The 72089-nt window shown below is 39.2% G+C and overlaps 1 protein-coding gene across 1 annotated transcript; it reads right to left on the bottom strand.

The window, feature by feature from the left end:
- Positions 1–27810: 27810 nt before the first annotated feature.
- LOC145821787 (uncharacterized) lies at positions 27811–28233 on the bottom strand. Its single transcript, XM_082918355.1, has one exon. It carries the CDS (start codon positions 28231–28233, stop codon positions 27811–27813), a length of 423 nt encoding a protein of 140 aa, XP_082774481.1.
- Between the last annotated feature and the right edge of the window lie 43856 nt (positions 28234–72089).

Below are 72089 nucleotides of genomic sequence, written 5' to 3'. Positions count from 1 at the left end.
ATTGTGTAAACTCTTCAACTAGGCAACAAGTAAGCCACAACATAACTCTCTCTTTTATTTTTCCTTTTAAAATACATGTTATTAGAGTCTTGAAATCATATTTTCAGATGTGTTTTAATGGTGTTCATTTGTTCAAAATTGATAAATTAGGCTTAATCCTTCTTCTACTCATATTTTCTCTTAATAGATACAAAACTACCTTTTTCTCCCCATATCTCACATTATTTCCAAAGGTATACCACCACTCTAAAAGTCTAAGTTATTGACACATTATTTAGTATGTTTTCATCACAAAAGAAGTGAAAAATTTCCCTTAGTTGACCTCTTTTCTCACCAATCTTCTTATTTTGAGTATTGTGCATGAAAAATCTATTTTACAACCAACTTTCGAAAATTCCAGAAACATATATAAAAATCAATTGGACCTCATTTTTATGTCAAAAATTTCCTTAAAGAGTTAGCTTTCAAGGAAAATTAGTTTCATTGAAAAGAGTGAGCAGTTTGTAAGAAAATCCGATGCTCGTAACAGTCGACGAATCTGGACAGCGCTAGAGTGTTTCTTAAATAACTAAAAATCTAGAAAAGCAACACCATTTCCAAAAAATGTTATGAAAACTATATAAAATTCTCTACGAATCATAGGAAGGTTAGGTTTGGGAAAAATCTAAAATAGTCCTTTTGATTTTAATCTCTAAGTAGTACTGAATCTAGAAATTCTATTTTACATTGGTGTTTTATGTTCTTGTCTTTATGAATATGCTTATTATTATATGATCATGTCTTGGTATGATATTGTATGTATTATGTGAATATAATTTTTATTTAGTCCTTTGATGATGCCTATATCTATGAAATTTTATTTCAATTACTTGTGCTAACTAACTTAAGACATGTAACTCAATGGGAAACTTAATTGGGATGGCATTGGGTTTTCGATCACTTGAATAATGAAGAGATGATAATGTGTTATGGATTGATGGGGATGTGTTCCCTAATTGAAGGAAAGTCTTGCGCAAGCAGTTGTATCGGAACCATTGAATGGATCGGTTGTATTCAGACCCTAGGTGTTTATGATGGATAAGGTTGGAGGAGGTTATGGGCAAGGTCCTTATTTTACCATCTCTTTTGAGGTCATTGGTTGGCGCTACGTGGTATGTAACTATTAGCAGACATTCGAGGTAAGGTCTGCAAAGCAGCAAAAGAGGGGGCATACTGAATAATCCGAGTTCAATTCTCGTGGTTCAGAGGTTGAAATCTCTTTGGGGGATTTCTAGATTAATAACATCTAGCCTTGCAATCCTTTATTATTGAATGATTATCATGCTTCATTACTCGTTTGTTATAATTGTGATGGTGTATTGGATTGGAAAAAAAGGGGCAGGGTGTGTGTGCGTTTATTGGGCATTCAAAGCTCATGGCTTTTCATGCCAGGTATTGAAGACTATTAGATCAGTTAAAGGAAAAACTGAAGTATTTGAAGATGTATGGCTATCCTATGAGAGTTAGGAACTAATTTTGTAAACACATTTTGAGATTGTAAGTGATTAATTGCTTGTTGTATTTAAGACGTGATTTTATAATTATTATATATATATATATATATATATATCATTCGTAACCCATCCTTATACTCCGTCAACTCATGTAGGCCGTGTGTTAACACTTTGTCAAGATTTGTAAAAAATGTAGCTTTGCTATCTAAGGTGGTTGGACTTAGAAGGGAGGCTATATTGACTTTTCCGACCTTCTTGGGATCCTACTTGTTTATTAGCCAAAGGACTCATTAGTGACGTTTCCTACTCTTGTAACCTTAAATAAACCCTGTATTTATTTGTTAATATATTTCTGGGTGTTCTCAATTTTTGGGATGTCACAATAAATATATCAAAAGTCTCTTATATATATATATATACACATGAATATCATATGTTATATGTAGTTGGTTCATTACATATACATCCTCTATTCAAGTCTAGGTGGAATGAACATACATGTCATACAAAATAAAACATCCAACAATAAATCATATGCCCTCATGCTTACATCAATTATAAAGAGGTTCACCCTTACAACATATAAAGGCACTCGGCCTGTGAAACAAAAAGGCCCTCAGCTAACAGTTCCATGAGAGCTCTACTTAGCCCTTGCACAAGTTTAAGGCCACTAATTGTGGTGGCACATCATCAACACCTGAAAAAGATTTTAGCTACATAGGGTAAAAATATAGTCCAATAGAATAATCTTTCTACTCACTAATATGCATCTACACAAGTACATGATCATGATGCTATATAGATATAGGATGCTCTATGATTTCTCAAATCGTTTTCAAAACAATACCAATTTTCATTCTTCATCAAATCATTCTCAAAACAATGCATGTTTTCATTTTTCCTCAAATCAACATTTATCACAAGTTTGATAAAATATTGTTTCATAATCTAAATCATTATTTTATTCTAGTGAATCCTACCAAGGTACACGTATTTGTCAGTGGCCATCGCTAGGCGCCACATAATCAACTAGTAGGCTACCACGAGCAATACTTTGTCAGTGGTCATCACTAAGCACCACCTAATCAACTAGTAGGCTACTGAGAGGACTACTCTGCTAGTGGTCATCGCTAAGTTCCACCTAATCACCACCAAATTTACCAGTTGCTAACTGGAACATTCAATTTAAAACAATAATGTTTAAATGAAATAAAAAGGGGCAATTCATGTCATATTCATTGATTTACAAAATGTGTTCAATACACCTCTGTTCAACAACGGCTTTTCATCCGATAACTTAATAATTCCCAAATGCAAATTAATGAAAGGTTTTGTTTAACCCAGGATGTCAATTTCTACAACAATGCCATTCTCTACCAATGGCCAACAATGCAATCTCTTTCAATACTATAATTTTATAAACTATCCACATTCATCTCTAATTTCAATATGACATCATCAATTTCTCATTATATTATATTCAATTTTAAGTAGAGATAACAATTTATACAATTTGAACCATTTCACAAATTAGGGATTACCAAAAATTGGGCTTTCTCAAATTAAAGAACCCACATTCTATTTGATATATATAAAATAGATTTTAATAGAAAATTATAGAAAATACCCAAGCATTTTTCACAATTTCCTATACTCTTCCAATAGGGTATAATAAAAATACCACATATGCTTGCACAAAACCATATTAAATAAATAGAAGAAAACCCTACCTCTTGAAGAGAAGAGTAGAAGAAAAATAAAAAAGGGACACCCAAATCAACTTTTGGGTTTAGTGATCTTGAAGCCTTCATCGAGCTCTACAATATTGGCGTTCAGGTCGGAGATTGATTCCGACTCTAAGTACTTCAAAATTAGGGTTCAAGTGTGGGAGCTACGTATAGACACCCCATTTTTGACGGCTCTTAAGACTTGGGTGCCATTGATTGATCACTCAATGATGAATGTGTACACTTGTCAAATGCTTGACTTTCTCACTAGGAAACCTCAGTTTTGAACCTACAAACCTTGTGCCTTATTTTGGACCAAAACAGTAATTTTTCAGGCCTGAGCCTCTAAGGACCTGTTGTCCACTAGTGTGGCATGCCGCCCACTAATGCAAAAAATCAGATATTTTCTTCCAGTTGTCTCTACAGATGCATGCACCATTCTAGTTGTGTTTGTATAGATATTTTCGAGGGTCTCTCATATATTTCTATATATAGATGACCTTGTCTTTTGTTAGTGAGGTTAGAAAAATTTTGGAATTTAGAAAATTTTGGAAAATTTCACTCTCTCTACGATTCTCACACACTCTCTCTCTCTCTTGCAACTTACATAACCTTTGCCTAAACACTCTAAACCAAACCTAGAGAGTTCCTTGCTGAGGTTTTGAGCTTGTATTTTAGCTCTTGAGGCATTAGAGAGTATGAAATAGTGGTTTAGATATCCAAGGGATCATTCCTCTTCAAGAGGTATACTTTCCAGTTCTTTTGTGCCATCTCTTTCTCATCTTTTCTTGTTGTTTTCGGAGTGCTTATTACCTATTTATTGTCTGTATTTTTAGGCTGAAACTTGTGGTTTAAGGCCATTAAAGATAGAGGGGTTGACAACCCTTATTTGAACCTTGCTTCTAGGGTCTTTGCCCTTCTGTTTCCCACTTTCTCATCAACTTTTTTTGACCTTTTTACCACTGATTTTTAGAGGTTTTTCAGAGGCTAAAATCATGTTTTGCAGTCCCAAAAGTTGGGGGCTTAGCCTCCACTCCTTGTGCTTGTGTGCTAGTTTTAATCCCTCAATATTTTAGCCAGTTATTGTAGTTGTTTTTGTCTTAATTCCATCACTTTTTTGGACTATTTTAAGATTATTTTAGGACTATTTGTGTGAGTTAGCTTCATTCGTGCTCTGTATAGTATGCTTGTAGTGTAATGGTCTTCATAGGCTTGGTGGTTTACGCCTTAGTTACCAACCTATTTGAGTTGATAGCATTTATTTCTTACTTTCCATACTTGTGTTCACTTCTAAGCATCTCTACAACCTCTCACGTTTCTTGATTTTTCATTCGCTTTGAGAGTTGTTTCAACCGATGGATTGTTTAAGCTTGAGATTGAGGTCGTTGTGCTTAATGGTTTAATCTCTTCGGAAGATTCATTACCAACGGTATGACATCTCTCTCACACCTAAAACAACCCTTCGTTTGACACTTCCTTCCATTAGAGGACTTAATCTTCATTATTGGACTCAATTGACTAAGGAATGGAAAGTAATTAAAAGGGGTAATCAATGGCTTAAAATGGGCCAAGTTAATAAAATAATTTGGTGTTCAATCAGATATTAATTGAACACAAGGAGACTTGAGTCATTTCAAACTTGTTAGTGATGAAACGGTTCAAGTTTCCAAGGTCAACCACTTCTCTTGATCAATCCATTATAGGGATGAGGTTTTAAGGGTCTTTCATTGTGCATTTTTCAAAGTTGTATCCTTTGGTTCATAAGTCATCACGCAATGAAATTGCGTCGATTGATGGCTTGCAAATTAAGCCTACCCCTCCTTTAACCTGTTTGCTAGTAAGGAGAGATAGGGTAGACAAACATCCCTTGAGAATACTCTAGTTTGTGCTCGGTTTGTTCTCTGTTGCTGTACGAAAGAACCAACATTAGTGGCTGGCTGGCCACTACTTCTAGGTTGCCGGCCACTTTTTCCAGAAGAGTAGAGTAGAGGCTAAGGTGAAAAAACATTACAATTTTCTAACTGTGCAACAGAGGCATTCTGGTAGGAAAACGGAGAGCATTATCGGGCGGAAATCCACATCTATGCATGAGCCATCTCTCGATTCTCGGGATCCATTAAAATGATGTTGTAATATTAGTATGTTGTGTTTAGAGTAGTAGACTTGTAACTAATCAGTTAGAATAGCTAGTTAGTCTTGTGTTATATTATTTAATCAGCTTAAATAGTTAGTTAAATTTGTTGTTGTAATTATTAGTTAAAGTAGCTAGTGCAGTTAATTTAATCCATTTGGTTTGTAATAGTTAGTTAATTTGTAGTAATTAGCTAGGGCATTCATTTGGGCCCTCTTGTGCGAGGGCTAATATGTAATAATGTGTGTTTCTTCCAACCCCACGTCTTTCTCCCTGTTATTTACTCATTTATGATGGGTAGCTTAGAACATCATGTTTCTTTTGGCATTTCCCATGTTCGTATCCACTTGTCTTGCATGCATCAAGGCTCGGTTCATCTTTCTAACAAGCATTACCGTTTATTACTTCGTTGAATACGTGTTTAAACCGCATGCTTTCAAATTGATTCACATGTCATAATTAGTAGTCGAGTCTATTAATTGCATCATTGCATGTGTTGCATTAGTCATGTTGCATTAGTTAGGGCATGCATGTTTTCTAACTCTTTTGATTCTTTTGGCTTGCCTTGGAGTACGAGGTGAGCAATTTTGTGCTTTAGCATATCGTATGTGTGTGATTGTTGCCATGTCTAGCATGCTTGTCATGAGGCTAATTGCTTAAGTGCTATATTTGCTAAAATGCCTGTGAATGAAGGCTAATTGCTTGAATTGGAATAATTTGAGTAATGTACGTATGAGATCGCTTTTTCAAGTGGTATATATTCAAAAAACTTTTCAAAACAAACATGAAATCGAAGTATTCCAAATTTTGCAAATTAGTCTATACTTGTGTGCGCATCACATAGTAACAATAGCCTAATAACCGGAATAGGAGCATATAATGTAAATAAGAATCACATCATGATTAGTAGAGGCTGATCTTTGATCAGGCAAGTTGGGTGCTCAATTCATGACCTTTTTCTCTTGTACCTAAGTTCTTGAGCCGAGACACTTTGGTGATGATGGATAAGTGGCCTTTGGCACAAGTCTCGAGTTTTCTAAATTCCTCAAAAAATATTTAGGTGGCGACTCTGTATCTAGCAAAGCAGTCCATTTTTGGCATTTTGATTCAAAAATCGATTTTTCAAAAGATTTGTCGAATTTGGACTCTTTTGAGTTTATCTATTTCACATTACACTTGTGAGATCAGATTCAGAACCATAGGAGTTTGAACTGTAGGGCTATTGTATCTAAAAGGAGCACGAAAGTCTAGCTACAGTTTCTGGCGACTCTGCTGGGGACTTAGAGAACTTGACTTGAAATTCATGATGTGAAATGTTATCTACACTTATATGTTCTTTGCATTGCATTTGCATTGGTGCGCTTAAGTCACTATGTTTGCCATCTGCTTGTCCTAGATGGTTTGCCGGAGGCTTTTCCAAAAGCTTGCCAAAAGGCTGACGAATTGTGGGCTCTGCCATGATAGGAACACAACCCTTGGATCTGGACTACCGCTGTACCATTTCATCTTCCTTTCACTTCTCGGTGTTAGGTGTGAGAGATATATTAGGTAGTCTTGCGGAGGTACCCACTTTGACCATTTGGCCTAGCTGCATATAGTAAAGCCTTACTAACTGTTCCAAACTAGGATATCATGCTCACCCAAAATGCAGGATTGCGTAAAACCGCTTGATTGAAATAGTGAAACCTAGTTTATGACAAAACTAGGACAGGGTAAGCCCACCCCCTCATAGGGGTGTTTTGGCTCTCTCCTAACTGGTATGTGCTTTATAGTGAAAATGTTTTGGTATCTATTTTGGGAGTAGAATTCAGTGTGGAGTATAGTCCTACAGCTTTGATCATGTGGCTATGCGATTTCTGATTACTGCTCTTTTGCTAGGTAGTTTAAAAATCATAGCTTCAGAAAGTTTGGATATCCCCCAAGTGCTCTGGACCCGAGTTGAAAGATTTTGCAAAGCCGGCGATCTTGTTCGTAGACAACCCCGTGTTTACCTCACTCCCATCGGTTACAAGATGAAGGAGAATCAGGCAGAGTTCACCAGTTCAGTGTTTACAGTAGTCACCCCTTAGCTTACCCGTGTCCAGTCTAGTTCAGGAACGGTCATCTACTTCCAGCCCAAAACGAAATCAATCACGTATTCCAATGGCACAGTATCTCCCCAGCCAGCATGGAAGAACTGATACACCATCTGCAATAGACAGTTGAGACCCTACAATAAGATGTAGCCCGTCACGCCAAGGTTATAACCAGGGTACAACAACAGTAACCACAACCGGTTGCGGCCTCTGTATCCTATGCACCTACCGCGACTATCCTAGCACCCGAAGCCACCGCTCATACTACTAATGTTCGAGAAAACCAGGGCAATCCAGCAAAGCCAATCCTAGCACATGCCTTTGAAACCCCTGTTTATCAGGCCGAGGCTCCGTTTGAGTTCAAGGTTGATCCAATTGCGCTCAAGGTCAATAAACTGGAAAAGTTGTTTAAGAGAGTGCAAGGGGTCAACTCTATCCCAAACATAAAGGATGGGTACACTGATTCTGTAGTTACATTACTGGATCGGTTTAAAATGTTGTACATTGATCGTTTTGACGGTTCCAGAGATCCAATGGTTCACCTACGACTATTTTTGGATATCTTGTAGCCGATGGGCTTAACTAGACTACATAAGCTGTCTCTCTTTGGTCGCATCATGTCGGGTATAGTGGCCATTTGGTATGCTAAGTTGGAAGATTCTGTCAAACAGAATTGGGAAGAGATAGCTGAGGCCTTCATTGCTCAATATTCTTACAATACATAGATTGAGGCTACGACTCGTGATCTCGACGCAACACGCCAAGAGTCGAAGGAGGGTTTCTCTGAATTTACGACAAGATGGAGAGCTAAAGCCTCGATGATGACCACGAGACCTTCTGAGAACGACTAGATCAGGATGGTTGTCCAGAATCTGCATGGCAAGCTGTTGCAGAAAATAATTGTGCTCCCGTTATTTACATTCACAAAGCTTCATGAGATGGGAGTGCAAATCGAAGATGCCATAAAGCAGGGGCTTATTATAGATGAGAAGGAGCTAGCAAAAAGGCTATTTGTTCGCAGTTCCAATGCTGCCAGTGGTAGCACAGCTGCGAGGGCGTCAGATATAAGTGTTGTCACCACAACCAAGACTGCTGACCCCTTTGCCAACACAAGTTCACAAACATTGTCCAACCCTACCGGACCCTAGAGGACTTTTAACCAACTGTACATGACTCTCTCTCAATCCATGAAGGTGCTAGTCAAGAAAGAGCACTTCAAACCCTTAGAACCTTGCCCATTGCCTGACCCTCTTCCATCCAAACATAACCTTGCAAAGTATTGTGCCTTCCACCAACAGCATGGTCATGATACCGACCAATGCTTTCAATTGTGTCATGAGATTCAGGATCTCATTGACAACAACCCCAGAAGCCAAACGTGACCACCAATCCACTCCCAACCCATAATCAAGTCCCTCCACCTCGAAACCTTAATCTTATCCATACACTGGCCACCTCTTACAACCCCAGCGTATGTATTACTTCCTCCCACCTACCAAAACCGACGTTGTTCATTTCAGAAGGCACAAATCTGTGCATGATGGACACTTCCAAACCTCAACCCAAGCTTGTGGTGATCAGACATACAATGGAAGGAGAGTCAACCTTGGAGGAAGGTACTAGTCTATTGCCGGAGTGTCCTGAGGGCTTATTTCATAATGTGTATGATCCAAGTTCCTATATTATGTCAACTGGTCAAATTAAGTTTGAATTGGTGTTGCCAACCTTGGTAGACATCAATGTGGTTAGGGAAGATGGCTCGAACCAGGGGTTGGATGATTTGGCAGACCTGAAGAGGATTTGGACAACTTGCAGTTCTTTGATGAGCAAGATCAGGGAGATGTACAGATCGGGTGGTTTGACCTAAATGGATCAATGGATGACACTGGATGGCTGAGTGATGAGCCAGAAAAGGAAGAAGAAACTACAATGAAACTAGAGGGAAAAAGAAGTAGAGATAGCTGTAGTAACTGGAAGGGCTAATGAGAAAGGAAAGCTGCCGGAGAACGCTAGTAGGGAAAACCTACCCAGGAAGTGGGCGTTGTAAACACCGTAGATACTGAACAAGAAGCTGCAGTGAAATAGTTTGAATGAGAAAGAATTGAAGACAGCCCCGAAACCGTAATTTCACGGCACCCTGTGTGGGACATCTATGATGTGAAGGTGATACAAGCAGAGCCAGACAATTGTTTGACGGCCACTGAGGGTGAATGGTGGGATGATAATGATCTGCATCTGGCCCATACTGACGAAGATTGGGGCGATTGCATTCCGAACAATACATGGTATGCTGAGGAGATAGACCATCTGACAGGAAGTGGGAGGCATTTTAAGATGCCGCACCTAGATCAAGCAGATGCATCTAGAAAAGATAAAGAGGCTGAAAAATAGAAGGAGAAACAACTAGAAGAAGAGGCAGTATTGAAACAGCTCAAGAATATCCAAGCAGACATCTCCATCTAGGGTCTTCTCATGGCCTCACAAGTACACCGATAGGCAGTGTTGTCGGCAATAAACAAGGCTAAATTGTCCATTGACACCACGCCTGAGCAGCTTGTGGGCTTGATTTTTCTAGGTGGTGCCAGGCCAATGCTCACTTTCTTTGACAAAGAGTTGCCGCCAGAGGGCTCAGCTCACAATAAACCGTTGTACATATCTGTGGAATGCAGGGAGAAATGGGTGCCGGTAGTGTTGGTAGATATCGGTTCGGCCATTAATGTCTGTCCTTCCCGTACCGCCTACACAATTGGCCTTAAACCAGTGAACTTTGTTCCCACAGGCCAAGTAATACGGGCGCATGATGACACGAGTAGAGAGGTCATGGGTACAGTGCAAGTGAGAGTGAAGGTGGGCCCATCAGAGCAAGAGATCGAGTTTCATGTCTGTAGACACCCCATTTTTGACCGCCCTTAAGACTTGGGCACTATTGATGGTTTACTTGGTGGAGAAAGGTGTGCAGGGCAAAGGTTCAGTTTCTTTGGTAAGGAGAGAGTCAAATCCCAAATTCATACCCCTTTTGGACCAAAACAATCTTGATCAAAATATTTTAGACCTTGAAACCCTCTCTTTCAAAATATTTTGAAAATAAAGTTCCTATAATGTTCCGACGCTCGCATTTCGTTAAATGTTGCGCTTTTCGGTAAATCGAGCAAGGACAAAGTGGAAACGAATGAAAGAGAGATGAAATATTTGAAAAATCTTTCAAAACACATTTTTTAGAGGTTTAGAGTTGAAGAAAAGAGGAAAGGAGAGAAGAAAACTAGCTGGGGAGAAGTTCGGCATGAATTCGGGTACGAGCAAAACTGCGCGGCTTCACCAAAACAGGCTGAACTTTTTTTACAGTTGGAATTTTGATGCAAGACTTTCACCATTGGAAAGCTTACTTCCGACGCTTCAATGTGGACATAAGAATGACCTAGAAAGGAGTTCAGATGAAGGAGTTATCGCCATTTGAAGTTGGACCTGGAAAGCAGAATTTTCCTGCCGACCAGAAAAACTAGCTGGCCGACCAGAGAAATTGGCTGGCCGACCACTTTCTCTGACAAAGTGGTCAGCTGACCAGAAAAAGTGGTTGGCCGACCACTTTAACTGGTCGGCAACCTTCCTGTAGATTTTGAAGAGTCTATGGATACCAGCTGTGCCAGTTGGAGGGCACAGACTGCATCCTCCATACACATGTATGGAGGGATTGGATCCAAGCTCTAAGCTTCTCGAAGAAGCTTTAGTTTATGTTTTTCTATAAGAGAGGGTCTCCCTCTCCATTCCACAGGTTCTGAAGTTGGCCAAGAGTGATAGATACATCTCCCTCTCTATATTCTTCTCTCCCTTTATATTTTGTGCCTTAAAGAGTGTTATTCCTTCACTTTTGCACTATAACTTCTAGCCGCACACCACCATATTTGAGCTGAGATCCTTGGAGGTGGTTTTTGGGTCATAAGAGTTGGTTTTGGGCTCAAGGAATTGCTGTTGTTGTAGTGCTTCAAGGGTAACCCCTTTTCTCCTCTTTAAGCTTTGTTTTTGGTTACTCTCCTAGCCATATTTGCATGATGATTTGAGCTTAACTTTCTACTAGAAAAAGTTCTATTTTTCAGTCCTTGTAATGTTTTTTTAAGGCCTCTTGGGTGTTGAGGGTCTTCTACCCTCTTGCATGCCTTATTTGGCCTTGTTTTGTGCCATGCCTTAAGGCCTTCGAGCTAGTCCATGCTTGGCCTTTTAACCACTGAAATCCAATGGATTTTCAGTGGTTAGCATGTGGTTTTGAGGTCCTAAATCAGAGAGGGGTGATCCCCTCTCTTCTTGTTTTGTTTGCTTGCATTATTGGCCTATCAAAGGAGCATGTGTTTCTACTATTTTGAGGCTTGGTTCAGGTACTTTTTTTGTGACTTCTAGGACTTGCCTTGACTCTGTCCATGGCTGGTTTGGTCACCTTTTGCATGCTTCTTGTATGTGTAGTGCAATCCCATTTGTGGCTCATCAAAGTAGCATGTCTTTCTAGCATGTATGGGCTCCATTTCAGCAGGTTTTTGGTCATTATTTTGCATGTCATAACTCTGTCTAAAGTTGGTTTGATAGCCTCTTGCATGCTTCATGTGCTTGTAGTATAAATCTTGCTTACTAGCTTTGTATGCATGTTATTTTGGCTCATCATTCTAGCATATTTTGGCTATGCTCCAACATGATTTTATTCATATTTTGGGCTGTTCTAGGACTGTTTTGGGTTTCCATGGTCATATCACTCATGTTTTGTATAGTTATAGTGCAAATGCTTTGGCTAGTCTTGAGTTTTGAGGTCCCCGGCATGCTATATTTGTGATGTTTGCATACCTTGGCATCATTTGGCATGAAATTTTAGAGCTTATATCTTTGTCATACTCCCATATTTATCACTCTTTAATTGTATTTGAGAGTTGAGCTTTGTGCCTTGCTTGCGAGCCATCATTTGGGCATGTTTTTTCTTGCTTAGCATGCTATCATTTCAGTCCATTTCAACCACTGTTTTAACCTGCATTAGGTCTGTTTTGAGTGCTTTAGGTCATTTGAACATTGCTTGGTATGGTTGTAGTGTAAAGCCCTTGACTAGCTTTGTATTTCAAGTCTCTTGGCATGCTTTATTTGAGCTATTTGCATGATATGGCTTCACTTTGTATGTAATTTCAGAGTATATAGACTTGCCATGCTCCCACTTTTGTCACCCCTTGAGTGCCCCTAAGGGTTGTGTTCTTGTTGCCTAGCTTGTGGACCAATATGTGTGCATGTGTGTCTTGCCTTTTGGTGCCTTAGTCTTGGTGTTATGGCCACTGATTTGGGCATGACTGAGGTCAGTCCATTTTGGTTTAAGTTCATCGAGCATTGTGTATTCCATATGGTTCATTGCGTTGTGTATGCCATGTCCATTCGCATTGTGTTTGCTAGTTGTTGTTCATATCGTTGCATGCTTATGTTGTCTTGCATTGAGTATGCATGCATTAGCATAATTTGCATGTCATTAGTTTTGTTAAGTTAATCATGTCACATTGCATTGAGTGGGCCATGTGGTTCTTAGCATTGTGCATTGTGCATGCCATTGGCATTGAGTATGCTAAGTTACATTGCATTGCATGCTTGCATGCTTGTCCCATGCATATTGTTTGCATGCTTGTTTTATTGCATTGCATGTTTACATACTGGAGCCGCATTGTGTATGCCATGTTTTGTTGTATTGTGTTTGGAATAGGAGTTAGTCCAAACACGGGAAATGAGGGAGGTTTCATACTCGAAGTGATGAAACGTGTCTCAATTCTCGATCGCCGACACTCTTGACTATACATGATGGGGTTTTAGGCTTTATGTGTTCGTGTGTGCATTCATTTCATATTGAGTTGTACAATTTGGCTCCTCGGCCAACATGCATCGAGATGCGTGATTGGTGGCCCGAGGGTCGAGAACTATACTCCCTTGAGCTTGTGTAATGATAGGGAGGGTGGTTGTGCATATATGTGTTGCAAATACTTTTCCATGCCCCTTTCTTGCCCTCTGTTGCAAAAAAACATAAACGAGCAGCAAAAACTGGTCGAGCGACCAGATAAAGTGGCTAGCCTACCACTTTTTCTGGTTCTCACCACAAAAAGTGGTCGGCAGGTGGTCTCCAAGGCCAATATCTGGTAGGCAGCATCCCTACAGATTCCCAAGGTGGAGTTTCATCTCTCTGGAGCTTGGTGCAAGTTTCTGAGATCAATTGCAAACAGAGGCAAATCGGGGCGTCGCGAGGGATTTCCGAACAAGGCGACTTGAGCATGCCTGCATCCTTTGTCATCCAAACCAGAGCTGAGGCAGCCTACTTCATATAGTTTATATGCTTATTTAATTGCTAACTTAGTTAATTTGTTAATTAGTTAGAGTTATGTAATAATTAGCTGTAGCTTGTTATTCATTCTTTTGTGTAATAACTAGCTTAATTAGATTAGCTTAGATTAGCTAGTTAGCTTGTTATTCGGACCCTCCGTCGAGAGGGCGAATTTTGTAATAAGTGTGCGTGTGTGTGATGCATGTCTTCCAACCCCCACTTCTTTCTCCCTTTTATTTACCAGCTTACGATGGTTGGTTTTAGGGCATGTTTTAATTAGCATCCTTATGTTAGCATGTTTGCATTCATTCATCTGTCTTGCATGCACCGGGCTCGGCGTATCATACTAACTGCATTGTATTTCAATTCCAAGTTGAATACATGTTATTTGTAGCATCTCATGTGCCATCTTAGAATAGCCAAGTCTATCTTAGTTGCATTTTGCATGTGTTGCATTAGCCATCTTAACATGAACTAGGATCATACATTGATTACTAACTAGTTCCTGTTTTGGCTCGGAGTACTCGATGAGTGTTTATGCTTTAGCATCCTTGCATGTGTGTGAGTGACTGCTATGATAGCATGCTTGCCATGAGGATAACTGCTTATGTGATATAACTGCCTGAATGCCTGTGGGTGAAGGTTAGATTACTTGAATTGGAACAATTCATTGATTGCAAGTTTTGAGCCCACTTGAGAGTGGCAAATCACCATGTTTTCTAAGCCCACTTGAGGGTGGGAAAATCCGCATTTTAGCCTACTTGCGAGTAGCAAACCACTTTCAAAAACAAACATGAGATGTTTTGTTCCAACTTAGGCGATCCAGTCTATACTTGTATACTGTGCGCATCACATAGTAAGTCTAGGTTAATAACCGGAATAAGAGCACATGTGTTTTCAAAAACAAGATATCATGTTAGTAAAGGCCGATCTTTGATCAGGCGAGTGGGGGTGCTCATTGCATGACCTTCCCCTCTCATACCCAAGTTCCCGAGCTGAGGCAACTTTGGTGATGATGGACACGTGGCCTTAGGCACGAGTCAGGGTTTCCTGAATTTCCCAAAAATAAAATATTTAGGTGGCGACTCTATATCTGGCAAAGCAGTCCATGTTTGGCACTTCTTTCTAAAAATCATTTTTTCAAAACGATTTGCCGGATTTGAACTCTTTGGTGATTTATCAATCTCGCATTGCACTTTGCAAGATCAGATTAAGAACCGTGACATTGAGGTCGAACTGTAGTGAGCCCAATGAACAAAACGGGATTTTCCCGGGACGTTTGGGCGCGTCTACAATGTCTTAGATGTGCCGGCTACCTTCAATTTGCTGTTAGGGAGACCCTGGTTGCACCACGTAAAGGCTGTCTCCTCTACTCTCCACCAGATGTTGAAGTATCCTCATGGGAGAGGAGTAGCAATTATTTTTGGGAAGTCCTCCATCCATCTGCCGCCAGAAGTGACCATGCCAGTGCTAGAGATCAAACATGGCTAGGATGATGTATTCCTCTCGGGATTCACTATGGCTGAAGCTCGGGTAGTACAGACCATTTTGGCTACAGACGAAGGCATGTACATCAGTGCCCAGTCCATTTACTTCATGAACAAACTACGGTACGTTCCAAGAATGGGCCTTGAAAGGAGTGGTTAGAAAGGTGTTGTAGCCTTGACAAATGTGCCACACAACCCACATGCCTTTGGACTGGGCTATGTGCCCACTAAAGAGGATTGGATCAGAAAGATGGAAGAAATGAAAGGCACCAAGGCCAAGCAAGCCGAAAAACGTTATGAACTCATCTACAGGCCAATCCAAGGGACAATGAATGACCATTTTGTTTGAGAATGAGAAGATTTTCCATTTTGTGGCTTCCCCGAGCATTGGGTAAATTCCTCGAAGCTGTGTGCCCCCAGGTTCGAGATCTTCTTTGACTATCACCTGTAGGACAATGATGATGATAAAGGCTGAACTAAGCATCAAAGTTGAACAGAGCATGGAAGGTGACTCAGATGACAGTGAACCTGGAGTAGGGGTAGCACTGGCTAGTCTCATGACAGATCCTGCGGCCGACCTAAAAAACTTGGGGGATAACTTTACTTTCTCCATGATCGAGGAAGAACCAGATGTGAACCCAACCAGTGACATTTTGAATGTATCAGGGGCACCATCTCTTACTTGGTAGCTGGAGGAAGGCTATCTGTCCAGTTCTGAATCGAATGATGAGCTAGAATCTAATTCTACTAAGTCCATGGGTCGGGATCAGATTCAAGTTCTTTTGAGTCTGAGTCTGGTATTTCTGGGGATAATAACCCGGATACCAAAGTCCTGTCTAGGTCTTTATTCAGCTTTTCTTTTGAGTCTGTAACCGAAGATTTGAACCTTTTGAATGAAAACTATGCAGATTCTGTGCCATTAGTTTATTTTATTGACCAAGATTTTCAAAATTTTAATGAAAACGAAGAGGAAGAAATTCCTCTGGCTTTGAAGAACTTGATTAATCGAGAGGATGAGAGGTTTGCCAAACCCTATGCTGATGAAATCATTGCCATTAATGTGGGTACCGAGAAGGATCCGTGCTTGGTCCAAATCGAGTCCACGTTGTCTTTGGAGGAGTACGAGTGTTTAATCACTTTATTAAAAGATTTCAAAGATGTTTTGTCATGGTCTTACAAAGACATGCCTAGAATTGATCCTAAGATTGTACAACACTGGATCCCTCTCAACCTTGAGGCCTGACCAGTCAAGTAGAAGCTACGCAAAATTCGTCTGGATTGGGCACTGAAAATCAAAAAAGAAGTCACTAAGTAGATTGATGCAAGATTCTTGTTAGTATCCGAGTATCAGACCTAGTTGGCCAATATCATCCCAGTGCTGAAGAAGGATGGTAGAATTTGGGTTTGCGTTGACTTTCGGGACTTGGAGTAGAGCCAGTCCGAGGGATGACTTTCCTCTGCCGCATATTGATGAGTTAGTGGATTTCACTACGGGCCATGCATTGTTATCATTTATGAATGGATTTTCTAGGTATAACTAGATTTTGATGGCACCTGAGGATAAAGAAAAAATTCACCACCCCATGGGGTACCTACTGCTATCGGTTTATGCCGTTTTGGTAGAAAAATGCTAGAGCTACCTATCAAAGGGCTACGACCACCATTCTGCACGACATGATCCACAAAGAGGTTGAGGTGTACGTGGACGACATGATTGTCAAGTCTAAAGAACGAGAGGTCCACTACACCACGCTGGAGAAATTCTTTCAACGGATCAAGGAATACAGATTGAGGTTAAACCCGTAGAAATGCACCTTCGGCGTAACGGCAGCAAAAATGCCGGGCTTTCTGATCACACAGAGGGACATTGAAGTAGATCCTTCCAAAATCAAGGCCATCTTAGAAATGCCACCACCAAGGACCGAAAAAGAGGTGTGTGGCTTTCTGGGTAAAGTGCAATTCATAAGACGTTTATTTCCAAATTAAACTTGACTTGTGAACCACTGTTTGGTCTCCTAAAGAAAGGGAAGAAATTCCAATGGGATGATCGATGTCAGTTTGCCTTTGAACAGGTTAAGCAGTACCTCCAGAATTCGTCTGTGTTATTGTCGCTAGAGCCGGGGAAGCTTTTCATTCTGTACTTGTCAGTAACAGACACGACCATGGAATGCATGCTCGCTCAGGAATCTGAAGATAGGGTGGACAAAGCTATCTACTACTTGAGCAAGAAAATGCTAGACTATAAGACCCGGTACACTCCTTTAGAGAAAGCTTGCCTAGCCTTGGTATAGGTTACCAGGAAGTCGAGGTACTACTTGTTAGCTCACTCTCTAATCCTGATTCGAGATTAGATTTCATTAAATATCTCTTTCAGAAACCAGCGCTTACGGGTAGGTTGGCTCGTTGGTTGCTTCTTCTCTCCTAATTTGATCTCAAATATGTCACCCGTAAGTCAGTCAAAGGAAGAGTTGTAGTGGAGTTCCTGGCAGATCACCCGGTAGAAGGAGATGAGGCAGTGGAATACTTGTTTCCAGATGAAGATATTTTGCAAGTTGAAGAGGAAACTTGGACAATGTACTTTGATGGAGTGTCCAATCAGTACGGTTATGGGAGAGGTGTTTTGCTGATAGCACCCGATGACTCACATATACCTTTAGCCTTCAAACTCTGGTTTAAGGTTTCCAACAATGATATAGAATATGAAGCATGCATTGCTGGTGTAGAAGCCACCCTAGAACTAAGGACAATAAGGTTAGATGTCATCGGGGACTTGAATTTGGTTGTTTCTCGAGCAAACGGAGACTGGAAAGTCAACAAAGAGAATATGAAGGTTTACCATCAAACCCTAGATGTTCTGATTCCGAGGTTTAAAAAATTGACATTCACGCATCTATTAAGAGAGAACAATAGGTTCGCTGATGCTTTAGCAACTCTATCTTCTATAGTAGACATCCCACTTTGGGTTCGTATGCATTCGATTATCATCGAACAGGAATACACGTTGGCTTATGAAACTATTGCCGTGATGGATGAAGTGCAAGACAAAAACCTTTGGTATTACGATATTTGGAACTTTCTGGAAAAGAAGACGTATCCACTAGGGGCAAATGCCAAGGAAAAACGGGAAATATGGCCTATAGCTGTCCAATTTATCATCTGCGGGGGTAAGCTATATAAAAGAGGTCATCTGGGAATGCATAAACTGTGTGTCGAGGAAGAGGAATCAAAGTGCCTTATGGAGGCTATCCACGGCGGAGAATGCGGGGCGCATATAAATGGTGTGATGCTAGCCCGAAAGATCCTCAGACAAGGCTATTATTGGTTCCCTATGGAGGATAATTGTATTGGTTTTGTATAGCGATGCCGCAAATGCCAAATTCATGCCAATTGCATTAATATTTCACTATTAAAGCTCTACAACATGACTTTGCCATGGCCTTTCTCAGTCTGGGGAATCGACGTTATCAGTGTTGTCTCGTTTAAAGGGTCGAACAAACATGAGTATATCCTAGTGGTGATTGATTGTTTTACGAAGTGGGCAGAAGCTTAATCCTATGCAGGGTTGAAAGCATCGCATGTGGCCAAATTTAACAGAAACAATATCATTTGTCGGTACGGAGTTTCAAACGAGATCATATCAGATAACAGCTCGCACTTCAAGAAAGAGGTGATAGAGTTGTTGGAGAAATACAATGTGGCTTTTCATAAGTCGTCTACATACACGCCACAAAACCAATGGAGCTGTTGAAGCCACCAATAAGAATGTCAAGAACATCTTGTACAAGATGGTTGAAACCTATAGGGACTGGCCGGATAAACTTTCGTTCACACTCTGGGGTTACAGAACCTCGATCTGAACATCTACAGGGGCAACCCCTTATTCTCTCGTCTACGGGATGAAAGCTGTTTTGCCAATTGAAATTGAAGTGCCATCACTGCGAGTTATGGCTGAGTGTCAGATAGTAGAGGCAAACTAGCAACAGAGCAGATTTGAGGAGTTAATGCCATTTGATGAGAGAAGGCTCATTGTATCATGTTCAGGGCTACCAGCACAAGATTGCTAGGGCTTTTAACAAGAAAGTTAAGTCCCAAAATCTCAAGGAAGGAGATATGGTACTGAAAGACAACTGAGCTCATATCCATGACCCTAGGGGCAAGTTCAGTCCCAATTGGACTGGTCCTTACATTATCAAAGCTATCTGGTCAGGAGGGGTGGCTATTCTTATGGACCTAGATGGCTTGGAATTTTCATAGCTGATCAACATGGACAAGTTGAAGAAATACTATCTCTGAGAGGCTCGCTAGGCCGAAAGCCTAGAAGGGCGACCTAGGCAAAAGTTAGAGCATGAAAAATTAGAAACAAAGAAAAACAGAGCTCGCAAAGTTGAAAACCCTAAAGGGCGACTTTGGTAAAAGTTAGAGTGCAAAAGGAGAGAGTTAATACTCGAGTGAACCTGAACCGAACTACATAAGTGTAGCTCGTCTTTTCATGCCCCGTTTTGGAAGACGAATAAGACCTACAATATTGGACTCCTGTGGTTTTGAATCTGATTCCACAAGTGCAATGTGAAATAGATAAACACAAAAGAGTCCAAATCTGGCAAATCTTTTAGAAAATTGATTTTGAATCAAATTGCCAAAAATAGACTGCTTTGCCAGATACAGAGTCGCCACGTCAATATTTTTGAGAAATTTGGGAAGCTCATGACTCGTGCCAAAGGCCACGTGTCTGTCATCACCAAGATTGTCTCGGTTTGAGAACTTAGGTACGAGAGGGGAAGGTCATGAATTGAGCACCCCCCGCTCGCCCGATCGAAGATCGGCCTCTACTAATCATGATATGAATCTTATGTACATTATATGCTCTAGTTTCGGTTTATTAGACTAGCATTACTATGTGATGCGCACACACAAGTACAGACTAACCTGCAAGAATTGGAACACTTGATTCATGTTTGTTTGCAAAATTGTTTCGAATATGTACCGCTTGAAAAAGTGATCGCATGTAAACATTACTCAAATTATTCCAATTCAAGCAATTAGCCTTCATCCACAGGCATTCAAGAAAATATAGCATTTAATCAATTAGCCTCATGGCAAGCATGTTAGACATGGCAACATCGACATGCGATATGCTAAAGCAAGTAAAAGGCTCACCTACTACTCCAAGCAAAAATAAACAAAAGAGTTAGAAAAATGCATGATCCTAACTATGTAACATGACTAATGCAACACATGCAATATGCAATCTAACTAGGCTCGGCTACTAATATGGCATATGAATCAATTTGATAGCTTGCGGTCTAAGCAAGTATTCAAAGAATTTTTAACTAACAATGCAAGTTAAAATGATGAACCGAGCCTCGGTGCATGCAATACAAATGGATGCAAACATGAGATATGCTAAACAAAACACGATGTCCTAATCTAACCATCACAAGCAGTTAAATAAAAGGAAGAAAGATGTGGGGTTAGAAGACATACACGCTATTACATTGTGTCCTCACACAAGAGGGTCCAAATGAATAAACTAACTAGCTAAGCTAAGTTAATTAATTAACTATAGCAACAAATGAATAATTTAGCAAAACTACTTTACTAATTATTGCAAACCGAATGAATTAATTAAGTAATCTAGCTAATTAAAATAATTACAACACGAGACAAATTAACTATTATAACTAATTAATTACAAAGCCACTATTTTAAGCACAATACTAATATATTTATAACATGGATAGCGAGGATCAATGGAGGGCTTATGTATGAATGCGGTTGCCACCCGAAAAAGCCATTGTTTCTGCTGTTGAATGCCTCTGTTGCACAATAGAACATTTGCATTGATTTCCACCCCCAGACCAACCCTGTTCTGGTTCAAAAGTACACTGCTGGATTTTGCAAAGGTGGCCAGCAGAAGGCCTGTCGTCCACTGATGATGGCCTGCCGGCCACCAATAGTGGCCCACCGGTCACTGACGATTGGATTGTCCTACTGCAACAGAGAGCAAACAGAGCAGAGACAGGGTATTCTCATAGGTTTTTTTGCACAATTTACCCCTCTTTATCATTTGAACAGCTCAAAGGAGTAGTAAGTTTGATTCACAAATCACCAATGGATGTAATTCCATTGTATGATGTGTGACGCCCCGATTCTACACTATTGGTTGCAGTCAAGGGAAAGTCATTAATGAGTCCTATGGTCAATAACCAAGTAAGATCCCAGATCGCCGGAGGAGTCAAATTAGCCTCCCTTCTAAGTCCAGCTTTCTTAGGCACTACCCTTTTGATAGATCTTAAAAGGTATTGACACAAGGTCTCATAAGCAACGATAAGGTTCATATATATACGTAGAATATAAATACATAACAACCACGAATATACTTAATTCAAAAGCTTGTTCCGTTACATTACATCCCAAAACAAAGTTTAAATCTTCACATGAGTCTTACAAAATATCAAAAAGAAATTTCTAACTTTCCTAAGATAGCCAAAAGTCTTCAAAGGTTTCAGGCTCGTCGTCTCCAGCTGTAAGTTCCTCTTCGTCACCTGGCATGACACGCCGTGAGCTTTGAATGCCCAGTAAACACACATACACCTCGTCTCTTTTTCCCCAGTCTAATACACAATCACAATATAATATCAAGTAGTAAAGCATGATACTCAAATAAATAAAGGGTTAAGTTAGATGTTAGTGAACAAGAAATCCCCCAAAGAGATTTCGTCCTCCCAACCACAAGAATCAGATGCGGATTATTCGGTATGCCCCATCTGTTGTTGCTTTGTTGCAGAACTAACCTCGGATGCCTACTAACGGTTATGTACCGTGTAGCGCCAACTGCAGGGCCTCAAAAGAAACGGTAAAATTGGGCCTTGCCCGAATCCCTCCTCACACCAAACCACCTAGGGTCCGAATACAACCACTCCGTTTAAGGATTCTGAAAACCACTTGCGCAAGACTTAAACTTCCAAATAGGGAACGCATCCCAACAATCCATACATCACACATTACCATCTTTTCATTACTCAAGTGATCGAAAACCCAATACCATCCCAATTAAGTTTTCCGTTGTGTTAAATGTTTTACATCAAGGTTAGACAACTTAACAAGATAATAGTATCCACACAAGCATGCATCAATAAGATGAAGAAGATGAAGAACATAACCATAACACATATAATATCATGCCAAGATATGATCATAAGCTAATAAACATTTTCATGAACACAAGGGCATAAGACATCAAACACAACAGAATTTTCCAGATTCAATATCACATAAGGATTAGAATGAAAAGACTATTTTAGGTTTTTCACCGGACTCGTCCTTCCTATGGTTCGTAGAGAATTTGATCTAGCTTCTAGAACATATTTTGGAAATGGGATAGTTTTTCTAGATTTTAAGTTATTTAGAAAACATTCCAGCGCTGTTCAGATTTGTCGATCGTTACGAAAATTTGATTTTCTTGCAAACCGCTCACTGTTTTTCTATGAAACCAATTTTAGTTGAAAGCTAACTCCTTAAGGAATATTTTAAAATAAAATAGAGGTCCAGAATAATTTTATACATTTTTCTAGACGTTTTGAGATTGGGCTACGAAAACAGATTCTAAGGTACCACTACTAGAAAACAGGGCTTTTGAGTCGGTAGCGAGCCGTCACAAATAGCGTATTTGCCGACGCAAAAACTTTTTGAGTCGGCAATCTGCCGACGCAAAAGGTTTTAATTTTTTGAGACGGTAGATTGCCGACTCAAAAAGTGGTTAAATGTTTTAAAAAATTTAACTCATAATTTTCTCATTGAGGCTCCCAAGTTTCGAACACACACCATTTGGACAATTTGACCCGAGGTCACCGCACTAAATCCACTTCACCACCATACCTCTTTCAGATATTAAACGAGATATATATTATTTATAGTATATACACTCAATATTAATATAAAAGTATATGTATAAATAAATATATTTATTAAATATAATCAAGTAAATATATATATATCTTGGCTATAAATTTTTTTTTTTGCTACGGCATCAGTTGCCGACACAAAAAGGTCTAATTTTTTGCGTCGGCACAAATTTGCCTACGCAAAAGGTCTATGCCGACTCAAAAGGTCTATCTTTTGTGTCGGTAAATTCAACCGACTCAAATAATGCTATCAAATATTAATTTTTTGTGTCGGCCAACGGTGCCGACGCTAAAGGTTTGGTATTTGAGTCGGTAACTCTGTGCCGTCTCAAAAAGGCTACCTTTTGCGACGGTAAAATTTGCCGACTCAAAAAACCAACTCAAAAGGCCCTTTCTTTAGTAGTGTACAATGCCCAAAACAAGAAGATTTATGAGAAAAGGGGTCCACTAAGTGAAAATTTTCGTTTCTTTTGTGATGAAAACATGCTAACTAACATACATTAAACTCAGAAAATTTTCTTGGAAGTGTGCCTTTGGAAAGTTTGAGAGATTGGTATGAAAAAAGATGGTTTTGTGCCGAAATGGGGGAAAATACAAGAGAGGTAGAATCAATGCTCAACTCTTAGCATTTTTAACACAAGTAACTCATCAATAACACATTTGAAAACATTATTTAGAACCCTTAAGAACATGTATTTGAAAAAGGAAAATGAAAAAGAAGGTTGTGTTGTGGCTTACTTGCTAAGCTTTGAACAAGATGGCTCTCTTCTTCCTCTCAAGACTTCTCTCTTGCTCTCCTTCCTCTCAAGACTCCTCACTTGCTCTCCTTCCTCTCTTCTAGCCAAATGTGTGTGTGTGAGTGTGTTGTTTGTGCTTGCCAAGCTAGGGGATGATGGTATTTATAGGCAATTTTTGGTGTAAAAGGACATAAAAGCCCACTAGTTGGAAATGGATGGAAATGTTAGGATTTGCTTGGAGTCTAATGGGATAGGAGTGATTAGGGAGCTTAATCATAGGATTAGGCAACATCTAGTTGATTCCTAGTTGAAATGAAACTAGTATTGGAAACAACATCCTAGGTCTAGGGTACTAGGTTTTGGGTTTTCTAGAATACCATGATCATAAATCTTGAAAATTGGCTTCTCACTTCTCCCTAGGGTGGCCGGCCATTGGGAAGGGTGATGGGGCTATTTTTTTAATCAATTTAGGTACTAGGGGCACATTCCTCAATGTATATATATATATATATATGTAGATTTCAATTGATTGATGGTACTTATAGTATAAGGGTACATGTACTAGTTTTTGAGGTAAATTTTGAATTTAAATAAAGAAGTAAGGGCTTGGAGTTAAATTCATGTATTGGAACCTTACTTATGTAGAATTAAACTAAATTAGGCTAAGGAACCTAATCCGACTTGGATATTCTTGTTTCGATTAAAAAAAAAAAATGCTAACCAACAAGATTTGAAATAATTCAAGGAATTGAGGGGTTTTAAGAAAATAATTCAAACATTAGGGTCTTTAAAGTGACTACATTTTTCAGGGGCTTCACAACCTATCCCCCTTAAAACAATTTCATCCCCGAAATTCAACTACATACTACCTTCGAAAAGCTCGGGGTAGTTTGCCTTCACCCAATCCTGGCGTTCCCAAGTAGATTCCTCAATTACCCGATGACGCCATAGCACGTTTACCAAGTGAACCATTTTGCCTCTAAGGTTCTTCTCTCGACTATCCTGTATTGCTACCAGTCTTTCTTTAAATGTAACATCTTTGTCAAGACCGATCTCTTCCCATTTGGGGACGTGTAACGGGTCAGCGATGTATTTTCTCAACATAGATACATGGAAGACGTTGTGTATCCCTGCTAACTACGGGGGCAGAGCTAGTCTATATGCTACTTTGCCCACATTTTCCAATACCTCAAAAGGCCCAATATATCGTGGTGATAGCTTCCCCTTACTCCCAAAACGTACGACTCCACACCTAGGTTGCACCTTTAGGAACACGTGGCTGCCTACTTCAAACATCAATGGTCTTCTCCTCCTGTCTGCATAATTCTTTTTGATGGTCTTGAGCAGTCTTTAACCATTGTCGGATCAATTTGACCTTCTTAGTAGTTTCTAGAACAAGTTAGGGTCCTATCAGATTTGCATCACCCACTTCCGTCTAACAAATCGGCGATCTACAAGGTCGTCCGTATAATGCTTCAAAGGGCGCCATACCGATGCTAGCTTGAAAGCTGCTGTTGTAGGCGAATTCAATTAGGGGTAGGTGTCGTTCCTAACTTCCTTGAAAATCCATTGCGCAAGCTCTCAACATATCTTCCAGTGTCTGGATGGTGCGTTCAGATTGTCTAACTGTCTGTGGGTGAAAGGCGGTGCTAAAACATAACTCAGTACCAAGAGCTTCCTGCAGGCTCCCCTAAAATCGAGAGGTGAATCGTGGATCACGATCTGACACAATAGATACCGAAATTCCATGCAGTCGAATGATCTCCCCAATGTAGAGCCTGCACATAGACTCTAAAGTGTCGGTCATCTTATAGGGTAAGAAATGTGCTGACTTGGTGAGGCGATCCACTATTACCCATATAGCATCGCGCCCCTTAGGTGACTTAGGCAACCCTGTCACAAAATCCATCGTTACATACTCCCACTTCCATTCGGTTATTGGTAAAGGTTGCAACATCCCCCCTGGTTTCTGATGTTCCGCCTTCACTTGTTGGCATGTCAGACATTTTGCTACAAATTTAGCCACTTCCTTCTTCATTCCATTCCACCAATACTGCCTCTTCAAATCTTGGTACGTTTTAGTCCCTCCTGGATGTACCGCAAATGCAGAATGATGACATTCCTTCAGTACCTTTCCTCTAAGTAACTCGTCAGTTGGTACAAACAATCTACCTTGGTATCTTAAGCTCTCATTGGGGTGAATTACCCAATCTGGCATGGGTTCTCTTGATTCCAGAAGTCCCTTGATATAGGCTACCTCTTGATCGTGCTTTTGGGCCTCCATGATCTCATTCATCAACTTAGGCATCACCTTCTACGCACTAAGATATGCTTTTGTATCTTGAGATTCTACTTGGATCCTGAATTCATTGAGTGTATTAACCATATCCCATTCCTTGACGGAGATCTTAGCCATCATCCCTCTGCTCTTGCGATTTAGAGCATCTGCTACTACATTGGCTTTACCGGGGTGATATGAGAGAGTGAACTGGAAATCTTCAAGATACTTCATCCATCGTCTCTGTCTCAAGTTTAGGTCCTTCTATGTAAATAGATACTTCAGACTCTTGTGATCTGTGAAAATCTCAAATTGTTCCCCATACAGGTAATGTTGCCATTGCTTTAGGGCAAACACTACGGCTGCTAACTCCAAGTCATGTGTGGGGTAGTTGCGCTCATGAGGTTTTAACTGCCTGGATCCATACGCGACTACCTTTCCATTTTGCATGAGCACACAACCTAACCCTTCTTTAGACGCATCACAATACACAGTGTACCCCTCTTCTCGTTCTGGGATGGTCAAGATTGGCGCACTAGTTAACCTCTTCTTTAGCTCTTGGAAGGATTTTTCGCAAGCTTCGTCCCACTCATACTTTACTCATTTTTGCGTCAAACGAGTCACTGGTTTAGCTAGTTTGGAGAAATCGTGGATGAACCTCCGGTAATAACCGGCCAATCCTAAGAAGCTGCGGATTGCTGACACAGTTTTTGGTTGTCTCCAATCTAATACTGCCTCCACCTTGGTTGGATCCACCACAATCCCATTCTCTGATACTACATGCCCTAAGAATTTTACTTCATTCAACCAGAACTCACATTTACTCTCCTTGGCATATAACCGATTATCCCTAAGAACTTGAAGGACAGTCTTTAAATGTTGCTCATGCTCTTCTTCAGACCTTGAATATACCAAGATGTCATCAATGAACACTACTACAAACTGGTCAAGGTATGGTCTAAAGATCTTATTCATTAGGCTCATGAATACTGCCGGTGCATTGGTTAGTCTGAAGGGCATTACTACAAACTCATAGTGGCCATATCTAGTACGAAAGGATGTTTTTGGTATATCCTCCTCCTTCACTCGTAGTTGATGGTAACCTGACCTGAGATCGATCTTTAAATAGCACCTTGAGCCTCTAAGTTGGTCAAAAAGGTCATCAATCCTTGGGAGTGGGTATCGGCTTTTAATCGTGACTCGATTGAGTTGACGATAATTGATGCATAGCCTCAACGACCTATCCTTCTTTTTAGCAAACAACATGGGTGCTCCCCATGGCGAAGTACTTGGCCTAATGAATCCTCTCTCGAGCAATTCCTGTAGTTGTGTCTTCAATTCTTGTAGTTCTGCTGGTGCCATGCGATACGGGGCCATGGATATTGGGGTAGTTCCAGGTTGCAGCTCGATGCTAAAGTCTACTTCCTGGGTTGGTGGCAATCTCAGTAATTCCGTAGGAAATACATCTGCATATTCGCATACTACGCGTGGAAGTTCTATTTCTCCTTGGCCCTCCTCATTTAGAATCAGACTTGCTATCCTACCCGCAAGTTGATCATGCCACTGCGTCCGATGTTTCGTTGAAGCCATGGGGTCTTGTCTATCCCCCTTAAACTGGAAATGTGTTCCATCTTGCGTGTGAGCTACCGCCTTTCTCTAACGATAGTCAATCACCACTCGGTGGGCAGACAACCAGTCCATGCCCAGAATGATATCAAAGTCTGACATTTCCATGACACGAAGGTTGCAAATTAAGCGTAGGTCCAACATTCTTATCTTACAGTCCTTACAGATCAATCCTACCCGAACGCATCCTCCCATAGGTGACATTACACTTAAGGCAGTTTCTAAAGGTTCACATACAAGTTCTAATGACTTAGCACAATCAGAGGATATAAAAGAATATGATGCACCAGTATCAAATAAAACATGCACCCAAGAATTGTATAGTACTAAATTACCCTCAATTACAGACGGGTTCGCTTCTTCCTTTTGCAAGGCAAAGATTCTGCCGGTTGCCTTCTGGTTGCCACTGGTCTTGGCATTCTGAGTTCCCCCACTCTTCTGGTGCTGCTGCATGGTAGATCCTGTCTTATTCGTCCAAGGCTTTTGTCCACCTAATGTCTGGGCATTTGTTCCGGAACCTCCTCCTTGGTATCCAGATGGAGGGGTTGGGGGCATTCGCTCTTTTTGTGCCCTAATTGTTGGCAATGAAAGCACTGGATTTGTCCCATCGGCCTTTGTTGATAGCCTCCTCTCTGGATCTGTTGTTGCAGTTGCTGTCGTTGCTGTTGTGGTTGTGGTCTGGGGTAGGGCTTCGAGGTCATGTTTTCTTTCTGATTCCTTTGAGGTTCAACAGGCATCTGACTCCCTCTCCTCTTGTTCCAGGCCTTTCTAGCGTCGGTTACTTCCTTTTTCAGATTCTAATGCCGTTTCCAGCACCTCGGCATATGAGGGAAGTCGTTGCGAAAGAACTCTTCCCCTGATTGTAAGGTCCAATCCCCACTCGAACATCCTTGCTTTCTCTTCATCATTTGATACGTATTTAGTTGCGTAACGGGCTAACTCTTCAAATTTTGCAGCATATTGGGTCACGGTCATATTTCCTTGTTCCAAGTTTGGAATTCCTTGACTCGTTCTCTGCGGATCGTACTTGGGAAATATTTATTTAGGAATAGTTCCCTGAACTGGTTCCATGATAGGCTCGCTACGTCACGAGTATTCTTGATTAACTCCCACCAATGGTCTGCCTCATCATCAAGCTCGAATACTGCCAAAGCTATTCTATCAGCGGCCTCGGTTATGCCCATGGTGTCTAGCATTTTCTCTATCTGCCGAAGCCAATTTTCAGGTATCTATGGGTCCGGTACACCTGTGAACTTTGGGGGCCTCTGCTTTCGAAACTCAGAAAAGAGTCGAGTCCTCTCATTCTGTCGATTGTTCCTTAATTGCCCTAGTTCCTCCAAAATTTGATGACCTAGGTTATTGGGGATGTCAGCCTCTGCGGGGACGGGTCCGTGTTGATTTCTGGGACGGTTTCGTACATTGTTGCTGGTTTCGGTATAGCCATTAGCTCGCGTGTCCACTATTCTGTTCATGGCACGTGGTGAGTTGGTTTCCAGTCTTAGAAAATCTTACTACTTAGATTTGAAATAAAGGTTCAGTTTCCTTGGGGTGTACTAAAGCAAGTAATAGTCAATAACACATCATTCATATATTATAATAGGCATCATTACAAAAGGGCTCCTATATCGGAGTTACATTCAAAGAGCATCTACGCATTACAAAGTTCAGGCTATCTTATTCTAAGGATCCCCATCAGTGGATCTTACAAAAGTCTAGTTTCACTATCCCTCGAATTAGTTCTCGTTTCCCGACCAATCAAAGTCTTTTTCTGGGTCTTCATCAACGGAGTCAGTGGCTTGGTCCGGAGAGCGGGGGGTGTACATTGGTGAGGGGGGATTGTGTTCAGATGACACCTCTATAGGGTAGGCTGGGTTTGCTCCTTGCTGTTCTGGTGGCTGCTCCGTATTCATTGGTTGATTGTTGCCTGGCCCCTGATAACAAGTTGCGTGACTTTCAGCCGAAGTCGATGGTCGGTGGTCGGTGGTATGCTCTGGTGGTCAAAGCTTGGTGTATCAAGGAGTCCATCCTCTGATCGTCTTGCTCCATTCGGATCGCCTTCTTCGCTGCCCGGCTCAAAAATTGTAGGCAGCGCTGCACCAGGGACCTCTTCTGCTCCCTCATATAGCGGGAGTACTCCGTCTCCACCTTACGTATCTCGGTTCTGATCATTTCCTCGGCGGCACTTGTACAGTGTCGACGGCAAAAGTAGGGGGTAACAGACATGGCCCTCCTTCCTTGCATACGGAAAGTACCCCACGAGTCGAGACTGACGCCGCGTCCTGGGTAGTCCCCCGATGACATCCTAAGGTGGAAAAGATTTTTATTAGTTAATCTTCTTTAAATATAATAGCGTGATAGAATAGAATAAGATAAAGGGGCAAGGGCTTCTAGAGTCGCATATAGGGTTGCGAGGGTTAAGGGTTGAACCGAGGCTCTGATACCAAGTTGTGATGCCCCGATTCTACACTATTGGTTACATCAAGGAAGAGTCACTAATGAGTCCTATGGTCAATAACCAAGTAAGATCCCAGATCACCAGAGGAGTCAAATTAGCCTCCCTTCTAAGTCCAGCTTTCTTAGGCAGCGCACTACCCTTTTGACAGATCTTAAAAGGTATTGACACAAGGTCTCATAAGCAACGATAAGGTTCATACATATACGTATAATATAAATACATAACAACCACGAACATACTTAATTCAAAAGCTTGTTCCGTTATATTACATCCCAAAAGAAAGTTTAAATCTTCACATGAGTCTTACAAAATAACAAAAAGAAATTTTTAACTTTCCTAACATAGCCAAAAGTCTTCAAAGGTTTCAGGCTCGTTGTCTCCAGCTATAAGTTCCTCTTCGTCACCTGGCATGATACGCCGTGAGCTTCGAATGCCCAGTAAACACACACACACCCCGTCCCTTTTTCCCCAGTCCAATACACAATCACAATTATAACTTGAAGTAGTAAAGCATGATACTCAAATAAATAAAGGGTTAAGTTAGATGTTAGTAAACTAGAAATTCCCCAAAGAGATTTCGTCCTCCCAACCACAAGAATCGGACGCGGATTATTCGGTATGCCCCTTCTTTTGCTGCTTTGTTGCAGAACTAACCTCGGATGCCTGCCAACGATTATGTACCACGTGGCGCCAACCGCAGGGCCTCAAACGAGACGGTAAAATAGGGCCTTGCCCGAATCCCTCCTCACACCAAACCACCTAGGGTCCGAATACAACCGCTCCGTTCAAGGGTTCCGAAAACCACTTGCGCAAGACTTAAACTTCCAAATAGGGAATGCATCCCAACAATCCATACATCTTTTCATTACTCAAGTGATCGAAAACCCAATACCATCCCAATTAAGTTTTCCGTTGTGTTAAATGTTTTACATCAAAGTTAGACAACTTAACAAGAAAATAATATCCACACAAGCATGCATCAATAAAATGAAGAAGATGAAGAACATAACCATAACACATACAATATCATGCCAAGATATGGTCATAAGCTAATAAACATTTTCATGAACACAAGGGCGTAAGACATCAAACACAACAGAATTTTCCAAATTCAATATCACATAAGGATTAGAATGAAAGGACTATTTTAGGTTTTTCACCGGACTCGTCCTTCCTATAGTTCGTAGAGAATTTGATCTAGTTTCTAGAAAATATTTTGGAAATGGGATAGCTTTTCTAGATTTTAAGTTATTTAGAAAACATTCTAGCACTGTCCAGATTTGTCGATCGTTACGAAAATTTGATTTTCCTGCAAACCGCTCACTGTTTTTCTATGAAACCAATTTTAGTTGAAAGCTAACTCCTTAAGGAATATTTTGAAATAAAATAGAGGTCCAAAATAATTTTATATATTTTTCTAGAATTTTTGAAAGTGGGCTGCGAAAACAGATTCTAAGGTACAATGCCCAAAACAAGAAGATTTATGAGAAAAGGGGTCCACTAAGGGAAAATTTTCGTTTCTTTTGTGATGAAAACATGCTAACTAACATACATTAAACTCAGAAAATTTTCTTGGAAGTGTGCCTTTGGAAAGTTTGAGAGATTGGTATGAAAAAAGATGGTTTTGTGCCGAAATGGGGGAAAATACAAGAGAGGTAGAATCAATGCTCAACTCTTAGCATTTTTAACACAAGTAACTCATCAATAACACATTTGAAAACATTATTTAGAACCCTTAAGAACATGTATTTGAAAAAGGAAAATGAAAAAGAAGGTTGTGTTGTGGCTTACTTGCTAAGCTTTGAACAAGATGGCTCTCTTCTTCCTCTCAAGACTTCTCTCTTGCTCTCCTTCCTCTCAAGACTCCTCACTTGCTCTCCTTCCTCTCTTCTAGCCGAATGTGTGTGTGTGAGTGTGTTGTTTGTGCTTGCCAAGCTAGGGGATGATGGTATTTATAGGCAATTTTTGGTGTAAAAGGACATAAAAGCCCACTAGTTGGAAATGGATGGAAATGTTAGGATTTGCTTGGAGTCTAATGGGATAGGAGTGATTAGGGAGCTTAATCATAGGATTAGGCAACATCTAGTTGATTCCTAGTTGAAATGAAACTAGTATTGGAAACAACATCCTAGGTCTAGGGTACTAGGTTTTGGGTTTTCTAGAATACCATGATCATAAATCTTGAAAATTGGCTTCTCACTTCTCCCTAGGGTGGCCGGCCATTGGGAAGGGTGATGGGGCTATTTTTTTAATCAATTTAGGTACTAGGGGCACATTCCTCAATGTATATATATATATATATATATATATATGTAGATTTCAATTGATTGATGGTACTTATAGTATAAGGGTACATGTACTAGTTTTTGAGGTAAATTTTGAATTTAAATAAAGAAGTATGGGCTTGGAGTTAAATTCATGTATTGGAACCTTACTTATGTAGAATTAAACTAAATTAGGCTAAGGAACCTAATCCGACTTGGATATTCTTGTTTCGATTAAAAAAAAAAAATGCTAACCAACAAGATTTGAAATAATTCAAGGAATTGAGGGGTTTTAAGAAAATAATTCAAACATTAGGGTCTTTAAAGTGAATACATTTTTCAGGGGCTTCGCAACCTATCCCCTTAAAACAATTTCATCCCCGAAATTCAACTACATACTACCTTCGAAAAGCTCGGGGTAGTTTGCCTTCACCCAATCCTGGCGTTTCCAAGTAGATTCCTCAATTCCCCGATGACGCCATAGCACGTTTACCAAGTGAACCGTTTTGCCTCTAAGGTTCTTCTCTCGACTATCCTGTATTGCTACCGGTCTTTCTTTAAATGTAACATCTTTGTCAAGACCGATCTCTTCCCATTTGGGGACGTGTAACGGGTCAGCGATGTATTTTCTCAACATAGATACATGGAAGACGTTGTGTATCCCTGCTAACTACGGGGGCAGAGCTAGTCTATATGCTACTTTGCCCACATTTTCCAATACCTCAAAAGGCCCAATATATCGTGGCGATAGCTTCCCCTTTCAACCAAAACGTACGACTCCACACCTAGGTTGCACCTTTAGGAACACGTGGCTGCCTACTTCAAACATCAATGGTCTTCTCCTCCTGTCTGCATAATTCTTTTTGACGGTCTTGAGCAGTCTTTAACCGTTGTCGGATCAATTTGACCTTCTTAGTAGTTTCTAGAACAAGTTAGGGTCCTATCAAATTTGCATCACCCACTTCCGTCTAACAAATCGGCGATCTACAAGGTCGTCCGTATAATGCTTCAAAGGGCGCCATACCGATGCTAGCTTGAAAGCTGCTGTTGTAGGCGAATTCAATTAGGGGTAGGTGTCGTTCCTAACTTCCTTGAAAATCTATTGCGCAAGCTCTCAACATATCTTCCAGTGTCTGGATGGTGCGTTCAGATTGTCTAACTGTCTGTGGGTGAAAGGCGGTGCTAAAACATAACTCAGTACCAAGAGCTTCCTACAGGCTCCCCTAAAATCGAGAGGTGAATCGTGGATCACGATCTGACACAATAGATACCGAAATTCCATGCAGTCGAATGATCTCCCCAATGTAGAGCCTGCACATAGACTCTAAAGTGTCGGTCATCTTATAGGGTAAGAAATGTGCTGACTTGGTGAGGCGATCCACTATTACCCATATAGCATCGCGCCCCTTAGGTGACTTAGGCAACCCTGTCACAAAATCCAGCGTTACATACTCCCACTTCCATTCGGTTATTGGTAAAGGTTGCAACATCCCCCCTGGTTTCTGATGTTCCGCCTTCACTTGTTGGCATGTCAGACATTTTGCTACAAATTTAGCCACTTCCTTCTTCATTCCATTCCACCAATACTGCCTCTTCAAATCTTGGTACGTTTTAGCCCCTCCTGGATGTACCGCAAATGCAGAATGATGACATTCCTTCAGTACCTTTCCTCTAAGTAACTCGTCACTTGGTACAAACAATCTACCTTGGTATCTTAAGCTCCCATTGGGGTGAATTACCCAATCTGGCATGGGTTCTCTTGATTCTAGACGTCCCTTGATATAGGCTACCTCTTGATCGTGCTTTTGGGCCTCCATGATCTCATTCATCAACTTAGGCATCACCTTCTACGCACTAAGATATGCTTTTGTATCTTGAGATTCTACTTGGATCCTGAATTCATTGAGTGTCTTAACCATATCCCATTCCTTGACGGAGATCTTAGCCATCATCCCTCTGCTCTTGCGATTTAGAGCATCTGCTACTACATTGGCTTTACCGGGGTGATATGAGAGAGTGAACTGGAAATCTTCAAGATACTTCATCCATCGTCTCTGTCTCAAGTTAAGGTCCTTCTATGTAAATAGATACTTCAGACTCTTGTGATCTGTGAAAATCTCAAATTGTTCCCCATACAGGTAATGTTGCCATTGCTTTAGGGCAAACACTACGGCTGCTAACTCCAAGTCATGTGTGGGGTAGTTGCGCTCATGAGGTTTTAACTGCCTGGATCCATACGCGACTACCTTTCCATTTTGCATGAGCACACAACCTAACCCTTCTTTAGACGCATCACAATACACAGTGTACCCCTCTTCTCGTTCTGGGATGGTCAAGATTGGCGCACTAGTTAACCTCTTCTTTAGCTCTTGGAAGGATTTTTCGCAAGCTTCGTCCCACTCATACTTTACTCATTTTTGCGTCAAACGAGTCACTGGTTTAGCTAGTTTGGAGAAATCGTGGATGAACCTCCGGTAATAACCGGCCAATCCTAAGAAGCTGCGGATTGCTGACACAGTTTTTGGTTGTCTCCAATCTAATACTGCCTCCACCTTGGTTGGATCCACCACAATCCCATTCTCTGATACTACATGCCCTAAGAATTTTACTTCATTCAACCAGAACTCACATTTACTCTCCTTGGCATATAACCGATTATCCCGAAGAACTTGAAGGACAGTCTTTAAATGTTGCTCATGCTCTTCTTCAGACCTTGAATATACCAAGATGTCATCAATGAACACTACTACAAACTGGTCAAGGTATGGTCTAAAGATCTTATTCATTAGGCTCATGAATACTGCCGGTGCATTGGTTAGTCTGAAGGGCATTACTACAAACTCATAGTGGCCATATCTAGTACGAAAGGAAGTTTTTGGTATATCCTCCTCCTTCACTCGTAGTTGATGGTAACCTGACCTGAGATCGATCTTTGAATAGCACCTTGAGCCTCTAAGTTGGTCAAAAAGGTCATCAATCCTTGGGAGTGGGTATCGGCTTTTCGATTGAGTTGACGATAATTGATGCATAGCCTCAACGACCTATCCTTCTTTTTAGCAAACAACATGGGTGCTCCCCATGGCGAAGTACTTGGCCTAATGAATCCTCTCTCGAGCAATTCCTGTAGTTGTGTCTTCAATTCTTGTAGTTCTGCTGGTGCCATACGATACGGGGCCATGGATATTGGGGTAGTTCCAGGTTGCAGCTCGATGCTAAAGTCTACTTCCTGGGTTGGTGGCAATCTCAGTAATTCCGTAGGAAATACATCTGCATATTCGCATACTACGCGTGGAAGTTCTATTTCTCCTTGGCCCTCCTCATTTAGAATCAGACTTGCTATCCTACCCGCAAGTTGATCATGCCACTGCGTCCGATGTTTCGTTGAAGCCATGGGGTCTTGTCTATCCCCCTTAAACTGGAAACGTGTTCCATCTTGCGTGTGAGCTACCGCCTTTCTCTAACGACAGTCAATCACCACTCGGTGGGCAGACAACCAGTCCATGCCCAGAATGATATCAAAGTCTGACATTTCCATGACACGAAGGTTGCAAATTAAGCGTAGGTCCAACATTCCTATCTTACAGTCCTTACAGATCAATCCTACCCGAACGCATCCTCCCATAGGTGACATTACACTTAAGGCAGTTTCTAAAGGTTCACATACAAGTTCTAATGACTTAGCACAATCAGAGGATATAAAAGAATATGATGCACCAGTATCAAATAAAACATGCACCCAAGAATTGTATAGTACTAAATTACCCTCAATTACAGACGGGTCCGCTTCTTCCTTTTGCAAGGCAAAGATTCTGCCGGTTGCCTTCTGGTTGCCACTGGTCTTGGCATTCTGAGTTCCCCCACTCTTCTGGTGCTGCTGCCTGGTAGATCCTGTCTTATTTGTCCAAGGCTTCTGTCCACCTAATGTCTGGGCATTTGTTCCGGAACCTCCTCCTTGGTATCCAGATGGAGGGGTTGGGGGCATTCGCTCTTTTTGTGCCCTAATTGTTGGCAATGAAAGCATTGGATTTGTCCCATCGGCCTTTGTTGATAGCCTCCTCTCTGGATCTGTTGTTGCAGTTGCTGTCGTTGCTGTTGTGGTTGTGGTCTGGGGTAGGGCTTCGAGGTCATGTTTCCTTTCTGATTCCTTTGAGGTTCAACAGGCTTCTGACTCCCTCTCCTCTTGTTCCAGGCCTTTCTAGCGTCGGTTACTTCCTTTTTCAGATTCTAATGCCGTTTCCAGCACCTCGGCATATGAGGGAAGTCGTTGCGAAAGAACTCTTCCCCTGATTGTAAGGTCCAATCCCCACTCGAACATCCTTGCTTTCTCTTCATCATTTGATACGTATTTAGTTGCGTAACGGGCTAACTCTTCAAATTTTGCAGCATATTGGGTCACGGTCATATTTCCTTGTTCCAAGTTTGGAATTCCTTGACTCGTTCTCTGCGGATCGTACTTGGGAAATATTTATTTAGGAATAGCTCCCTGAACTGGTTCCATGATAGGCTCGCTACGTCACGAGTATTCTTGATTAACTCCCACCAATGGTCTGCCTCATCATCAAGCTCGAATACTGCCAAAGCTATTCTATCAGCGGCCTCAGTTATGCCCATGGTGTCTAGCATTTTCTCTATCTGCCGAAGCCAATTTTCAGCTATCTATGGGTCCGGTACACCTGTGAACTTTGGGGGCCTCTGCTTTCGAAACTCAGAAAAGAGTCGAGTCCTCTCATTCTGTCGATTGTTCCTTAATTGCCCTAGTTCCTCCAAAATTTGATGACCTAGGTTATTGGGGATGTCAGCCTCTGCGGGGACGGGTCCGTGTTGATTTCTGGGACGGTTTCGTACATTGTTGCTGGTTTCGGTATAGCCATTAGCTCGCGTGTCCACTATTCTGTTCATGGCACGTGGTGAGTTGGTTTCCAGTCTTAGAAAATCTTACTACTTAGATTTGAAATAAAGGTTCAGTTTCCTTGGGGTGTACTAAAGCAAGTAATAGTCAATAACACATCATTCATATATTATAATAGGCATCATTACAAAAGGGCTCCTATATCGGAGTTACATTCAAAGAGCATCTACGCATTACAAAGTTCAGGCTATCTTATTCTAAGGATCCCCATCAGTGGATCTTACAAAAGTCTAGTTTCACTATCCCTCGAATTAGTTCTCGTTTCCCGACCAATCAAAGTCTTTTTCTGGGTCTTCATCAACGGAGTCAGTGGCTTGGTCCGGAGAGCGGGGGGTGTACATTGGTGAGGGGGGATTGTGTTCAGATGACACCTCTATAGGGTAGGCTGGGTTTGCTCCTTGCTGTTCTGGTGGCTGCTCCGTATTCATTGGTTGATTGTTCCCTGGCCCCTGATAACAAGTTGCGTGACTTTCAGCCGAAGTCGATGGTCGGTGGTCGGTGGTATGCTCTGGTGGTCAAAGCTTGGTGTATCAAGGAGTCCATCCTCTGATCGTCTTGCTCCATTCGGATCGCCTTCTTCGCTGCCCGGCTCAAAAATTGTAGGCAGCGCCGCACCAGGGACCTCTTCTGCTCCCTCATATAGCGGGAGTACTCCGTCTCCACCTTACGTATCTCGGTTCTGATCATTTCCTTGGCGGCACTTGTACAGTGTCGACGGCAAAAGTAGGGGGTAACAGACATGGCCCTCCTTCCTTGCATACGGAAAGTACCCCACGAGTCGAGACTGACGCCGCGTCCTGGGTAGTCCCCCGATGACATCCTAAGGTGGAAAAGATTTTTATTAGTTAATCTTCTTTAAATATAATAGCGTGATAGAATAGAATAAGATAAAGGGGCAAGGGCTTCTAGAGTCGCATATAGGGTTGCGAGGGTTAAGGGTTGAACCGAGGCTCTGATACCAAGTTGTGATGCCCCGATTCTACCCTATTGGTTACATCAAGGAAGAGTCACTAATGAGTCCTATGGTCAATAACCAAGTAAGATCCCAGATCACCAGAGGAGTCAAATTAGCCTCCCTTCTAAGTCCAGCTTTCTTAGGCAGCGCACTACCCTTTTGACAGATCTTAAAAGGTATTGACACAAGGTCTCATAAGCAACGATAAGGTTCATACATATACGTATAATATAAATACATAACAACCACGAACATACTTAATTCAAAAGCTTGTTCCGTTATATTACATCCCAAAAGAAAGTTTAAATCTTCACATGAGTCTTACAAAATAACAAAAAGAAATTTCTAACTTTCCTAAGATAGCCAAAAGTCTTCAAAGGTTTCAGGCTCGTTGTCTCCAGCTATAAGTTCCTCTTCGTCACCTGGCATGATACGCCGTGAGCTTCGAATGCCCAGTAAACACACACACACCCCGTCTCTTTTTCCCCAGTCCAATACACAATCACAATTATAACTTGAAGTAGTAAAGCATGATACTCAAATAAATAAAGGGTTAAGTTAGATGTTAGTAAACTAGAAATTCCCCAAAGAGATTTCGTCCTCCCAACCACAAGAATCGGACGCGGATTATTCGGTATGCCCCTTCTTTTGCTGCTTTGTTGCAGAACTAACCTCGGATGCCTGCCAACGATTATGTACCACGTGGCGCCAACCGCAGGGCCTCAAAAGAGACGGTAAAATAGGGCCTTGCCCGAATCCCTCCTCACACCAAACCACCTAGGGTCCGAATACAACCGCTCCGTTCAAGGGTTCCGAAAACCACTTGCGCAAGACTTAAACTTCCAAATAGGGAATGCATCCCAACAATCCATACATCTTTTCATTACTCAAGTGATCGAAAACCCAATACCATCCCAATTAAGTTTTCCGTTGTGTTAAATGTTTTACATCAAAGTTAGACAACTTAACAAGAAAATAATATCCACACAAGCATGCATCAAGAAAATGAAGAAGATGAAGAACATAACCATAACACATACAATATCATGCCAAGATATGGTCATAAGCTAATAAACATTTTCATGAACACAAGGGCGTAAGACATCAAACACAACAAAATTTTCCAAATTCAATATCACATAAGGATTAGAATGAAAGGACTATTTTAGGTTTTTCACCGGACTCGTCCTTCCTATAGTTCGTAGAGAATTTGATCTAGTTTCTAGAAAATATTTTGGAAATGGGATAGATTTTCTAGATTTTAAGTTATTTAGAAAACATTCTAGCACTGTCCAGATTTGTCGATCGTTACGAAAATTTGATTTTCTTGCAAACCGCTCACTGTTTTTCTATGAAACCAATTTTAGTTGAAAGCTAACTCCTTAAGGAATATTTTGAAATAAAATAGAGGTCCAGAATAATTTTATACATTTTTCTAGAATTTTTGAAAGTGGGCTGCGAAAACAGATTCTAAGGTACAATGCCCAAAACAAGAAGATTTATGAGAAAAGGGGTCCACTAAGGGAAAATTTTCGTTTATTTTGTGATGAAAACATGCTAACTAACATACATTAAACTCAGAAAATTTTCTTGGAAGTGTGCCTTTGGAAAGTTTGAGAGATTGGTATGAAAAAAGATGGTTTTGTGCCGAAATGGGGGAAAATACAAGAGAGGTAGAATCAATGCTCAACTCTTAGCATTTTTAACACAAGTAACTCATCAATAACACATTTGAAAACATTATTTAGAACCCTTAAGAACATGTATTTGAAAAAGGAAAATGAAAAAGAAGGTTGTGTTGTGGCTTACTTGCTAAGCTTTGAACAAGATGGCTCTCTTCTTCCTCTCAAGACTTCTCTCTTGCTCTCCTTCCTCTCAAGACTCCTCACTTGCTCTCCTTCCTCTCTTCTAGCCGAATGTGTGTGTGTGAGTGTGTTGTTTGTGCTTGCCAAGCTAGGGGATGATGGTATTTATAGGCAATTTTTGGTGTAAAAGGACATAAAAGCCCACTAGTTGGAAATGGATGGAAATGTTAGGATTTGCTTGGAGTCTAATGGGATAGGAGTGATTAGGGAGCTTAATCATAGGATTAGGCAACATCTAGTTGATTCCTAGTTGAAATGAAACTAGTATTGGAAACAACGTCCTAGGTTTAGGGTACTAGGTTTTGGGTTTTCTAGAATACCATGATCATAAATCTTGAAAATTGGCTTCTCACTTCTCCCTAGGGTGGTCGGCCATTGGGAAGGGTGATGGGGCTATTTTTTTTAATCAATTTAGGTACTAGGGGCACATTCCTCAATGTATATATATATATATATATATGTAGATTTCAATTGATTGATGGTACTTATAGTATAAGGGTACATGTACTAGTTTTTGAGGTAAATTTTAATTTTAAATAATTAAATAAGGGCTTGGAGTTAAATTCATGTATTGGAACCTTACTTATGTAGAATTAAACTAAATTAGGCTATGGAACCTAATCAGGCTAGGATGTTCTTGTTTCGATAAAAATAAAAATAAAATGTTAACCGACAAGATTTGAAATAATTCAAGGAATTGAGGGGTTTTAAGAAAATAATTCAACATTAGGGTCTTTAAAGTGAATACATTTTTCAGGGGCTTCACATGATGGCTTATGAATCAAGTGTGCTAATTCAATGAATGCAATAAAGCAAGATTGTCAAAACCACCTCTCTATCATGAAAGATCTTGGGAAGTAGTTGACAATGAATCTGGAACCATTTTCATCACTAATGAGTATGAAATGACTCAAGACTGAAGGGTTCAATTAACGTCCGATTGAACCCAAACCAAATTATTATCTTACACATTTTCAGTAACCAATTTTATTACTTCATTTTAATTACCTTTCAATTCTTTAATCAATTAAGTCCACAAGTGAGTTTAAGTCTTCAAATGGAAAGAGGGCTCAAAGCAAGTGTTGTTTTGGACATGAAAGAGACATCATACCGTTGGTAAGGAACCCCCAAAAGGATTAAACCATTAAGCATGACACCTCAATCTCATACCTAAATAAACAAATAATTTGAAACCACTTTCAAAGTAAAGCAAAAGCTAAGAAAGAAGGGAGGTTACAGAGGTAATTAAATGTGATCACAAGTATATAAAGCCAGAAATAAATGCTATAAACTCAAATAGGATGGTGGCTAAGGCCTAAACCACCAATCCTATGAGGACTATTACACATATGCATGCAATACAAGGCTCAAATGCAATAAACAACTAAAAATAGTCCCAAAATGGTCTTAAAACATGCAAAAGAAGTGTTGGAATCGAGACAAAAATGGCTAAAATAGTAAACTATAACATGGTGCTATGCAAGCTAGTAAGCAAAACTCAAGGAGGGGACGCTAACCCCTCCAATTTTAGACTTCAAATCATGATTGTAACCACTGAAATAACTCTGAAAATCAATGTTTAAAAGCTCAAAAAAAGATTGTGTAAGGTTGGGAAACACAAGGGTAAAGGCCTTGAGAGCAAGGTGTAAAGAATGGTGAATCACCCCTCAACCTTTATTGGCCTTAAAACCCAAGTTTCAGCCCAAAAATACAGAGTTTTTATAACTCAAAAATAGTTGGAAAATAGTAAGAAAAAGAGTAGATACAACAAGTAAAGAGGCAAAGCTTTATACCTCTTGAAGAGGAGATGACTTCTAAACAATAAAACAAGAAAAACACACCCGCAAGAGCTTTAACAAGGTTCAAAGATACCTCAGCTCAAAATATTTGCAAAACACATTGGTGGCTGGCATGTTACTAATGGTGGCCGATAGGCCACATCAGTGGCTGGCAACCAAGAGCAGTGGCCGACAACCCATAGAAGTGGCCGGTAGGCCACCAGAGGTTGCAAGCTTGAAAATCCAAGGTTTTGGTCCAAAAACATGGCAACAGGGGTGTAGGGTTTGAAAGGCTCAAAGCTGTGGCATTTCGTTGAGGACTTCAAGCATTTGACAAGCACATACACTTATCATTGGGTGTGCAAGCAATGACGTCCAAGTCGTAAGGGCCGTCAAAAATAGGGTGTCTACAGTAAGGCCTGATTCCCACCTTTGGGATACGTAGGAAACTTCATCATGAAGTTTGGCCATAACTATCTCCAACTCAACTGTCCTGTCCATTTGTTTGATCAGGTGATCTTTGTTCATCATCTGTTAGTTTGGTTGTAATCTTTTTGGATAGAAAAGCCGGTTGCAAAGAAGAATGTTGTGGTATGCAATTAGAGGCAGTTATGATCGTTTGATTCAAGATTGTATATCTTGAGGATTGATTTTGTGCGTGTCAGGTAGTGATTATTTTTGAAAATGGTTTTGAAAAGTTTTAATAAAAGTTGATTTTGTTCAAAATTTTACCTTTTACAACTTGGACCATTTTTGGGACCAAAAGGAAAATTTTTAGTGTTCACAACCTTAATTCCATTGATTTCAACACAAGTACATTTTCCAGCTCTTTGATATAAATCAAAGTTGCTTTTACATCATAAAACTTGAAAAGAAAGGTCAAAGTAATACACTAGGGACATAGGCGAGTCAGGTGCTCATGTGTCCTCTGCTCGTGCTTGCGGAGGCTTCTGTAGCCAAAGTGGGCTCGACTTGTGTCTCATCCTCGAGCCAAGCCCAGCATTTCCCAGAAAAGGCATAACTGAAACTAGAGGCAGGGGCTAGAAGCTCTCTCCTTCTCCAGGCAACAAGGTACCAAGCCAGGTGTGAAGCACGAATCGAGAAGGAAGCCAGGTATTCTACCTCCTCGTCTGGACGGGTCTGATCATGCTCGAACTAACGTCTGGGCTGGAAGGGAAAGTAGAACATGCAGTGCGTAAGGCCAATCAACTGTATGCTCGGCTGCCAAGTCATGCTATAACTCATCTCAGTTAGATTGAGCCAGGGACAATGCCAAGCTATGTCAGCTGCAGACCTACTGCACATCCAGTTGCACCACCATCCCTCATTAGGAAAGTCCATTAGTCGCTAGCGGAAGAAATAAGCTCGAGCTGAATACTAAGGGCTAGGGTCCACCACTTTTAGTTTATCCGTGAGCCATACTTTGGAAGGGATGGAAAATAAGAGAGATTAAAGAATAAAGAGATGTGTGTGGAGAGACAAGTAAAGAAAGGGCTTTAAGAGAAAATAGAGCATAAGTGCCGAGTGATGTGCGAGGCATATATCAGAAAGGGTGGGAAAGAATACTTGAAGAAGTAGTGGACTCCCCGCAAATCTGGTGGTCTCTCACTAATGAAAAGCATCTAAGCCCATCAGGGTCTCGACCAGCGTCATAACGATACAACTCTTACCTTCTTTCAGACATTGGGCCACTTCGATCAACCGAATTCTGGCTCCGCTGTAACTAAGGGCAAGAAAGAAATGCTTAAGCATACATAAACAGAGGGCATGCTGCCGAAAACCTCTCCGGAGAGGGTCGCCTCTATCACCAATGTCAGAAAACTGATGAATCAAGTTGGGTATATCTTGCTCTCCGTCATGGGCCAATGATTGAGCTTCATGCAAAGTCAGCCCACACATTTGTCCCAAAGCCTGGGCGTAGCCAAAACGGGGTTGAGGCATGATTTCTTCATCACACCGGGTTTCCAGCAATGCTCAAAATTCTTCAAGAGTCGGGCACATTTCTTGTGTTCCGAAGTGAAACACATACATAATTGGGTCCCAGCATCGGGCTGCAACATGGAGGAACAGAAAACAGAGTGGTGTATGGCTTAATAGAAAAAGCACATTTATGCTGAAACCTTAGAAATTTACCTTTTTTGTGCCGTCTAAAGTGGCTATCCAATCCGTGAGCTTATCGGTAAGGAATATCTCCATTTCTAGAAGAAACAACAGCAAAAATGAGGTTCTAGTGAAGAAATCACAAAGAAAGACCTTTTGTAGAAGATAAGGCTATGAGTCTACTGTTAGCTATCTGGTGGATCCATCACAAGTGGCCAGCCGCCCACTTTTAGTGGCCAGTTGTGCACTTTTTCTGGCATGCCGTCTATTTGTGGGCTTGGCAATTTTGGCAGTCTGGTTTTGTCTTGGTCTTTGTGTTTTGAGGTCTTGTTTTGAGTCTTTTGGTTTTAGCAAGTGTGCATATATGTGTTGAAGTTGTTTTTTCTTTGTTTATCGAGTTGTACTTTGTATTTTTGGTCGTTGGTCGACTCATTACCCGATTAAGAACATCATGCCAATACAAGTTTTTATTTTTTGTTTCAAATTTAACTCCATTTTCATTTTGCAAATGTGGGCTCATGATGCGCAAAAACAATAACTCTTTTCATAAAACTGCAGGATTTTCCCCCAATTATAGTTTTTACAAAAGAGAGTACAAGTTTTCAAAAGCAAAAGTAAAACCCTATTTGAACCTATACATGTGTTGAACTACTAAAATAAAAGAAACTAAGCAAAAAATTACAAAAATTGACACCAGTCATCTCAACTCGAGAGGCTTGCTTCGTCCTCTTTTTCAGAAGGGACTTAGGGGCACTGTCTCCATCAGCACCGCTATCAGAATTCGATTCTGAGCTAGAGCCAGTCTCATCATCTTTGCTCCCTGCCTCAAAGCCAACCTCGGCGTCATCTCCGCCCCTTGACCCTAAGCCAGCATCATCGCCTCCACCCTCAAACTTAGAGGGTCAGCTCACTGCCTCCTCAAAGTCACTGGCTCCGGTATCATCCACGTTCAATATGAGCTTGGACTCGCTACTCTAGCTCTGAACACCCCTGCCTCTGCCTCACCCTCGGCACTTAACTCCCCCATGTGCTAGGGCCTATTTACCTTTCTTCCTTGTTGCCGAAGGAGGTGTTGCTGGTACTACTACTACTGGTGTCCTCAATACAGATGGGATCTGGAAAACAATTGTCGACATATTAGATACAGTGTATGTATACGGAATAAGTGCAAAAGGTACAGTATGAGTACAGTGTGCCAATGTAGTGAATCAGTGTAGTGTGGAGTGGTGTGAATGTTACGGTATATGTATCAATGTACCAGTGGGAATGTGATAGTGTGGTGCACAATAAAGTGAGATAGCAGTGAAATGTATGTGGAAAATAGAAAAAATACCTGGATACCGTGGAGATCAAGCAATGTCTCTCTCCTCTGCACCATGTCAATCAAAGAAACAACCAGCTGGAGCAGGCCCTCTGTATACTTAGTCGGTGCCTATAAGTGCATTTGAATGATCAGTATCTGGGGTAATTAATATCTAGAAAGGGAGAGTTCAGTTACAAGCTGTAAAGTGTGTTCCATACCTGAGATGCGCCACGAGCTCTAACATACACATGCCTTGCCTCGTGTGGCTCTATCGAAATCTGATAGGCTGACCCGGTCGGCCGCCAACATGTAAACACAGTGGGAATCGTAGGCGAGCAAGCAACCTTCACAATGGGAGGTGTCACGACCCGAACCCGCCCCCATGGGTTAAGGACGTAACCGGCTAGTAATCCTAAGATTACCTACGGCCTCAAACCAAAACAGACTTAACACATCAGAGTAAAGGGGGCCAAAAGGGAAGCCAAATTTCAAACTTTGTCCATAGAGTTGTGCTTACATGGCACATCAAAATAAACCATACCTATGTATGTTAATAACTCACAACTGAAACATAGTGACATGGGTTCTGTACGGACAGGACCATCCAAAACTAAGTGAACCCACAATACTATAAGCAGACATATACAAAAACTTCGCCAACACGACAACATAGAACAAAATGGCAAAAAGGCGAAGGCGGGTCTCGTGCGTGAGACACAAGGGCTGACCTTCCCCAAAACCTCTGTTGTTCCATATAGACTTCGCTGGGGCTGGGTTCGGACTTCTCTGGGCTCACCTACAAATACATGAATGAGCGTGAGCGATAGCCCAGTGAATAATATCAAATAAAGAATATACATTGGAACAATATACATCAAACGACCTTGGGCCCAATTTACATTTTAACTAGTATATACATACATAGACACATGTAAGTTAAGTAACCGAGGTCCCAAACACATCATACGGCCTCGGGCCCAATTCATTCGTTTCATTGTCAAACTATTACCCGTGTCAAACTGGCCTTCAGCCTTTTCAAACTTTCACATCAAACTGGCCTTTAGGCCTATTTACACTTTCGTGTCAAATTGGCCTCTGGCCCATTCATTCATGTCTAGTCAAAACGGCCTTCGGTCCATTCGTTTATGTCAAAACGGCCTTCGGCCCAATCATTCATGTCAAAACGGCCTTCGGCCCAATCATTCATGTCAAAACGGCCTTCGGCCCAATCATTCAGGTCAAAACGGCCTTCGGCCCAATCATTTATGTCAAAACGGCCTTCGGCCCATTCGTTTCTATCGAAATGACCGTCGGTCCATTCATTTCTGTCAAAACGACCTTCGGTCCATCCGCTTACGTCAAAACGGCCTTCGGCCCATACATTCGTGTCAATACGGCCTTCGGCCCATATATTCGTTTCAAAACGACCTTAGGTCCATTTATGTTTATCGAAACGACCTTTGGTCCACAATCCCAATTAGCAACTCATAAAGCTTATAAGGGAATAATAATTGGACATTCACAATCATTCAAATATCGATATTACTCACAGTGATCGGCTTGTGGAATTGACCTGGAGCTTGACCCTACACATTTCATGAACACAAAAGGGTCACTAACAGTTCAATCCGTTCTTTGATTCACATATTCCTCTCTAGGCTTTATTCTTATCTCATTAACTCATTTACAATGCTTAACATATGCCTAAGAGCGCTTACAAGTGAAAGAGAACGGAAAACAAAACACAGAACGAGCATACAAAATTTCAGAGAGCAGGGTCCTCGCTCGAGCGTCAACTTACCCGCTCGAGCGGACCCTTAAGGCCTGCAAAAGTACTGGTTGCATGAAAAATATGCTCGAGCGTGGAATAGAGAGCTCGAGCGGAAGGCCTATCTGCAAAACTCCCCGCTCGAGCGTGAGATATCTCGCTTGAGCGGAAATCCAATTCTACAAAAGTGCTGGGAGCACGATTTTCCCGCTCGAGCGGCAATCACCCCGCTCGAGCGGACATCAAAAATCTGAGTTTTCCAGATTGAGTTCTTGAGCTCCCTTCAACATTCAAACCATCATTTCATGCTCTTAATGGCTCCAATTTCACATATACTTGTACTAACATGGTATAAACACCAAAACACATCTTCATGGAGCCCAATTTCATAAATCAAATACATGCATGGCTCAATTTAATTCAAGCTCAATTCTATCATACACATTCATGCATTCAAAGCTCCTATCTTTAATTATTCAAACATGCATGCTAATCTTGACTTCATTTCCATTCCAAATAATGCAAATGGTGTTCATTCTCATGGAGCTCAACAAAAACATGCTTGCATGTAAGATTTAACACCTTTATTTCCATGTTTAACTCAATACATGCTAGATTATGCATTTCCACAACAACTATATACATGCATGTCTTCATTGACCTTCAATTGAACACAAACAACTCAATTTCCTTATAATCAAGCTAACTCATGTTCTTGGCCATTAACCACACTTGAATTTACAAATTTGCAAACAAAAATCCATGAGTTTACTTACCCAAGAGCTCAATCTTCCAAACTATAACAAAATCTTGGGCTTAATCTTGAAGTCCCCCAAATCTTGAGCCAAAATCACCCAAATTCTCTCCCTCTCTCTCAAACAGCCGGCCCTCTCTTTTCTTTTCTTAGAGTTTGATCAACCTAAATCATCTAAGGGAGAGGAATGAGGTGTAATGCTAAAACACAACAAATCCCACTAAGTCAATATAATAAAAATAAAATAATTGGGCACCAATTCATCACTTGACTCAGCTTAATCTGGTCCGAATCAATTTTTCAATTAAATTTCACCGTAGGCTCTAAAAATTATGCCAATCACAATGGCGAAATCAATTCTGAGTTCTGTGGCCGGTAAGGCCCTCAATTTAATTTCCAAAGCAGATTATTTAAACAGATATTCCTACGGTGAACAGATAGAAGTTCAAAGCCGCATATTTTTACATAATGGCACACAAAATCATACTAAACACATAATCATACTCATATTAAGGACCAATTAACATATTACGAAACAGGGGTATCACAGGAGGGTCCCCCCTAATATTGGCCTCGGTCTCCTGAGCAACCTCACCCGCTAAGGGAGCACCTGCTGCATCGCCCGCGCGAACGCCCGTCAAAGGGGGCATAAGATAAGTCTGGATGAAAGTCGCATAATTGCCCTCCGCTTTGAAATAGTCAACATCCAGTCCCACCACAAACTGAATAATAGCCCCAGCTAGGAGGCTATCGGCTGTCCTCATGGATGCTAAGGGTGGCATAGGAACGACTGGGATGGGTGAGCCCAGAGTTTACTGTATGAAGCGCTCACCTATGAACCAAGCCCGGCAGAGTGGACTCTTCAACAAAATCTGGAATCGAGACGTGGCCAAAGCCCCGACATACTGGTTCCTCACTCCGGCTGGCATCGTCGCCTAAGGCTGCCACATGATCTGCAAATAGAGAATGTACAGATTGTTAGTTGTCGTCAGTTGTCAAAGTATGAATCAAAACAGTAGTAAAGCAAAAATGACAGTGAGTTTTGGATTACCTCATCGGCAACCACTGTATCAAAGTATCGGCGGTAGAAGGTGAATGTCATATCATCGCGGCTCGAGTGCTAACACCGGCTGTCATATCGTCGCGAGTACGGCACAATGGGAGGGATCTCATCTACTAGCTCTGGAACCAGTGCCGGGAAATAAACATAAACCCAAAACTGCAAGAAAAGTGCAAAGCAGAAAGCACAAAGTGTCAACGGATATAAAATAGAAAGTGCAAAGCAGAAAGCACAATGTGTGAACAGATATAAAATAGAAAGCGCAGAGCAGAAAGTATAAAGTGTCAATAGATAAAAAACAGAAAGTGCAAAGCTGAAAGCACAAAGTGTCAACAGATATCAAACATAAGGTGCAAAGCAGAAAGCACAATGTGTCAACAGAAAGTGCAAAAGCAGAAAGGTGTGGTACATACCTCCCAGGCTCTCCAGTAACCTTCGACCTGCTCTACAATCATACGGGAAGTGGAACTCATATAGCTATAGAGTGAGGCGAGCCCAGCTCCACCCCAGTCATAAAATCGTACTCGGGGTAAGGTCATGAGGGCGCTCAATAAGTACAAACCCACGGTGTTCCACCTGCTCACAAACAAGATGGTACCAAGGAGGAACATCAAGAAGCCCCAAACGTACTGCTCTATCTCCTCCTGTGTCTCGGGCTCACTCCCACGGAAATGCTCAGAGAACTAGCTGTATCTCACCATTGCTGGCTTGTATAGAGGTGGGCGCGCTCAAAGCAGGTGGATTCAAGCAGCTTCTCACTCGCCCATATCCATGTCAAAGGGGATCAGATCACCCCCTACTCCTAGGCATGTGATCATGAAGAAGTCATAGGGAGTCATTGTCATATCCCCAGTGAAAAAAAAAAAAAAAAGTGGAAAGAGTTGGTGGTGTCCCACCACCTCTCCACCAACGCTCCAAGTAGAGCCCGGCTTGCCATATGTCATGAGAGTCTAATGTAGAATAAGCCAAATCTGGCCTCATCAACAAGGTCACAGACCTTGGGAGGGAGCTCATAATACCAATCCTTGGCTATCACTGCCCCGTAACCCTTGTAAGAACGGGAGTCCCCTTGTGGCAAAGACAGATGAAAGACAGATGAAAGACAGTGATAAAAGAGCATTCAGGTGAGAGGCAGTGTAAGAAATACAGTTAAATGAAAGGTAAGAAAGCATGGAAATAAAGTTTGAACCTCAGAAGCGTCATAGGAAAAGTGGGAGTACGGCTCTCTCAACAAAACGTCCTCTGGAATGCCATTGTAGATGTGCCCGAATGTCCCAGCTCCACGCGCGAGATGGCGCGAAATCTATTTTGTTCATTAGGCTACTACAGTTCGGACTCAATGTCACGGTTCTGAATCTAATCTCGCAAAGTGCAATGCAAGACCTATAAATCACCAAAGAGTCCAAATCCGGCAAATCGTTTTGGAAAACTGATTTTTATAAAGAAGTGCCAAACATGGACTGTTTTGCAAGATACAGAGTCGCCACCTAAATTTTTTATTTTGGGAGAATTTAGGAAACCCTGACTCGTGCATAAGGCCACGTGTCCATCATCACCAAAGTTGCCTCGGCTCGAGAACTTGGGTACAAGAGGGAAAGGTCATGTAATGAGCACCCCCGCTAGCCCGATCAAAAGATCGGCCTGTACTAAGCATGATATTTTGTTTTTGAAAACACATGTGTTCTTATTTCGGTTGTTAGCTAGCTTACTACGTGATGCGCACAGCATACAAGTATAAACTAGACCGCCTAAGTTAGAACAAAACATCTCATGTTTGTTTGAAAATGGTTTGAAGGTGCTACTCGCAAGTAGGCTAAGTCGTGGATTTGCCACCTTCAAGTGGGCTTAGAAAACAAGATTTTGCCAATTCGCAAAGTGGGCTTAAAATGCACATTTCGATGAATTGTTCCAATTCAAGCAATCCAACCTTCACCCATAGGCATTCAGGCAGTTATATCATTTAAGCAAATAGCCTAATGGCAAGCATGCTATCATGGCAACACTCACACTTATGCAAGATGCTAAAGCATACAAAGCTTATCTAGTACTCCGAGCCAAAACAATAGCTAGTTAGTAATCAATGCATGATCCTAGCTATGTTAACAATGCCTAATGCAACACATGCAAAATGCAACTAGAAATAGGCTCGGCTATTCTAAGATGACATATGAGATGCAACTTGATAACATGTTGTTGAACACGTATTCAAGTAAATGTATTTAAAATACAATGCAGTTAGTATGATGCGCCGAGCCCGGTGCATGCAAGATAGATGAATGGATGCAAACATGCAAGAATAAGGATGCTAATCAAAATATGAGCTAGAACTAACTACTGAAAGCAGGTAAGTAAAAAGGAGAAAGACGTGGGGTTGGAAGACATTCACACACTCACGCACACTTATTACAAAATTCGCCCTCTCGACGGAGGGTCCGAATGAATAATACAAACCAACTAATTAACTAACTACCCTAGCTAATTAATTATTACAAAACTCTTAACTAATTAGGCAAATTAATTAATTTACAAAGCCATCTAAGCAAGAAACTGAAGAAGGTTGCCATAGCCCTGCCTCGGAATGATGAATGATGCGTGTTCAATCGCGTCGCTTGGAAATCCGTTGCCATGCCTCATGTTGCCTCTGTTTGCACTTTTTTGCACCTCTGAAAAACTGTGAAAATCTCTGTGATGCTTCTGAACCACCTCATGGAGACTCTGAGAGGCCATCGGCCAAAAGATATGGCCATTGGCCAAGGGAAAGGGATCATCGACCACTTTTTAGTCTATCGGCCAAAAATTGTTAGCCGATCGGCACTGCAGATAGCCGATCGGCCATCTCTTCCTGCACATTGCTCCTTTTGATGCAACAGAGGACAAACAAGGGCATGGCAATACATTTGCAAGGTAATGTTGTGCAACTACACCCCTTATCATGTTTGGAACTCAAAGGAGTGTAGTGTTCGACTCTCGAGCCATCAATCACGCATTTCAATGCATGATAGCCAAAGAGGCCGAATTGCACAAATCAATATGGAATGAATGCACAAAAACACATGAATGCCTCACACTCTATCATGTTGGATCAAGAGTGTCGGCGACCGAGGATTGAGGCACGTTTCGTCACTTCAAGTACGAAATGTCCCTCGGTCCTCGTGTTTGGTTTGACACCCCAAACCAAACGCAATGCAATGTATGCAACATGCAAAAGCTATGCAATGCAACATAAGCATACCAAATGCAATATGACTCAAACATGCACACAAGGCTAAGGTAACAAGCATGCCAAACGCAATGCAACCTAAACATGCATGTGACAAAATGCAAACTAGCAAGCATGCAAAATGCAACCTAAACATACAAACATACATGGCATGCAAAGATGGACAAGCATACAACATGCAAACTAGCAAGCATACAACAACATGCAACATGTCAAGTATGCAACAACGTGCAAAGAGGACTTAAACCAAAATGGGCAAACCTCAGCCATGCCCAAATCAGTGGCCAAAATGCTAAGAAATGATGGAATGAAATGCAAAATAAGCATGCATGCCAATTGGCCTATTACTTACGCATGAGGACACAACTCTCAAACATGAGCAAGGAGTGACAAACATGATAATGTGGAAATGATGTAAGCTCTGAAATCATGCAAGGAGAGGTGCCAAACCACTCAAACAAGTCAAGCATAACATGCAAGAAAGCTCAAGGCTTAAGGCTAGCCAAGGAGCTTGTACCAAGGCTACAAGAATCAAGCCCCAAAGGGCCAAGGGCACCCAAAACAGTCCCAAGGCAGGTCAATACAAGACCAAAAATAAGCTCGAACCTAGCCAACACAAGCTAGAATAAAAGTCCAAAAGGCATGAGGCATGCAAGGCTAACAAGGAGTATTACACTGCACCTATTGCAACCAAACATGACATGACTTAACCAATAAAAATCAGAGTTATGGCATGTCAAAATAAGCCCAAAAACCCACTGAGATGGCATCCCAAAAGCCTAAGCATGATAGCATGCACAATGACTCATTCTTGAAGCACAAAACACCAAACCTTCAATACATGGAAAAGGTGACAAATACGAACGCATGACCACACTATATGGACTGAAATCATATATGAAATGATGCCAAATCATGAAAATGGTCTAAGCAATGCATGCTAATGACTTGGACACTCAAAGCTAACAAGCTAGATTGAACCAAGGCTATACAAAATAGTGCATGCATGACCAAGACAATACAAATCAGAGCTAGAGCATGGTAAAACATAACTAAAAGCTTCTTTAAGTTGAGCCAAAACAAGCAAGAATGATGACCCAAATGCAAGGTGCATGTTAAGGCAATAGAGAGGATTACACTACAAGTGCATGATGCATGTAAGAGGCTATCAAACCAACTTAAAACAGAGTTATAGCATGGAAAAATAACACCAAAAACTTTCTGAAATGAAGCCAAAACATGCTAAGTAAACATGCTACCAATATGTGTCATTTATACTAGCAAATGAGACACAAGGAGAAGGGGGTGTCCCTCTCCTATTCAAGACTCCAAAACCACCTCTCCACCACTGAAAATCCTCTGGATTTCAGCGGTGAGAAGGTCAAAACAAGATGGTTCCAAAGCTCAAAAAGAAAGGCACTTAACAAGGCCAAACAAGGCCTAAGAGGGGGTAGACTACCCCCAACTCAAAAGTGACCTTAAATAATCATCTTAAGCATACAAAATCAAAACTTTTTGTAGTAGAAAGTTAAGCTTAAAACAATATGCAAGTAGGTCTAAAAGCTTAAGCCAAAATGGGGGATTAAAAGATAGTTTACTCACCATTGAAGAACACCTTCAAGAACACAACTCTAGCAGCTTTTCTGAGCTTAAACCACTCCAAGAACTCTAAAACCAACTCCTAAGGACCTCAGCAACCAAAGGATGGTGTTCTAGTAGGTGTTTGTGTGCAATAGTGTGAAGATATTACACTTTTGGGCACAAACAAAGGCTAAACAAGAGAGAGAGGTAAAATATAGAGAGAGAGATATGTGGATCAAAGGGCCGTATCCTCAGTGGTAGTGGGTCAGGCTCAAGTCCTGGAGCGAACTCTACCTCGAAGTCGGTCGTAAGGCCTTCCGCCGCCTCGCTGTCCCTGGTGACCGCCGGCTCCTCGACCTCAACAGGGGATGAAAGTGCAGATGGAACCTCTGGAAGGGCCTCAGCATGAGGAATGTCATTTGCCATCTGAAAAGTGGGTGAAGACTGGTGAAAAAGTGAAGAAAATGAAGAAAAATAAGGAAAACTTGGGAAAAAAATCAACCCTAGGAGAGGGAAAATGAGAGAAAAAGTCAAAACTAGACAAAGTTCACTAAACCTGAGAGAAACTTGAGGGAAACAAGCCCAAAGTGGTGACAATGCAAAAAAAAAAAATCATAAAAAAACAAAATCTGTTCAGTTCAAAGTGTAGAGGATCAAAGAGGGTTTACGAATAAAGTTTGTGTGGAGCATTGGAAAACGCGTACAAAGCACAAATCTAGAGAAAGGAAGCACCTAGAGAGAGAAAAGAAGGATGATTTCGCCCTTGGGTGTGTGAGAAAATGAGGTGTGGTGATGTGTATATAAAAACCCGTGCCGAAATGGCAAATCTGCCTCAATTTTTACATTAGTGGTCGGCCGCCCACCATTAGTGGCCGACAGTCCTCATTTGTGGCCTAGTGCTACTTTGTTCCTCTTTTTGCCCTAGCAGTGTATGAGAGGTTCTCTTTTGGGTCCAGATTGGTTTTTGAGGAGCTCAAAACTGTGTTCCGATTACGCCATTCCTAATACTCGTTATTAGTGGCCGGTAGGCCTCATTAGTGGCCGGCAGTCCTCATTTGTGGCCTAGTGCTGCTTTGTTCCTCTTTTTGCCCTAGCAGTGTATGAGAGGTTCTCTTTTGGGTCCAGATTGGTTTTTGAGGAGCTCAAAACTGTGTTTCGATTATGCCATTCCCAATACTCATTGTGTTCCAATGCGCGAATGTTCTCCACTTGCCAATATGAACAGGGTCTATCCTTTTTAGGCATGTTGCAAAGTCTTTGAGGGGTAAGTCCGAGGTTGTCGGCGAGCATTACTTTTGTTCATTCTGTCAAATTACATATTTGTACTTTTCTGTTGCATAGAATGTGTGTTTTCACATACACTTATGTTGCACGCATGCCCTGCATCGTTTATGATTCATGCATGGAATATGATTTTAATTTTGCATAGAATATGCTTTTGTTTCTTGCATAGAGCATGCTTTCAATTAACATCATACGTCGGTTGTTTATCTTGCATGGAACATGCGTTGTCACTATATTGATTTTTAATCTTGTTCACTTTGTGCATCTATCACACTTGCTCACTTTGTGCATCTATCACACTTGCTCACTTTGTGCATCTATCGCACCTGTTCACTTTGTGCATCTATCGCACTTGTTCACTTTGTGCATCTATCATACCTGTTCACTTTGTGCATCTATCGCACCTGTTCACCTTGTGCATCTATCGTACACTTTCACTACATTGTGTATTTGTTACACAATCTCATACCTTTTGCCTTTATCTCAGGACGTGTGAAACGTGACCCTGAGCGGTTTTTCTCCCCTTCTCACGATTTCAGCGTGATTAGAGTATCTCATGACATGTGAAACGCGACCCTAAGCAGTTTTTATCTCAGGACACGTGAACTGCGACCCTGAGCTATTTTTCTCTCCTCTTTTCATGGCTTTGGCGTGGTTAGAGTGCGTGTTATTGGTTCTTCCTGCGTGAAACGTGTTTAGGCTTCTTGTAATTGCTTATTGCATCTGTTATTGCTTAGTGCATATGATCATGAGTTTTCAAAATAGCCGGCTTCGCGAGGTGTGTGAGTCCAGCTTTCAAAGTATATTTTTCATGCATATCATTTGCATCTTGCCCTAGAACTACGCTGGTTTGATTCCCTACAAAGGGATACGTAGACAGTTTGCTCACTAAATGATGAATGTGTACGCTTATCAAATGCTTGATTTCCTTGGTAGGAAACCTTAGTTTTGAACCTACAAACCTTGTGCCTTGTTTTGGACCAAAACAGTGGTTTTTCAGGCCTGATCCTCCAGGGACTGCCGTCCACTAGTGTGGCATGGTGGCCACTAATGCAAAAAACCAGATATTTTCTGCTAGTTGTTTCTACAGATGCATGCACTATTTTAGCTGTGTTTGTATAGACATTTCCGAAGGTCTCTCATAGATTTCTATATATAGATGACCCTCTTTTTGTTAGAGAGGTTAGAAAAATTTTGGAGAGAAAAATATTGGAAAATTTCTCTCTCTACAATTCTCTTTCGCTCTTACAACTTACATAACATTTGCCTAAACATTCTAAACCAAATCTAGAGAGTTCCTTGCTGAGGTGATTTGAGCTTGTATTTTAGCTCTTGAGGCACTTGAGAGTGTGAAATAGTGGTTTAGAAATCCAAGGGATCATTTCTCTTCAAGAGGTATACTTTCTAGTTCTTTTGTACTATTTCTTTCTCATCTTTTCTTGTTGTTTTGAGCTGTTTATTACCTGTATTTTTAGGTTGAAACTTTTTGTTTAATGCCATTAAAGGTAGAGGGGTTGACAATCCTTCTTTGAACCTTGCTTCTAAGGCCTTTGCCCTTGTGTTTCTCACATTCTCATCAACTTTTTTTTTTTTGGAGCTTTTTAGCACTGATTTTCAGAGATTTTTCAGAGACTAAAATCATGTTTTAAAGTCCCAAAAGTGGAGGGGTTAGCCTCCCTTCCTTGTGCTTGTGTGCTAGTTTTAATCGCTCAATATTTTAGCTAGTTGTTGTAGTTGTTTTTATCTTTATTCTAGCACTTTTTTGTACTATTTTAAGATTGTTTTAGGATTGTTTTTGTGAGTTATCATCATTCATGCTTTGTATAGTATGCTTGTAGTGTAATGGTCCTCATAGGCTTGGTGGTTTAAGCCTTAGCCACCAATCTATTTGAGTTGATAGCATTTATTTCTTGCTTTCTATACTTGTGTTCACTTCGAAGCATCTCTGCAACCTCCCTCATTTCTTGATTTTTCATTCGCTATTTCAACCGATAGATTATTTAAGCTTGAGATTAAGGTCGTTGTGCTTAATGATTTAATCTCTTCGGAGGTTCATTACCAACGTCATGACATCTCTCTCATGCCTAAAACAACCCTTCGTTTGACACTTCCTTCGATTAGAGGACTTAATCTTCATTATTGGACTCAATTGACTAAGGAATAGAAGGTAATTACAAAGGGTAATCAATGGCTTAAAATGGACCAAGTTAATAAAATAATTTGGTGTTCAATCGGACGTTAATTGAACACATGGAGACTTGAGTCATTTCATACTTGTTAGTGATGAAATGGTTCAAGTTTCCAAGGTTAACCACTCCTTTAAATCAAGCCTACCCCTCTTTTGACCTGTTTGCTAATAAGAAGAGGCAGGGTGGACAAATATCCTCCAAGAATACTCTGGTTTGTGTTCAGTTTGTTCTCTGTTGCTGCAGGAAAGAACCAACATTAGTGGCCTGCAGGCCACTTGTACTGGACGACAGGCCACTACTTCTGGGTTGTCGGGCACTTTTTCCAGACAGGCAGTGTTCTTTTTTGCAGCAAAGCAAAATAGAGGCTAAGGTGAAAAAACAGTGCAATTTTCTAACTGTGCAACAGAGGTATTCCAGTAGCAAAACGGAGAGTATTATCGGGTGGAAATCCACATCCATGCATGAGCCATGCCTCAATTCTTGAGATCCGTTAAAATAACGTTGTAATATTAGTTTGTTGTGCTTAGAGTAGCGGACTTGTAACTAATTAGTTAGAATAGCTAGTTAGTCTTGTGTTGTACTTATTTAATTAGCCAAAATAGTTATTTAAATTTGTTGTAATAATTAGTTAAATTAGCTAGTGTAGTTAATTTATTCAATTTGGTTTGTAATAGTTAGTTAATTCATAGTAATTAGCTAGGGCATTCATTCGGACCCTCTTATGCGAGGGCTAATATGTAATAACGTGTATGTCTTTCAACCCCACGTCTTTATCCCTTTTATTTACTCACTTATGATGGGTAGCTTAGAACATCATGTTTTTTTTTGCATTTCCCATGTTCGCATCCACTTGTTTTGCATGCATCGAGGCTCAGTTCATCATTCTAACAAGCATTGGCGTTTATTACTTTGTTGAATACGTGTTTAAATCGCATGCTTTCAAATTGATTCACATGTCATAATTAGTAGTCGAGCCTATTAATTGCATCATTGCATGTGTTGCATTAGTCATGTTACATTAGTTAGGGCATGCATATTTTCTAACTCTTTTGTTTCTTTTGGCTTGCCTTGGAGTACGAGGTGAGCAATTTTGTGCTTTAGCATATCGTATGCAAGTGATTGTTTCCATGTCTAGCATGCTTGCCATAAGGCTAATTGCTTTAGTGCTATATGTGCTTGAATGCCTATGGATGAAGGCTAATTGCTTGAATTAGAGTAATTTGACTAATGTACGCATGAGATCGCTTTTTCAAGTGATACATATTCAAACACTTTTCAAAACAAACATGAAATCAAAGTGTTCCAATTTTTGCAAATTAGTCTATACTTTTGTGCGCATCACATAGTAACAATAGCCTAATAACCGGAACAGGAGCATATGATGTAAATAAGAATCGCATCATGATTAGTAGAGGCCGATCTTTAATCGGGCGAGTGGGGTGCTCAATTCATGACCTTCACCTCTCGTACCTAAGTTCCTAAGCCAAGAAAGTTTGGTGATGACGGATAAGTGGCCTTTGGCACGAGTCTCAGGTTTCCTAAATTTTCTAAAAAATATTTAGGTGGCGACTCTGTATCTGGCAAAACAGTCTATTTTTTGCATTTTGATTAAAAAATAGATTTTCTAAAAGATTTTCCAGATTTGGACTCCTTTGTATTTATCTATTTCACATTGCACTTGTGAGATCAAATTTAGAACCATAGGAGTTCGAACTGTAGGGCTATCGTATCCGAAAGAAGCACGAAAAGTCGAGCTACACGATGGTGGAGAGTCTAAATGTAGAGCAAGAGAAGAGAGAAATAGAGATATACAGAGAGAGAGAGAGAGAGAGAGAGAGAGAGAGAGAGAGAGAATGAGGGATCTTAAAAATGAAAGGGGAGCGCTCGTGAGGAGTTGAAGTAGAAACGTTCCCAGACTTGGCCACTTGTGCGGTGGGTTTGGCCGCTCGTGTAGCCAATCCTCGGTCACTAAAAAATACTACTAATTCTCTACTTCTCACCCCTACATTCAAAATCAATTAAAAAGAAATATTAAAAGAGTTATAAGCTAAATAGGAATTAATCTATCTCAACAAACTCAACAAAAATGCAATACATCACCCTAAGGATCCGAAATTGTATTGGGCATCCATACAAGTAGGTTCAAGTCGAGTTTAAGACCCAGGACACTACATTTACAAGTAGGGCTGCAAATGAACCAAGCTATTCACCAGTTGGCTCGGCTTTGGCTCGTTTAGTAAACGAGACGAGCTCGAGCTCGAGCTCGAATAAGCTCTGTTCGTTTATCTTTATTTAAATTATATAATAAATATATTATTTATATATTAAATAATATATAAATATATATAAATAATAGCATAAACACATTATTTATGTATTAAATAATATAAATAATAATAAGAAGAATCTTATCAAGCTGAGCTGAGTTCAAGCTCAATAAACGAATTCGATAAGCAAACGAGCCGAACTCGAGCTCAGCAATGTTTGGCTTGGCTTGTTTGCAGCCTTATTAACAAGAATATTTACAGTATACTTCAACTGGCATACTCTTTTCTTTATCTGTTTTGACAAAAATAGAGTAAAGATAAAGACACATTTCTTCTTTAATTTCTTTACAAATGTAAGGATTTTTAATTGAAATTTCTTTATATGCGTTGAAAGTCATTGAAGAAGTCATAGGCATCAGAAAGTCCCCAGGAAATTTGCTGAAAAAGTCATTAGAAAGACGGCAGCTAGCGGTAGCAGCCAGTGCGAGTGAGTTGAACATATATGTGATATTGAATAGATAGGTGACACGTGTACATAGAATGAGATATTTGAATAGATAGTTGGACATTTCAATAGATAGTTACATAGATAGGTGACAGTAAGTGACACATATACATATAAGTGTATTTGAGTAGATAGATAGAGAATTAAGCTTTCGAGCAGATAGTTGGACATTTGAACAAATAGAATGCCATTTTAGACAAATAATGTCATTTTAGACCAACAGTTTTAGAAATGAACCTCTAGCCTAAATGTCCTAGTTGAAATTGTTTCATAAGTCAAGAGTTTTCTTTCTTAAATTAAAGGGAGATTGACCAATAAGTCCTATATTTTGAATTTGTGATCCATATAGTCTCATATTTTTTCTGGTGATTCATTTAGTCTTTTTGGATGTATAATGACTCATTTGCACGCCATAATGGAGTGTCATATTTGAAAAAAGCATACTAAGAAATTTTTTAATGTCACATCATACCCGTCACGTTGGAATATCACATTTGGGAAAAGTATACTAATGAGTTTTTAATTTTTTTGGAGTGTCACATTATACCCAACACATTAGAGTGTCACATGTTACATTTGGAAAAAGTACACTAAGCAGTTTTTAATTTTTTTTGGAGTGTCACATCATACATTCCACGTTGTCACATTTGGAAAAGGTATACTAAGAAATTTTTAATTTTTTTGGAGTATCACATGTAGTTTGAGTGTCACACCATACCTCCTAAGTCGTTATATTTAGAAAAAACACACTAAGGAGTTTTTAGTTGTCACATCACATCCGTTACATCGTCACATTTAGAAAAAGTATATTAAGGAGTTTATAGTTTTTTTTTTTGGGGGTGTAATATCGTACCCGCCACGTTGGAGTGTCACATGTTATATTAGAGAAAAATACACTAAAGAGTTTTTAAATTTTTTAGAGTGTCACATCATATCCGTCATATTGTCATATTTAAAAAAAGTATACTAAAGAGTTTTTAATTTTTTTTAGTGTCACATCATACCCGCCACGTTGTCACATTTAGAAAAAATATACTAAGGAGTTTTTAATTTTTTTGGAGTATCACATCATGTCAGTCACGTTGGAGCATTACATTAATACATGTCACATTGGGGTATTACATCATACTTGTCACATTAATAAAAAGGTATAGTTGTCCACCAAAACACTACCAAAATCAAAAATAGGACCACACGAAATGAAATTCTCCACTAATAGGACAAAACAAATCAATAGAAAAAACTTTGGACAAATTAAAGTACTTGTTTGTGAGATGAGATTTATTGGTAAATATTCCTAAATTAAAAATAAATTAGTTAAAAGTGAAATTAATGATAAAAATATTTGGATAATGTCTAAACAAATAAATTTTTATTTACTTCTATAATTTGTAGGTAAAATAAAAATTTAAATTCCAACCAATAGTTATTAAAAATTACTATTTTGTGGATTAACTGTAAAGTGGTTGTGGGGTGGCTTTATGTCCACAGACCTTTTACTTCCTGCACACACACTTAATGAATGAATTTTATATTACAACTTTACTACTAAACCAAAATTACTAATATAGACAAAGTTTCACAAAATCCGAGTATTAAAATTATACATGCTTCAATTTCACCGAAGTCGATTTGGTTTTGAGGCACATTCCAAACAAGTTTGGATCCAGTTTCAAGCCGATCACAAGCTGAAATTACACTCACTTAGCTTGAAGTTTGGATAAAATACAGATAGTCTCATACTTTTAATATAATTACATTAAGTGACTACCTTTTAATATAATTACATTAACTTCTTTTTTAGTATAGTTAAAGCGACCTAAATTAATGCTAATGGTGCGTAGAAACTAAAATAAACATAGATAAATATACATTTTAGCATTAAAAAGATGATAAAATTATTTTTTATTCATATGAGTAAGGAATTATTGATGAAAAAGGATTTGAGTATTAAGTGAGTTAAAACGTTGAGGGAGGTCAGTGTAACTGTATATTCTTCAAATCTCAGGGGAGGTGAGTGTAATTTATCATTTAATTTTTTTATACAATTCTACAGTGCATATAAATTTATCGAGTTAAGTTTGAGCCGAACTCAAAATTGATGATAAGTTTTAAAATGTGTTAAAGTTTGATATATTTACATAATGTATCAATCTTGAATGCATTTTTAATAGATCGAACACGAGTCGCACTCAAGCAATTTGATTCATTTCTCATATTCACAACAACAAAAAAAATAATAATTAAATAATTAATTAATAAATAAATAAAAAGATAATAATAATAAATAAATGTATAATTTTTATGTAGTGATGCTAGTGCCAAGTCATGAGAGGCAAGTCAATTTCTTGGATGCTAATGAAAAGTGATGGGTTTGTTGAAACGTAGGGTTGACAATTGTAAAAAGATATACACTACCTTAGCTAGGCTTGAAGAATTAGGAGTCCCAAATGATGAGCTCAGCATCTGTTTTGGTTTCATCTGTGTTGATTAAATTACAAAAAGTGCATGAGAGAAAATAACAGCTTCATTACTATATGTATATTATGAGTACTAACTATTTTGTTATAGAAGCAAAAGTCATTAAGGTGCCCTTCAAAGAATAATTCATTGTATAGATATATATGTCTGCATAATGTTCTAAACTAATGGTATATCTTTGTCATTAGGCTTCCCTCAAAGAATAGTATAGATTCACTACAACAAATAAGTGCATTTCTTGATTTTTTATGAAATATGGGTTGGGTTTGGGTTGGATTTGAAGTGATGTGTTAGAGAAGTGATGTCTTAAATAAGATGATGTGACTTAAATAGGATAGTGACTTTTTGACTTTTTTTAAGCATGCCAAACTAGGCCTAAAGTTCTAGAGATAAAATTTAAAAATAAAATTTTAGTTATCAAAAATGTTATTGTTGTGTTTTAGCAACAAAATTAAACATTTAGTGATGAGATATTATCATTTTGGACCAAAATTTGTGTCTTAAAAAGTAAGCCCTTTTGGCACTAAATTGTTTTGTATCTAAAAATATATTTATTAGCACTATTTCAAAATTTTATTCCTAAAAATCTTTTTTTTGACATTTTGGGACGATTTTTTCGCAACGACCTTCACAACAATAAAAATTAATGACCAAATATTTTTTACAATACAAGAAAAAACACATTTGGTGACTAAATTTTTAGTCGCCAAAAGTTAGTTTTTTAGTTTCCCCAACTAAATTTTTTAGTCGCCAGTTTGGTCGCCGAAAGACGGTCACGAAAGGTATTGGCGACTAAAAAACTTTTAGTCGCCAAAAACTAAGCCTTTAGTGACCAAAACTTTGGTCGCCAATAGTCAATTATATTTTTTAAATTATACATTTACCGACCAATGTTTTAGTCGCCAATACTCAAGGACTCGGCGACCAAACCTTTTAGTTGCCAAAAAACTCATTCGTGAAAAAAAAAAAAAAAAATTACACTCACTAGCTTCTCATCTGCTCTTGTGGAGATTCAAAACCATCAACCTCCCCCACCATAAATCTTATACAACTCAATCTTTCCACTACGCCTCTATAACACCATATGATTATATATGCAACATATATTATTTATATAGTACATAGACCCGTATTGATATAAAAGTATATATATAAAGATAATTATTTTTTTATTGAACATAATTTATGTAAAAATAAATTATTTACTAGAAAAAAAAGAGAGACCACTTTTGGCGACTAAAAAGCCAATTCTATACTTTTGGCTACTAATTATTTTTTAGTCGTTGAAAAATTTAATTCCCGTGCTAAAATTACCACTTTTGGTGACTAAACTTCTTTTTAGTCGCCAAAAAACCTCACTTTTGGCTACTAAACATTTTTTTAGTCGCCCAATGCCTCACTTTTGGCTACTAAATTATTTTTAGTCGCCAAAAAGCCTCACTTTTGGCTACTAAAATTTTTTTTTGTCGGTAAAAGTCTCACTTTTAGTGACCAAACATCTTTTTAGTCGCCCAATGCCTTACTTTTGGTTACTAAATTTTTTTTAGTCGCCAAAAAGTCTTACTTTTGGCTACTAAAATATTTTTTGTCGGTAAAAGCCATATATCGGCGACCAAACAGATTTTTAGTCGCCAAAACCTATACTTTTGGCTACTAAATTATTTTAGTCGCCAAAAATCTTTACTTTTGGCTACTAATGCTTTTTTAGTCGCCAAAACCTATACTTTCAGCAACCAAAGGTGCTTTTTTAGTCGCCAAAGATGCTTTTTCTTGTAGTGATAAAACTTTTAATTTTCATAACCAAAAAATTTTATCCTTAAAACCCTTATATATTGTAATAATTGTGTATATATATTGAGCAATATTTAGTGCAAATTTCATTCCAACATATCGATTTATAGTTCAAATTTATTTAAATCATGGATCTCACTATACATCAATATCTTTTTTTTTTTATTGGCAAAAAAGAAACTTTATTGATGGAATAAGCAAGTATAAGGTACCTAGCAAATTACATTAATAAAGAAAAGGGAAGTGTAAAAGCATCACAACGAGGTAAATCATCCCAACTAGGTTGGTACCAAAAAGCTTATCTTATCATTTGTTTGCATCCCCAGAGTTGGCGAGAGACTAACAAGAAGACAGACCAACCAAATCAGCCACCCATTAGTATCTTAACCACATGATTTAATTGTAGTAAAATTTTAGAAACTGAATATACACATTAACAACAATAAATAATTGGCCTTCGGTCATTACTAGAAAATGAATAAATGAATAATTGAATTGGAAAAACATAACCAAACAAAAATAAAATAAAATAAAAGAATATAACATTTTGTAGCATCTTGATTTGCAGGTTCGATTGAGTGGTGGAGCTGCTGCTCGAGCAGTGAATTGAGGTTCTTAGTATTTCTTTCTGTAGTTTGAGTGTAGAGTGAGACCGCTCGAGCAGAGATGCGTGGCTGCCAGTACTTTCATTCCAGACTTGAAATTCTTGTTGGAAGCTCCTGTTTACCGCTTGAGTAGTGGAAAGATTGCTCGAGCGGTCTTCTTGGAGTAGCCAACTTAAAAGTCGATTTTTACCCATTTCTTTATCACTTTTTCATATTCACTCTCTCTCTCTCTAGTACCCATTTCCGAAACTCTAGAACAAAACACTTGATTTCTCTCATTTCTACTAAAGATCCACCTTAAATCTTTCAAGAAAATTGAGGAGCAAGCTTGGTTCAAGATTTCTACTAGTTGTTTCTCTTTTTTTCGAGGTTTCTCGATGGGTCTTCAACTTCAAGCTCTCATTTTCAAGATAGGGATACTTTTAACTTGATATATCTATGATTAAGATATATATGTTGTATTTTTCTAGTTATAGTGATGTATGAGATGATTTTGTGATATAAAATGGGTTTGATAACAAAAGGGGCATATACCCAATGTTTTTAGGAAAGATTATAAGTGTATCTTGTTGATTATTGTTGTTGATGATGAATATTAACTCCTTGAGTGTAAAATAAGGAAAAACCCTAATTTTCTCAAAACCTTTGTTTTGAAACTTAATTTAATAATGGTTCTTGGTTCAATTGATCCTCAAAATCTTGGAATTTGGTGAATGAATATGGTAATGGTGTTGAGACATGAGGTTTTGTGAACCTTCTTGGATGCATGTATTGAAATAGATAAATGTCAGAATTGTGGAATTGAGAAGTTGAAGAAATCTCTTGTTGTTGGTGTTGTTAAATCTTATTCATGAATTGAATAAACCTTAAGTAAATTGGATTTGAAAACTTATACATCATGTCCATTAGAATTTTTCTCGTGTGATTTTACAATCTTGTGAATGTTTCGAAAATGTCAAAGAGGTAAAAAGCGTGTGAGTCTAGATAGTTGAGTTGGTTTTTGGGGAAACGTATTGTGTGTTGTAGTGGTACCCGTGCGAGGAGTCAAGGTGTCCAATTATCCTATCTTGAGCTTATCGTCAGACGAATGTAGGAAAATGTTTTTGGGTATCTACAAGTCCGCCGTTTTTAGAGTCAACAAATGTGAAAAAATATGATTTTGGATATCCACGAGCCCGCCGTTTTTAGAGTCGGCAAATATGGAAGGGAAAAGTAAAACGACTTATGTTCAGAATGGCATGAAATTTGGTTGAGACATGAAAAATGTCATGACCATCACGATCCATCACTTTGCCATGGCCTATGATGGATTTTGGGCGAATTCCAACGTTTAGGCTCTCTACATTGAGATTTTTCTATTTTTCAAAATAATTGATTCATTTGTAACTTGGTTTAAATGAATCCGATTTTAGTTAGGTTTTTCCCAATATATTTATTTTTCATTATACTTTTCAGATTTTAGCTTCAATCAGATTTTTTTTTTTTTTCTTCCTTCTTTTTAAATTTTGTAAGTCCTTTTGATTTAGACTTGACTAGCAAGCATTCTCTTTTCTGATATATTTTCTAATTTAATTAGGATTTTATTTTTGTACGAGTAAGTGTGTAAGCCTCAGATCAATTCACTTCTTGATTAATTTGTTACGCGGTTCTTCTGCTGTCGACGTTGCCTGGTGTATCAAATTCTCATTTTCTAATTATAATTGGCCTGACTAGTGGATGGATTTGCTTATGATGGAGCCATGTAACTTTCATCAGGTTTTTCAAACCATGAAACAATAATTAGTTTTCTTTATTAATAATTACTTACTTTTCTTTCTTTTCTGCTACTAAGCTTTTTATTCATTGTAGAAAGTGGTGTTTAGGTACGAAAAAATAAATCAACTAGAAGTCAATGCTTGAAAAGTTGAGATTAACAGTAATCGTTATTCCTCCCTATGAAAGGCAAGGCTTTGTGTCTCAATTGAGAAAAGCTCAAAACTTGCCACAAAATTTTAAGAAAATTTACAAGAAAACTTAGGGTTTGACCCGTATAATAAAATAAAATTTTAATTTAATTTTTTCTAATTTAAATTAATTGTTTATTTTTATTAAGTAAAATTAATAAAAAAAAATAATATTTTGGTCACTAAACTCAATATAAATGTACATAAAATGTTTAAAATTTAATTTTTCATTAAATTTAATAATTAAAATACTCTTTTTTCCTTAAATTTTACTTAACGAAAATAAGTAGATAGTTTGAAAATAAATCAAAAGATTAAAATTTAATTTGATAAAATTATGAACTCAAGATTTATTTTATTGTAAGGGTTAAATCTTGAGACCTTTAATTGAGAAAATTATTGAAAAGTTCAATCTATAAATTGCATAAAGCGTTAGGTCCAGTAAATATTTTTTTTGTTGGTAAAAAGTCCACGTTTTGCGAAACAGTTTGGTGAGAAATCTTTTTATTATTTTGGAAGACATTTTATTTTCAATTTTATCCCTTAATCTATTTGTTGAATTTTTTTTATCTATTCAATTTTTTTGACTATTTGTTCAAATATTTTATTTGTTTAATTTTTTTACTATTTGTTCAAATATTTTTTTATCTATTTAATTTTTTTGACTATCTGCTCAAATATTTTATTTTCTTATCTATCTAGATCTTTTAAAACTTTATATGTTCAAATTTTGAACATATCTGTTCAACAACAATAAAAAAAAAAAAAAAAAAAACTCCAAATCAAGATCATTCGTAATTTGTTGAAAACACTATATGTTTTATCTCTCTCTCTCTCTCTCTCTCTCTCTCTCTCTCTCTCTCACACTCTTCCTCATCTCTTATCTCTCTATCTGTTACTTCTCTCTCTATTTGTGATTTCACGAAGATTTGCATATGTTCAACACAAGAACCAAAAAAATAAAAAATAAAAATAATTAATTACAAATAAAAAATTCAAATATAGAGACAATATATAGATCAACATATCCAACAACAGATCAATAGATCCAATGAAAAAAATTCAACAACAATAGACCCATTGAAAAATTATTTTAGAACAGATAAATTGATCTAACAGATCAAAGGATTTAACAACAAATTCAACAAAAACAAATCAAACTTTTCAAATCCAAAGCCGCACGACTCTTTCTCTCTCTATATCTATCCAAAACTTTTTAGATAATTAAAAGGATCCAAAGCCAATTGACTCTCTCTCTCTCTCTCTCTATATATATATATATATATATATATCCATCGATGTTCTATCTCTAAAAATAGAGACAGAAGACGTGCAAGGAGTGACATGAGTGAGATAAAGAGAGTGGCTGAGACATTTGTTCTGTAGATAGAACACACGACCGATTAAAGACGCTAGAGACTTTGCGGCGAAGAAATCACCATTGGCTACCAACACAGACAACATTAATTGATATATGAACAGTTCCTCTGGCCAAGACCTTGATCTTGTCGCCATTGCTCCAGCGGGGACAACGCCAGCTACGAGATCTAGATATGTCGCTTCACTACCATCGGTCGTCAGATTAAGATCCAAATCTAGATCCACCATCACCGTCAGCTGTTTTGTAGACATGAGAGATCTTACGACTGCCAATGGTAGTGAATCTGGATTTGGATCTTAATCTCACAGCCGATGGTGGTGAAGCAACGGATCTGGATCTAATGATCTAGATCTCGTGGCTGGCATTCTCCTCATTGGAGCAACGACGGTGAGAACGAGGTCTTGGGTAAAGGAACTGTCCTTCATCGCCAAAGCAGAAGAGAACTAAAGGCAGTGGTGCTCAGGGGAGGGGGGAGAGAGAGAGAGAGTCTAGATTGGTGCACTATAGGAAATTCAACATTTAGTGGCACGCTGCTAATTCTTTTTGCGACGTTTACTACCAAACGCTGAAGACGCAGTCATCGCTGTAGCCTTATGGCGCTTTACAAACATCGTTAAATTATTATAAGCGGCATTTTAAAACGTCACTAAATGTGGTACATAACGGTGAAATGATGTCATGACTATTTTTAAATCCTATGAACCAAATTTTTAAATCCTACCTTGATGAGTTTGTTGTGGATTTTATTGATGATATTCCGATATATTCAAAGAGTAGAATTAAACATGAACAACATCTGAGAACTTTCTTGCAAACATTTAGAGAAAAGAAGTTGCTAAACTAAATAAATGTAAATTTTGGTTGGATAATGTTGTTTTCTTAGGGCATGTCATCAACAAAGATGGGATTTCTGTAGACCCACAGAAGATAGAGGCAATTGTGAACTGGCCTACACCGACAAATATAACGGAAGTCTGCAGTTTCATGGGCTTAGCTGGGTATTACAGGCGGTTTGAAAAAGACTTCTCCAAGATAACTGTATCGCTTACCCAACTTACATGCAAGAGACAACCGTTTGAATAGAATGATGAAAGGGTATATGCCTTTCAAGAACTGAATTAAACTTGATTAAGGCTGAGCAATCTTACTAAAGTTTAATCAATTTGATCTCATTAATTTGATCTGAATCAATTTTTAATTAAATTTCACCGTAGGCTCTAAAAATTATGCTAATCATAATGATGCGGCCAATTTCGGTTTCTCTTACCTCTACGGCCCTCAATTTTGGTTTATTACAGAATGCTAGACATATTTTCCTACGATAAACAGATGTGAATTCAAAAGTGCATATAATCACATGCTTAACATCCAAAATCATATTAAGCACATAATCACAAGTATAATTAAAGATTAATAGCATAACACAGAATTGGGTTGTCACAAAACTAGAGGAAAGAAAATGAGCAAAGAGAGATTTACAAACAACTATTCACAAACAGAGCATAGAAGAAAAAGTTTCCAATGTTCCTAAAATTTGAGCGCAACTACCTCTGATCTTACTGATCAAAGAAGACGAAGACACTACAAGAAATTACACTTTTGGCAGCTAAGTTTTTAGTTGTGAAAAGTCAGATTTTAGTCACCAAAAAGTTTTCCCGACTAAATAGTTTGATTGCCGACTTAGTCGCAAAAAGACTGCCAGGGAAGGTATTGGCGACTAAAAAAAATTTAGTCACCGAAAGTCCTAAATTGCCGACTAAACAATTAGTCGCCAAAAGTAAAGGTATTGGCAACAAAAAAACTTTAGTCATTGATAGGCTAAATTGGCGACTAATCTTTTACTCGCCAATCGCCAAAACTAAAATTATTTTCCATGACTAATTTATTTAGTAGCGAAAAAGTTTTTTTTTTTTCATCTTATTATTTTTAGCTACTAAAAATTTAGTCACCCAAAATCTATTTTTTTTATTTAGCTACTAAAATTCTAGTTGCCATAAGTTTTTTTTTTCATTTTTCATTTTTTTTTTAGCTACTAACTATTTGTCACTAAAAATATTTACTTCTCTTTTGGCTACCAATTATTTAGTGGCCAAAAACATGATATTATTAATATTATTACTATTTTTAATTTGTTCATAACCTGTATGTATTCCGTGCAACCTATACTATGTATATAAACAAAACAATACATATATTATCAATCATTTCGCAATTTGCATCCATTTCACTTCCAACCATCCAAAAAGGAATAGTTTTTAATGTCAAATTCCATACAAACTAAGTATATTCCAATCTAAAATAAGAATTCCATACAAAACAAAAAATTAGACGAAAACCATTATATTCGTATAGACTCTGGGGATGTTAGTGAACTTTTGAAAAGTCTGTCCAATATTGAACCTCATTTTCTAGAGCTTCAATTATATCCTTATCTTGAATGTCACTATGAAAAGCATGCTTCCAGCTGTTGTTACCATTTGTCATATATGATTTCTCCTCCTCCTCTTTGGATAAACTTTGCAAAAACAAGTTTTTCTTGTGAGCTTCAGATACATGAGTGGAGAGATCAGTAGTCCTTCATGTTGGCAAAGGGAATGTTAGGTCCTAGTCATTAAAACTCAACTCTTATAGATCCAAGTAACTTTGAACTTGTTGTCATCATGGAAAAATAGTAAGATATCCATTTCCCTTGTCTGAATGTTATCGATTAAGGATAAGTGAAGCTAGCATCCACTGAGAACCATTTTCCATAAGCAGCAACATTTATGCTAATGAGAACCATTTTCCATGGTAAATCATACAAGAACCATTTTCTATAAGATTGAAAAATAGGTTTATCAAAGAGTATTTATTAGGACCAACAACCAAGATGATACTGTAATAACCCGACTCTCTCATTTGCTGCTTATACTCTAATTCCCTCATTATTTGTATGATTAGATGTTTGATGTGAAATTCCATGTTTAAATGTGTGAATTATGAGCTTATGAGATTGAATCTGTCGGTTATAAGAAAATCTGTTGAAATTACGACTTTTGGACTATAAATTGATGGGGTATTTATGTGTAGATCCTAATAAGTGGACTTATTGTCTAATAGGACCTATGAGAAAAATTTGTCATAAAAAAAGTCACATTTAGCGACAATTTATAAAAATTATGACAAAAAAAAGTCGCTAATTGTCAAGTTTTAGCAACATATATAAAAAATTGTCACAAAAAAATTATTTTTAGCTACAATTTTATCAAGACTTATTTTCAACAGGACTTGATGGAAATTAAGTACAACTATTAGGACCTATTGGTAGTTTACCCTAAATTGAAAGCCTTAGAGGTGTGATAAACCGAAATTGACTTTGCAGTTATGATTAGCATGGTTTTTAAAATATAAAATTAAGTTTTGTAAAAATTTGATTCATAATGAATTAATTAGCTTTATTTGGCTAAAACTTTTAGAGTTAACACCTTGAAATTGAAATTGACAACTTTAATGAGTTCAGAAACCGAAATTGAGTACATGGATACGCTAATGGGAATTTTTACAGCCATTTGGACAGTTTAATTGAAAATTGATTTTGTCTGATTCGCTAAGTTATGTTTGGTTGGCCTAAATAGATATTTATGACATGTTATAAATATTTGAGCTCAACTTTAGCCCTTTGAAGAGACAAAAAACGTGGAGAGAGAGAGCGCCGTTAGAGAAGAGGAAAACTGTAGATAAACTCAAGATTTGGCTTGGATTTGCCAAGATTATGAAAGATCAAGTGTTTATGAAGACTCTAGATAAGATTTTACCTTTCAAACCATGAAGATCATGAATTAAGAGTTGGCTTATGGAGGTTATGGAAGCTT

Source organism: Camellia sinensis, chromosome 3, assembly GCF_055761805.1.
Source record: "Camellia sinensis isolate YWXY chromosome 3, ASM5576180v1, whole genome shotgun sequence".
NCBI classification, from domain to species: Eukaryota; Viridiplantae; Streptophyta; class Magnoliopsida; order Ericales; family Theaceae; genus Camellia; species Camellia sinensis.
The sequence above is the reverse complement of the archived record's forward strand: the minus strand, read 5'-3'. Positions and strand labels throughout refer to the sequence as shown.

Excerpts from the sequence above, each read along its gene's own strand:
- LOC145821787 (XM_082918355.1), bottom strand. The coding sequence starts at position 28,233 with ATGCAGCAGCACCAGAAGAGTGGGGGAACTCAGAATGCCAAGACCAGT.